The 64,055-nt window shown below is 48.1% G+C and overlaps 2 pseudogenes; one reads left to right on the top strand and one right to left on the bottom strand.

The window, feature by feature from the left end:
- The first annotated feature begins 14,619 nt into the window (after positions 1-14,619).
- LOC104668761 lies at positions 14,620-25,142 on the top strand (annotated as a pseudogene).
- Positions 25,143-38,676: 13,534 nt separating this feature from the next.
- LOC115900337 lies at positions 38,677-61,636 on the bottom strand (annotated as a pseudogene).
- Positions 61,637-64,055: the final 2,419 nt, after the last annotated feature.

Here is a 64,055-nt window from a genome sequence, read left to right as displayed (position 1 = left end):
AAGCTTAGTTATCTTTTCAAAATTTATTCAGGTTAAAATAAAAGATTTAGACAATGAATTAAAACTCTAAGATGATATTTGCTTACTTTATACAGAACAGTACATTGATGCTGCTAAAGCAATTAAAGTATAATTTTTCTTTTCTTTTTTTTTTTGAGATGGAGTCTCAAAGCTCCAGTGCTTGTGAACCATGCATGAAATGCGAAGAGCACCCCCGCGGCAGTCCCCAGGGCCACACACCAGCTGGCACACTCCTTCCACACTGCATATTCCCTGAGGCCCCTGGCAACATCCCACATGGCTTTGCCAGCATGTGTGTGCACGGGCAGGTTTTGCTTATCTTGTCTTGAGTGTATGTGTACACCCTGCCCTGCAACTGCTGCAGCGGGCGTGTAGTCTGCTCCACTCTCCCCTCTGACCACCAATAGTCAGAGCCTTGGCAGGCACAGAGCCAGCTAGCCCCAACCCCGCCCCTGCCAGTGCCCCACCTGTTTGCCAGCACTGCCACAAGTGAAACTAGACATGGAGAACAGCAGACTCTTCCCTACCCTGAGCACTCTCGAGCACCCTGCTCTCATGCCAGTACCACTACTGGTGCAACCACATGCACAGTCACCAGCAGGGGCCCCCACCCTGCCAGCTTTGTTCCCTTTGCCACTGTGGTAAATGCTGGCACAGAGGCAGGCATGCCAGCACCCACTATTACCCTACTGCAGCCATGCTACTGCTGCCACTACTGCTGTCACATGCAAACAAGGATGGATTCCACTGTCTCTGCACTACTAAATGCTTTGGCTGACACCGCCCCTTAGAGTTTAGTGACCAGCAGTCTGAGAGTATCTTGGCTCACCGAGTGCAGTGGATTCTTACCTCGAGGAGACAGAACAAAGTTGGGGCTTGACACAAGTCCTCCAGAGTTAGAGCATGCAGTCCAGGAGCTGGGAGCTTGAGTGTTGGCTCTCTAAAATCTTCCAGAAATGAAACCAGTTGACTGAATCCACCTTATATCACAGTGAAACCCTCAAAGTCATCAAATAGGATAAAAGGAAAAAAATCCATTCAAAAGTCAGCAACTTCAAAGATTGAAGGAACATAACCCTGCAAAGATAAAAAAGAACCAGTGCAAGAACTCTCACAAGCCAAAAAGAACCAGAGTGCCTTCTTTCCTCCAAACAGCTGCACCACTTCTCCAGCAAGGGGTCTGAACTAGGCTGAGATGGCTGAAATGACAGAAATAGAATTCAGAATATGGATAGGAATGAAGATCATCAAGATCGAGGAGTATGTTGAAAGCCAATCTAAGGAAGCTAAGAATCATGATAAAACAATGCAAGAGCCAACAGACAAAATAGAGGGTATAGAAAAGAATGTAACCAACTTGATAGAGCTAAAAAACACACTACAAGAATTTCATTAATAGCAGAATAGACCAAGTGGAAGAAAGTATCTCAGGGGTTGAAGACTGGCTTTCTGAAAGAAGACAGGCAGACAAGAATGAAGAAAATAAAATACCAAGAAGGAACAAAACCTCTGAGAAATATGGGATTATGTAAAGAGACCAGATCTATGACTCATTGGTGTCCCTGAAAGAGATGAAGAGAGTATAAGCAACTTGGGAGATATATTCCAGGATATCATTTATGAGAACTTCCCTGACCTAGCTAGAGAGACTGACATTCAAATTCAGGAAATGCAGAGAACCCTAGTAAGATACTTCACAAGAAGATCATCCCCAAGACACAAACTCATTAGATTCTCCAAGGTAAAAATGAAAAAAAAAAAAAAAATGTTAAAGGCAGCTAGAGAGAAAGGTCAGGTCACCTACAAAAGGAACCCCATCGGGCTGACAGTGGACCTCTCAGTAGAACCCCTACAAGCCAGGAGAGATTGGCAGCCTATCTTCAACATTATTAATAAAAAGAAATTCCAACCAAGAATTTCATATCCGGCCAAATTAAGGTTCATACGTGAAGGAAGAATAAGATCCTTTCAGACAAGCAAATGCTGAGAGAATTTGTTATGACAAGACCTGCCTTACAAAAGCTCCTGAAGAAAGCACTAAATGTGAAAGGGAAAAATCATACCAGCCACTATAAAAACATACTGAAGTATGTAGACCAGTGATAGTATAAAGCAACCACACAAACAAGACCGCATAATAACCAGCTAACATCATGATGATAAGAAAAAGATCCACACATACCAATACTAACCTTGAATGTAAATGGGTTAAATGCCCCAATTAAAAGGCACACCATGGCAATCTGGATAAAGAATTAAGACTTATTGGTATGCTGTCTTCAAGAGACTCATCTCACATGCAATGACACTCATAGGATCAAAATAAAGTGATGGAGAAAAATCTACCAAGCAAATGGAAAACAAAAAAAAATCAGGGGTTGCAATCCTAACTTCAGACAAAGCAAACTTTACAAACCAACAAAGATCAAAAAAAAAAAAAAAAAAAAAAAAAACACAAAGAAGGGCATTACATAATGGTAAAGTGTTCAATTGAACAAGAAAACTTAACTATTCTAAATATTAATATTTACACACCCAAAACAAGAGCACCTAGATTCATAAAGCAAGTTCTAAGAGATCTTTAAAGAGACTTAGACTCCCACACAATAGTAGTGGGAGATTTTCACATCTCACTGACAGTATTAGATAGATCACTGGGGCAGAAAATTAACAATGATATTCAGGACTTGAACTCAGCACTGGATCAAATGGGCTTGATAGACATCTACAGAACTCTCCTCACAGAAATAACAGAATATCATCCTCATCACCACATGGCACATACTCCAAAATTGGTCACAGAATCATACACAAAACAGTCCTCAGCAAATGCAAAAGAACTGAAATCATAACAACCAACCTCTCAGCCCATAGTGCAATCAAATTAGAAATCAAGACTAAGAAATTCACTCAAAATCATACGATTACATGGAAATTGAATAACCTGCTCCTAAATGACATTTGGGTCAATAATGAACTTAAGGCTAAAATTAAGAAGTTCTTTGAAACTAATGAGAAAAAAGATACAACATACCAGAATCTCTGGGACACAACCAAGGCAGTATTAAGATGGAAATTTACAGTACTAAATACCCACATCAAAAAGTTAGAAATATCTCAATTTAGTAACCTAACATCACAATTAAAATAACAAAAGAACCAAGAGAAAACCAGCCCCAAAGCCAGCAGAAGACAATAACCAATAACCAAAATCAGAGCTGAACTGAAGGAGATTGAAACAGAAAAGTATTTGAAAGATCAATGAATCCAGGAATTGGTTTTTTGAAAAAAATCAATAAAATAGAAAAACTGCTAGCTAGACTAATAAGAGAGAAAATCCATATAAACACAATCAGTAATGATGGAGGAGATATTACCACTGACTCCAAAGAAATACAAATAACCATCAGAGAATGTTATGAATACCTCTATGCACACACAAGAAAATCTAGAAGAAATGTGTAAATTCCTGGACACATACATCCTCCCAAGACTGAGCCAGGAAAAAATTGAATCCCTGAATGACCAATAATGAATGAGCTCTGAAACTGAATCAGTAATAAATAGCCTACAAAAACAACAACAACAACAACAAAAAAGCCCAAGACTGGACAGATTCACAGCTGAATTTTACCAGATGTACAAAGAAGAGCTGGTACCATTCCTGCTGAAACTGTTCCAAAAAAATTGACGAGGTGGGACTCCTTCTCCTTCATAACTCATTCTGTGATGGCAGCATCATCCTGATACCAAAACCTGGCAGAGACACAACAAAAAAAGGAAACTTCAGGCAAATATCCTTGGTGAACATTGATGCAAAAATTCTCAATGAAACACAGCAAACTGAATCCAGCAGCACATCAAAAAGCTTATCCATCACAGTTAAGTAGGCTTTGTCCCTGGGATGCAAGGTTGGTTCAACATACACAAATCAATAAATGTGATTTGTCACATAAAGAGAACTAAAGACAAAAACCACATGATTATCTCAATAGATGCAGGAAAGGCTTTTGATAAAAATCAACATCCATTCACGTTAAAAATTCTCAGTAAACTAGGTATTGAAGGAACATACCTCAAAACAATAAAAGCCATGTGTGACAAACCCACAGCCAACATCATACTGAATGGGCAAAAGCTGGAAGCATTCCTGTTGAAAACCGGCACAGTCAAGCATGCCCTCTCTCACCAATTCTATTCAACAAAATAGTGGAAGTGTTGGCCAGAGAAATCAAGTAAGAGAAAGAAAGAAAGGGCATAGAAATCAAACAAGAGGAAGTCAAACTATTCCTGTTGGCAGATCATCCTATATCTGCAAAACCCCGTAGTCTTGGCCCAAAAGCTCTTTAAGCCGATACGTTCAGCAGGCTCAGGATACAAAATCAATGTACAAAAGTCACTAACATTCCTATACACCAACATCAGTGAAGCCAAGAGCCAAATCAGGAATGCAATTCCATTCACAATTGCCACACAAGAATAAAATACCTAGGAATACGGTTAATGAGGGAAGTGAAAGATCTCTGTAATGAGAGCTACCAAACACTGTTCTAAGAAATCAGAGATGACACAAAAAATGGAAAGAAGTCCATGCTCAAGGATAGGAAGAATCAATATTGTTAAAATGGTCATACTGCCCAAAGTAATTATAACTTTGATGCTATTCCTATTAAACTACCCATGACATTCTTCACAGAACTAGAAAAAAATTATCTTAAAATTCACATGGAACAAAAAAAGAGCTTGAATAGACAAAGTAATCCTAAGCAAAAACAACAAAGCTGGAGGTATTATGCTACCCTACTTCAAACTATACTACAAGACTCCAGTACCTAAAACAGTATGGTACTGGTACAAAAACAGACACCAGTGAAACAGAATAGAGAGCCCAGAAATAAGGCCACATACCTACAACTATCTGATCTTTGGCAAAGCTGACAAAGACAAGCAATGGAGAAAGAACTCCCTATTCGATAAATGGTGTTGGGATAACTGGCTAGCCATATGCAGGAGACTGAAGCTGAACCCTTTCTTCATACTATATACAAAAATTAACTCAAGATGTATTAAAGACTTGGCCTGATGTAGTGGCTCATGCCTGTAATCCCAGCACTTTGGGAGGCCCGAGCAGGCAGATCACCTGAAGTCAGGAGTTCAAGACCAGCCTGGGAAACATGGTGAAACCCCAGTCTCTACTAAAAATACAAAAATTAGCTAGGCATGGTGGTGCACATCTGTAGTCCCAGCTACTTGGGAGGCTGAGGCAGGAGAAACAGTTGAGCCTAAGAGTAAGAGGTGGCAGTGAGCTGAGATTGAGCCATTGCTCTCCAGCCTGGGTGACAGAGTGAGACTCTGTAAAAAATAAAAATAAAAAAATAAAAAAATAAAGAGAGAGAAAGAAAAAAAGAAAAAGGGGTGGATTAAAGACTTAAATGTAAAAGCTCTGGAAGATGGCCGGGGATGGTGGCTTATGCCTATAATCCCAGCAATTTGGGAGGCCGAGGCAAGTGGATCACCTGAGGTCAGGATAACTGGCTAGCCATATGCAGGAGACTGAAGCTGAACCCTTTCTTCATACCATATACAAAAATTAACTCAAGATGTATTAAAGACTTGGCCTGATGTAGTGGCTCATGCCTGTAATCCCAGCACTTTGGGAGGCCCGAGCAGGCAGATCACCTGAAGTCAGGAGTTCAAGACCAGCCTGGCCAACATGGTGAAACTCCATCTCTACTAAAAATACAAAAAAATTAGCCAGGCGTGGTGGCGGGTGCCTGTAATCCCAGTTATTCAGGAGGCTGGGGCAGGAGAATCACTTGAACTCAGGAGGCAGAGGTTGCAGTGAGCCCAGGTCGCACCACTGCACTCCAGCCTGGGTGATGGAACAAAACTCTGTCTCAAAAAAACAAAACAAAACAAAACAAAACAAAAACCCTGTAAGACAACCTAGGCAATACCACTCTGGACATAGGAATGAACCAAGATTTTATGACAAAGACACCAAAAGCAATTGCAGCAAAAGCAAAAATTGACAAATGAGATCTAATTAAACTAAGAATTTCTGAACAGTGAAAAAAACTATCAACAGAATAAACAGACAACAACAGAACAGGAGAAAATTTTTGCAAACTATCCATCCAACAAAGGTCTAATATCTAGCATCTATAAGGAATGTACACAAATTTACAAGAAAAAAAATCCCATTAAAAAGTAAGCAAAGGACACGAACAGACACTTTTCAAAAGAAGATATAGGTGATGGGTCTATCTGTGAGGATGCTGCCAAAGGAGATTAACACTTGAGTCAGTGGACTGGGGGAGGCAGACCCACCCTCAATCTGGGTGGGCACCATCTAAATAGCTGCCAGCGTGGCAAGAATAAAACAGGCAGAAGAACATGGAAGGATTTGACTTGCTGAGTCTTCCGGCCTTCATGTTTCTCCCATGCTAGATGCTTCCTGCCCTCAAATCAGACTCCAAGTTCTTCAGCTTTTGGACTCTTGGACTTACACCAGTGTTACGCCAGCGTCTCTCGGGTCTTTGGCCACTGCAGACTGAAGGCTGCGCTGTGAGTTTCCTACTGTTGAGGTTTTGGGACTCGGACTGATTCTCCACTGCCTTCCTTGCTCCTCAGCTTGCTGACAGCCTATTGTGGGACTTCACCTTGTGATCGCGTGAGTCAATTCTCCTAATAACCTCCTTTTCATATATACATATATCCTGTTAGTTCTGTCCCTCTAGAGTACCCTAATACAACATACATGTGACCAACAAACATATAAGAAAAGGATCAACATCATTGATCATTAGAGAAATGCAAATCAAAACCACAATGAGATGCCATCTCACACCAGTCAGAATGGCTATTACAAAAAATAACAGATGAAGAAAAAATAACAGATGCTGACGAGGTTGTGGAGAAAAACGAACACTTATGCACCAGGTTGTTTGTTTGTTTGTTTGTTTGTTTTTTTAAGACTCAGTCTTGTTCTGTTGCCCAGGTTGGGGTGTAGTGGCACAATCTCGGCTCACTGCCACCTCTGCCTCCCTTGCTTAAACAATTCTTTTGCCCCAGCCTACCTAGTAGCTGGGATTACAGGTGTCTGCCACCTTGTTTGTGTTTTTAGTAGAGACTGGGTTTTGCCACATTGGCCAGGCTGGTCTTGACCTTGGTGACTCCTGACCTCAGTGATCTGCCTGCCCCAGTCTTCCAAAGTGCTGGGATTACAGGTGTGAACCACTGTGCCCAGCCAGGAAAACTTAATACACTGTTGATGGGAGTGTAAATTAGTTCATCCCAACCTTTTTGTCACTAGGGACCAGTTTCATGGAAGACAATTTTTTCATGGACCAGAGGGGAGATGGTTTTGGATGATTCAAGGACATTACATTTATGTATTTATTTATATTATTATTATTTTTTGAGGCAAAATCTAACTCCTGTCACCCAGGCTGGTGTGCAGTGGTGTGATCTAGGCTCACTGCAATCTCTGCCTCCCAGGTTCAAGCAATTCTCCTGCCTCAACCTCTCAAGTAACTGGGATTACAGGCACACACCACCACACCTGGCTAAGTTTTGTCTTTTTAGTAGAGATGGGGTTTCACCATGTTGGCCAGGCTGGTCTCAAACTCCTGACCTCAGGTGATCCACCTGCCTCTGCCTCCCAAAGTGCTGGAATTACGAGTGTGAGCAACTGCGCCCAGAACAGGCACATTACATTTATTGTGTCCTTTATTTCTATTATTATTACATTGTAATATATAATAATTATGCACCTCACCATAACGAAGAATCAGTGGGAGCCCTGAGCTTGTTTTCCTGCAACTAGATGGTCCCATCTGGGAATGATGGGAGACAGTGACAGATGCACACACTGCAGGGGAAGTGCATCAGATCATCAGGCATCAGATTCTCATAAGCAGCATGCAACCTAGACCTCTCACATGTTCAGTTCACAATAAGGTTGGTGCTTCTATGAGAATCTAATACCACCATTGATCTGACAGCAGGCAAAGCTCAGGCAGTAATGTGAGTGATGGGGAATAGCTGTAAATACAGATGAAGCTTTGCTTACTTGCTCACTGTTTCTACTGCTGTGTGGCCCAGTTCCTCACCAGGCCATGGACCTAGTCCATGGCCCATGGGGTTGGGGACCCCTGATCTAATGTGACAACTCTGGAAATCAGATTCTATACCCCCATTTGTTGTTGCTGTTGTTTGTTATTGTTGTTCAGTGTTTAATGAGCTTTCTGAAATAATTTTGTAGTCTGGGGCTACTCTTCAACACTCAGCCAGGCACTTTACATCTCTGCCTTAGCCTTCACTTCCTGCTTGCCCAGAGCCTCAAGGTCAGTCAGAGGTGACAGCCTTTCCAGGTCTTTACTGAACATGTACACAGCGCTACACTTGGGAGTAGCCTCACAGATTCCCAGGAATCATTCAGTTGGAATTTTCAAAGCCCTTATGGACATCTCATTCTCCTGTTTTCCTTTTTTTTTTTTTTTTTTTTTTTTTTTTTGAGACGGAGTCTCGCTCTGTCACCCAGGCTGGAGTGCAGTGGCCAGATCTCAGCTCACTGCAAGCTCCGCCTCCCGGGCTCACGCCATTCTCCTGCCTCAGCCTCCCGAGTTGCTGGGACTACAGGCGCCGCCACCTCGCCCGGCTAGTTTTTTGTATTTTTAGTAGAGACGGGGTTTCACTGTGTTAGCCAGGATGGTCTCGATCTCCTGACCTCATGATCCGCCCGTCTCGGCCTCCCAAAGTGCTGGGATTACAGGCTTGAGCCACCGCGCCCGGCCCTCTCTTGTTTTTCTTTTAAAGTTTTTTGGTTAGCCTATTGTCTGCCCAAAATGTTATCTACAACCTCATACAGGCACTAACTTGAATAAAGGCCTTCAAATGTTTTTGACAAATGCCCTCAAGGAAAAGGCTTTTGCATTAAGTGAGCTCTTAGGACATATAAAGACATCCTGGCAGTGGGATGTTTCTGAAAACCACCAGCCAAGTCAAATGACAGTTCTCTGGGAATGAGGCTTTGAAGGAAATCCAGCCCCGTTCTGTCTTTCCAGTGGTTGCTGGGCTATTGGTCTTCACTGTAATTATGGGCTGTTAATTTTCAAAACTGCAGTGGAGCCAGTGAGGAGGGGATGAGAATAGAATAGGGCAAGTTAAAAATACCATACCGCTTGCTATTCTTAATGAGATTTTTCAATTTGTTTGTGTGTGTATATGTATATACACACATACACATACACACACACAAACAGAGTGAATGGAAAATAAATCTTGGGGCCCCAAAATCACTAAGCTAAAGGGAAAAGTCAAGCTGGGACCTGCTTAGGGCAAACCTGCCTCCCATTCTATTCAAAGTCATCCCTCTGTTCACTGAGATAAATGCATATCTGATTGCCTCCTTTGCAAAGGCTAATCAGAAACTCAGAAGAATGCAACCATTTGTCTCTCACCTACCTGTGACCTGGAAGCCTTCTGGCTGCTTGAGCTGTCTGACCTTTCTTGACAGAACCAATGTATATCTTACATATATTGATTGATGTCTCATGTCTCCCTAAAATGTATAAAACCAAGCTGTGCCCTGACTACCTTGGGCACGTGTCATCAGGACCTCCTGAGGCTGTGTCACAGATGTGCATCCTCAACCTTGGCAAAATAAGCTTTCTAAATTAACCGAGATCTTTCTCAGATATTCAGGGCTCACATTTTGGTAACCATGAAGGGATTCTGGGCAGAGGCGCTCCTGACCTTTGACAAATCTCCTATCAGTGCTCGGTACCAGCTTGAACCATCTTTATGGCTCAAACCAATAGGAAAATTTGCTGAGGCCTGGAAGCACGCCCTCCACAGAATCACTGATCTTCCAAAATTTGGTCAAGAGCTAAAGTTTATTTTGCTGTACAACTCCTTTTGTTGGAGTTTTACTAGCTTCCAACACAAGAAAGGCAAGTTTTTCCTGCTTTGATAATGATGAAATGCAGGTAACTCCTTTATGGAGTTTGACCTTGCTTCCAACGGGGTAGACAAATTTGAGTTTTTTCCTGCTTCTAGGATGGTAGACAGCAGCCTTCAGCCTGAGACCCATCCCTTACCTAAGGATGGGTAACTGAATTGGGGTTTGTATTGGTTAAAGTTAACAACCAGTTGGTTGTAATGTCTCTTTACCGTTACAGCACTCAGTAGTAGGAGAAGTTGTGCCATCTTTGTTTTGCTTAATTGTTTTTGTTGTTGTTGTTTGTTTGTTTCTGTTTGTGTTGTTGTTTCAGTCTTTTTCCCATTGGGATTGATCAGCTCTATCCAACTCCATCAAATCCAAAGGAAACTTCCAAATTATGGGGAACAAGACCTCTGGAGTGATAAATTCCCACAGTGTGGTGGGGGAGAAAAACGGCCAACAAAAGGACAAAAAAAAAAGCAGGAGAGATTTTTTATTTTGATTACTTAAGGGGACTTATTTACATAACAAGGCCACCTTTGTGCTAGCCAGGCCAAACTGAAAGCGCAATGGCTGTCACCCCACACTGCGGTTCCATAGCTAAGGGCTCTGGCTTCTTTTTTTCCACCAGGACAGCTTGGGTGTGGTTCCTAAACCAAGCCATTTCTGGTTTGATACTTGGTACTTCTGAAACAGCAGCAATTTGTTCTAGCTGAATTATAGTAATGAGATTTAAAAATATTTTTTAAAAGGAGCTCAATGATTGAAAGTCACCTTAACTAAAAGCTAACATCCAAGATGTGTGCGTGTGTGTGTTTGTGCATGTGTGTGTGTATGTGTGTGTGTTTGTGCGTGTGTGTGCATGTGTGTGTATGTGTGTGTGTTTGTGCGTGTGTGTGCATGTGTGTGTTTGTGCATGTGTATGTGCATGTGTGTGTGCATGTGTGTGTGTGTTTGTATTGAAAAGGCCTTCACATTTTTCTTTTTCTCCTAGGACCTTGTCTCTCTCTTTTTTTTTTTAGCTAAAGATTTTTTTCTCAGTTGACTGAATTCTGCTTTTTTCATTTACTTCTGCTGTCTCTCCTTTCTTTTGCACCCTCTGCTGCATGAGGGACCTATAATATTATAGTTTATAATAGCCTGACTTTTCTTCAAGAAAGCGGAGAAGGTGCCAGACTCCCTTTTTGGGGAGAAATCTGTTTTTCCTTATGAAACCCAAAGAGTGTAAGCAGACAAGTTCATCACAGCTCTTACCCTGCTTGCTTTTGTATTGTGCTACCTGACTTATTGACTAAAAGAGTTATTGCACCAAAGGCTTTTTCAAGGAAGAGTGTAGTTTAGACATTAGAAGTGTCTTCGTTTAAAAAAAAACTTTTTAAGTGCACTGTGAAAGCATCACATGGTCTAGCCTCATAATAATTCTCCCTTTTTGGAGACCCAGGATCCAGTGTGGGTTCTGCCCGGAGCTCAGAGACCTAGTCAAAAGATAGGTAGTTCCTATATAAATAAAATTGGTCTCCTCATATAGTCCTATGATAGATTTCTCTCTTTTTTTTCCTGAGACAGAGTTTTTGTTCTTGTTGCCCAGGCTGGAGTACAGTGGCACGATCTCGGCTCACTGTAACCTCCGCCTCCCGGGTTCAAGTAATTCTCCTACCTTAGTCTCCCGAGCAGCTGGGACTACAAGCACCCACCACCACACCCGGCTAATTTTTGTATTTTTTAGTAGAGACGGAGTTTCACCATATTGGGCAGGATGGCCTTGATCTCCTGACCTCATGATCCATCTGCCTCGGCCTCCCAAAGTGCTGGGATTACAGACATGAGCCACTGTGCCCGGCTATCCTGTGATAGATTTCTATAATTTTTGTTTGATTTGGCATACCACCTTTTTTTTTTTTTTTTTTTTTTTTTTTTTGTGAGGCAGAGACTCTCTGTCACCCAGCCTGGAGTGCAGTGATACAATCTCGGCTCACTGAAACCTCCGCCTCCCAGGTTCAAGCGATTCTCCCACCTCAGTCTCCCAAGCAGCCGGAATTACAGGCATGTGCAACCACACCTGGCTAACTTTTGTATTTTTAGTAGAAACGGGTTTTCACCATGTTGGCCAGGCTGTTTTCAAACTTCTGACCTCAGGTGATCCACCCACCTTGACCTCCCAAAGTGCTGGGATTATAGGCCTGAGCCACTGCACCTGGCTAGTATGTGGTTTTACTGCATGTGACTAATTTACGTGCAACTAGTCATGCAAGTTCAGTAACCCAAGGCGGTCTATACCCTGTTCAACAAGAATCATCTACTGATGACACTTCTGGAAGTCTGGGCAATGTCAACTTGCTGTAAGAGTTCCCAAATGCTCTCAATTATCATGTGATAACAAAGTTTTCAAACCAGTAAATTTTGATTAGCCCTTTACTAGGAATAATCTTGAATAAGCTAGTACTGCCCTCCACAACCACAATTAAAAAAATCAGTATTGGTTTTCTCTTAAATTCAAGCATCATGTAAATAAATATGTAATGTCGAAAATGAGGATTTCCCATATTCCCACAGAATCACAAAGATGATCACTGGTAATATGCATGCTACATATATTTTGCCAGGTTTTTTCTACTCTTTTTTTTTTGAGACAGAGTCTCACTCTGTCACCCAGTCTAAAGTCCAGTGGCACGATCTTGGCTCACTGCATTCTCTGCCTCCCGGGTTCAAGCAATTCTCCCATCTCAGCCTCCCAAGTAGCTGGAATTACGGGGGCCTACCACCACGCCGACCCAGCTAATTTTTTTGTATTTTCAGTAGAGATGAGGTTTCACTAAGTTGACCAAGCTGGTTTCGAACTCCTGACCTCTGGTGATTCACCCACCTCTGTTGATCCGCCCAAAATGCTGTGATTACAAGCATGAGCCACCATGCCTGGCCATTTTTTTTGTATTCTTATACAATTATATGCTTGCTTTATAAAAATGAACTTATTCTACATATATATATATAATCACATTATTAGGACATGTCCCCAAATGACAGTATAACATTTTCATCTTTCTTCTTAAAAATTTTTTTTCCTGAGACAGCGTCTTGCTCTGTTGCCCAGACTGGAGTGCAGTAGCCTAATGACAGATCACTGCAGCCTCAAGCTCCTGGGTTCAAGGGATCCTCCCATCTCGGCCTCTTGAGTAGCCCAGCTAAGTTTAAAAAATGTTTTTCGGCCTGGCACGGTGGCTCACGCCTGTAATCTCAGCACTTTGGAAGGCTGAGGCAGGCAGATCACTTAGGGTCAGGAGTTTGAGACCATCCTGGTCAACATGATGAAACCTCGTCTCTACTAAAAATGCAAAAATTAGCTGGGCATGGTGGCAGGTGCCTGTAATCCCAGTTACTCGAGAGTCTGAAGCAGGAGAATCACTTGAGCCCAGAAGGCGGAGGGTGCAGTGAATCGAGATCACGCCACTGCACTCCAGCCTGGGTGACAGAGCAAGACCCTGTCTCAAACATATATAAATAAATAAATAAATATATATATATGTGTGTGTGTGTGTGTGTATATAGATATATAGGAGAGATAGGTGATAGGTCTCACTATGCTGCCCAGGCTGGTTTTGAACTCTTGGACTCAAGCAATCCTCCTATCTCAGCTTCCCAAAGTGCTAGGATTATAGGTGTGAGCCACCATGCACAGACATTTTCATCATTCTTTTTTTTTGAGATGAAGTTTTGCTTTTGTTGTCCAGGCTGGAGTGCAATGTCATGATCCCGGCTCACTGCAACATCTGCCTCCCAGGTTCAGGTGACTCTCCTGCCTCAGCCTCCTGAGCAGCTGGGATTACAGGCATGAGCCATCATGCCCAGCTAATTTTGTATTTTTAGAGGACATGGGGTTTCTCCACGGTTTTTACTAGACCTGATCACATCAAAAAGATTGTGTCTCTTCCATTTATTGTGTACACAGTTGACACAATGGGGAACTCAGCAGAGGACGCAGAGTGACAGCAGCCTCCCTTCACTGGAATAGTCATGTCTAGACACCTCTTAATCACTCCTGAGAAGTAGGGATGGGTTCAGTGTATGAGAATAAGAAACGGAGTCTCCAAGGTTGAGACAATTTGCCCAAAACACACCTCTTGTGGGAAGCACAGTTGCGACCCCCCAGGTCTCTTGGGCTTGCGGGTTCCTGCTCTCCTATGGGCCCCCAGGAGACGTTGGCTGCCAAAAGAAGGAGGAATCCTTCTGGGCAGAGGTTAACTTTTGCCAATCCAGGATTTGCCCACCCTGGGGTCCTGCCAGGAATGTTTCCCCAGCACCACCCTCCCCATGCCACCTCCTAACTGGCTGTCTCCTTCCCACCATTCAGCAAACACATCCTACCTCCAGGACCAGCCCCTTCATCTCAGGAAGGCTCTCATGGGACTCCCAGAACCCCATGGCTCCTGGAGCCCTGAGGGAATAACGCCCTGGGTGGGCAGTGATTTGTTTTCCCATCCAGTGCAACCTTGGAGGTAATAGACAAGAATGTCCCGTGATGCGAAGCACTGGTTGTCCTGACCCCCGGTCCAGTGCCCTTCGTTCTAAGCACATAGCATCCCCAGGCTGTTCCTGGAGGTGTGGGCTGGGGTTGGTAAGGATAAGCTGGACCAGCTGGGCCAGGGGAGACAGCCATGCCTGGGGCACATAGCCACTGCCCAGAGCTGCCCCCAGAGCTGGCAGCCGTCCTGCTCATGGCGCTGTGAGACGCCCTCCAGAGGGGAAGATGGAAGCAGTCTCTATGCCCCGGGACTGATGAAGGGCCCATTCCAGGCCTTTGCGTACCTGGGCTCGCTACGCTTCTGGGAGCCCTGTCTTGTGGGCCAGGACCAAGGTGTCCTCACTGGTGACATTCTCAGAAGCTCAGCCGCTCCCCACACATGTGCACATAGAGGCGTGCCCACATCAAGCCACGTGTGGGTGTCTGTGGACAATGAGTCTGGGGGAGGGGTTGGGTCCCTTCCAGAAAAGTCTGGCCAAAGTCCAGTTATGAAGGTGAGCTGAGATGGGCTCCCTCAAAGGAGCCATAGTGTGGGGAGCCCCGGGCAGAGCCCAGAGAGAAATGCCAGCCCTGAGACTGAGACATGATCCAGGGAGTGCTGCCAAGAGCGGTAGGCACAGTCGCTGAGGCCCACAGGGCACAGTGAGGCTGTGGGAGAGGGTGGCCCCTCTGTGGCCATTTCCCCGCCTGTGCTCACATCCCCTCCTCAGGCCTGTTTTACCAGCTCTTGCAGCCCATGACCCACATCCTTTCCAAATCTCCTTACTCTCCGGGCTACTGGGATCCCCAGTGCCCCTCACCATTCCTTCTGGTCTCCCCTCTGCCTCCCGGAACTGTTCCCCAAGACTCTCCTGGGCCAGCCCTTCCTCCCCCTCCACATCAGTGGTTCCAAACCCTGGATGCCTTTGGGATCAGCTGGGTGCCCTTTAAATCCTTCCAGCCCAGAGCCCTGAGCCCCAAGTCACCCCCGCCTGCTCCTGTGGTACCCCTTGGATCAGCCAACCATTTTATCATCATCCATCACATCCCCTGTCACCAAGGGCCTCTGTTATGTTCTGTTGTCCCCATACCCACCCTGGCACTCCTCACCCACCAACCTGTGCCCACGTCCTGCCTTGAGCCTGTTTCCCCTCCTGAGTGGTGTTTCCTCACTCCAGGTGGGCACTGGGGCAGCTGGCAGACCTGGCTGTGAGCTTCTGTTCCCTCCAGAGGGATCCTCCCTTCCAGATTACCTAGTCAAGCTTGACCCCATGGTGTCACCGAGACAGGCCAGAAGAGGTTGATGAAGCCACCAGTGCCCTGAGCCCCACTGAGCTGCAGCAGCTTTGGAGCCGGAGATGGCCTGGGAGACTGAGCACTGAGTGCTGGGTCCCCATGGAGAAATCATCATAACTTTCCTTTCATCCCACTCTTGAGGGCCCTGGGGGGACACAGGGCACAAGGAGGGTGGTGGAAGAGGTGTGGGCCTGGGTGCTTGGCACCTAGCTGGGGTTCATTTCTGTGGGTTCCCAAGATCCCCAGCCACATGTCGCACTCCTGCCTCATGAAGTGACAGGTACTCCCTGTTCTGGACCCTGAGCTGAGTGTCGGATGCTGACCATGGAGACCCTGGCTATGGGGAGCACAGACTATCAACACAGTCCTGTGAACACAGAGAGAAGAGTACAAGAGGATGCTGTTTGGAGCACAAAGGGTGTGGTGTAGTCTAGTTTGGGACCTGGGTGTTGGAGGAGGCTGCTGTGAAGAAGGAGCCTTCCACTGGGTCCTGGATAATCACAAGCGTCGCAGGAGTTAGCCACGTGGAGGTTGGGGTGGGGGCATGGAGGTGGGCATGGCAGGAAGTGAAAGTGAGGTAAGGGAGAACTTGAGAGCACTTCTGCACTGACAGAGTGAGTGCACGGGACAGGGTGAGTGTGCACGGGAATGGAGCATGGGTGCAAGGGGCAAGGCATGTGTGCACAGGAGGGAGCATGTGTGCACGAGGGTGGAGTGTGTGCACAAGGATGCTGTGTGTGTACATGAGGATGGAGTATGTGCAGAAGGATGAAGCATGCACACGCAGGGCCAGGGCATATGTGCATGGGGTGTGTGCCTGTTCCTCCTAAGTAGTGGGCACCAGTTGATTCCTCAATGAATAAATGTCAGCCAGAAGGAGAAGGGATGCACCTACAGGCTCATAGCAGGAGAAGCATAGTGCATTGGTGAGCATGTTTCCACAGGGGACAAGGAGGGTGGTGGAAGAGGTGTGTGGGTGGGGTGCTGGGTACCTAGCCAGGCTGTGTTCCGGTGAGTGAGCCCAAAGGGTCTGAGGTCAGCCTGAGCACGTTGAAGAGGTGTCGACGGGTGTGCAGAGAAAGGCATGATCCAATGCAGGCCCTAGAATCCCACAGCTGTGCACAGCTGGTATGGACGTGGGAGACCAGGGGAAAAATGAGGAGAGGATGGGATCGGCTTCTGCTCCGCAACGGTGTGGATGGAGGAATGCTCTCCTCAGAAAAGGCCAGTGGGCCAGTGCTGGTATGCTGAGTCTTTTCTCTGTGCTGGTTGCTGGCAGCACTCTGCCAGGGTCCCACCCTTCCTCCCCAGCGTCTGAGCTTTGCTCATAAAGGGCGGGCTCTGAGGAATGGACCTTTCTCTGAGGAATGCCCTGGAGATCCAGGAGCCCAGGCAGTGCCTGGAGACTACATCCCCCACTGCCCAGCTCAAAGACTGGAGAGCGCCGGCGTGGTCTCACTGCCCCTACCTCGGCTGAACAGATGCCAGGGCCTCACTGTGTGACTTCCTGTGCCCCACTGGCTCCCTGTCCTTCTTCCCTTGATCCTCTCTGGCCTCCTAAGAGCATTTCCCAAGGGGATGACGCCAGGCATCCTCATCTCTGCATCTGGACCACTGGACCTCAGACATCTCAGGGAGCTGTTAAGTAGGCAATTGGAGAGGAACTTCTGGAACTCAAGAAGAGGATGGGGGTGGAGCCATGGCCTCGGGCACCATCCCAGGGGTAATAGTGAAGCCACAGATGTGCCTGAGAGCTGCCCAGAGAGAAGCCAAGGCCATCCAAGGCAGAGAGCAGACACTCAGAGAACGAGGGTGGCGCCCTGCTGGGAAAGGCAGGGCCAGGGGTTTGCAGATACAGTAGAGCGAAGGCTACGTCCGACCAGTGGCTGATAAGATTCATAGACAGGGGCCACTTTGGGCCATTTCAGTCCACTGCAGGATGTGGAGGGTGCTGGGGGTCAGCGGGTTGCCCTGGAGGATAGGAGGGAGGCAAACAGCTCCTGTGGGCAACAGGGCGGGGGTGAGGGGCAGGGGTGGTGGCTGTACTGGAAGGGATGAGGGCCAGGGGACAAGGAGGGAGCGCTCTGGGAGTCCTGGAGAGGAGAGTGTGAAGACACAGGAGAAAGAGGGAAAGGAGACCAGGCAGGAAAGAAGCGGGGCTGGGGGGGGGTGTGGGGGGGTGGAACGTGGGAGCCAGGGCCTGACTGGAGGCTTGACTTCCGACTTCCGTTTGGAACGGAAACAAAGGCGAAGGCTGTCTCTGTCAGGGTACTCAGAGGAAAGGTCAGGGAACCAGGACATGTGGGAGAAGAGTGGGCTTCCTCCCCCTGTTGCGGGGAGGGTGTCTGTTTAGCTGGAGGTGAGATTCTAGGTCGGGTGTGGGGGAGGTGGTGAGGGTGGAGGCTGGGAGATTAGAATTAGTCATTGTGGTACAAAAGGGCAATTAACCTACAGAAGCTGTCCAGCGGGAGTATCAGCCAGAGGCTTTGAGCAACCTAGTGCTCCAGAGCAGGGAAAGTGAAGGCTTCCCTGGTCTCTGACATGAACTTGTTCTGACTCCCCTGTACAGGCCCAGGAATGCGTCCTGCCTTGTCCACAGGGGAAGGCCTCCACCCTGTTCAGCCTGCCTGGCAGAAATGTCCCGCAGCCCTCCTGGAGCCTCAGCCCCCTGAATATGCCGCACAGCAGACAGCTATCAGATTCCTCCACTAGTGTTCGCTCTGTGGCCGAGCAAGTCAGCCAATTTAAACTGTATATGTGTGCATGTGTGTTTGCCTGTGTGTCAATGTGCATGTGTGTGCGTATTATGTATGTTTGTGTATTTGCCAATGTGTGTATGTTTGTGTGTTTGTGTTTGCATGTGTTTGCGTGTGTTTGTATGTGTGTGTGTGTGAGCGTGCACGTGTCAGCTCTGCCATCCTTTCTTCAACCTCTGGCTGCTGTGGATGGTGGAGTGAGCTAAGGATGGTGGGGTGAGCTGAGGATGGTGGAGTGAGCTGAGGATGGTGGGGTGAGCTGAGGATGGTGGAGTGAGCTGAGGATGGTGGGGTGAGCTGAGGATGGTGGGGTGAGCTGAGGATGGTGGAGTGAGCTGAGGATGGTGGAGTGAGCTGAGGATGGTGGGGTGAGCTGAGGATGGTGGGGTGAGCTGAGGATGGTGGAGTGAGCTGAGGATGGTGGGGTGAGCTGAGGATGGTGGAGTGAGCTGAGGATGGTGGGGTGAGCTGAGGATGCTGGAGTGAGCTGAGGACAGTGGAGTGAGCTGAGGCTGGTGGAGTGAGCTGAGGATGCTGGAGTGAGCTGAGGCTGGTGGAGTGAGCTGAGGACACTGGAGTGAGCTGAGGCTGGTGGAGTGAGCTGAGGATGCTAGAGTGAGCTGAGGATGGTGGGATGAGCTGAGGACACTGGAGTGAGCTGAGGCTGGTGGAGTGAGCTGAGGATGCTAGAGTGAGCTGAGGATGCTGGAGTGAGCTGAGGACAGTGGAGTGAGCTGAGGCTGGTGGAGTGAGCTGAGGACACTGGAGTGAGCTGAGGCTGGTGGAGTGAGCTGAGGATGCTAGAGTGAGCTGAGGATGCTGGAGTGAGCTGAGGACAGTGGAGTGAGCTGAGGCTGGTGGAGTGAGCTGAGGACACTGGAGTGAGCTGAGGCTGGTGGAGTGAGCTGAGGATGCTAGAGTGAGCTGAGGATGGTGGGGTGAGCTGAGGATGGTGGAGTGAGCTGAGGATGGTGGAGTGAGCTGAGGATGATGGGGTGAGCTGAGGATGGTGGGGTGAGCTGAGGATGGTGGAGTGAGCTGAGGATGGTGGGGTGAGCTGAGGATGGTGGAGTGAGCTGAGGATGCTGGGGTGAGCTGAGGGTGGTGGAGTGAGCTGAGGATGCTGGAGTGAGCTGAGGATGCTGGGGTGAGCTGAGGGTGGTGGGGTGAGCTGAGGATGGTGGAGTGAGCTGAGGATGCTGGAGTGAGCTGCCCTGCTAGACACTCCTTATCTTCTCTCAGCACACAATGTCCTGTTTCTGGTCTCCATCTCAGTCAGCAGTGCTGCAGGGCAGATGCTGCTCAGGTCTGTCTTGGGAGTTATTCCACTTTTTGTCTTAAACTTTCTGATTGTGTTTCATTTTTCATTAATCAATTTTAGAACTTCAGTCCTTTTAAAACTCTGCATTTGTCATAATTAGCTGTCCTGGTCGTATAGTTCTATTCCTTTATCTTTTTTGAACAGTTTATACACCCTTATTTCAATGTTCCTTTTAGATCACTCTATTCTCTTTACTCTCTGGGCCCTGAATCTCCTTGTTTCTTGTATCTGCTGCCTCTCTTTGGGGAGATACCTGGGAGTTTTTCCTCTGAGCTCCTCTTCAGTAGGAAATGATTTTCCACGAGAATCCTGGTTCCCCTGGATAAGGACAGTGTCTCCTGGGGAGAGTTTCCTGTTTGGTTTTGCTGGAGCCTGGCAGGTTCCCTCAGGTGCAGATGGGTATAGTGTTAGCTCCTCAGCTCAGAGTTTCTGCACCAGTCACTGCAGACCTGGGGCCCTGGTTTCCCACAGATGGCCAGGGCAGGGGCCTTATTCTGTCCTAGGTGCTGCTCCGTGGTATTTGTTCCGGACTCTGCAAACATTGTTTTAAAATCAGTTTGTAACATCGGCCTAGTAAACAAATGTAACACATGTGTCTCCTGGAACAATGGACTGGCACACCACCCCCTTCTCATCTTCATCCCAGTCCTCAGGGAGGCCCCTGGTCACTGAAGTCTGAGGCCACCAAGGCAGGAAGACCCTGGGGGGAGGGTCAATGAGAGATGCCTCTCAGCCCCTGTGCCTGCTGTCCCCTGGGCCCCAGGGTAGAGCTTCTGCAGACTTTGCTCCTTCTCATTTCTGAGACAGCCTGAGCTTGGGCCGCCCTCCCCTTCATGGAGTCCCAGCTGTCAAACAAACACCTCCAGGGCCATCTGCTCTCTGAACAAGAGTTTTCCTCCTGGGATGCCCCCACCCACCCACAGAAGCCTGGATATAGGGAAGGAAGGACCCGGATTTCTGGTTGCAATGATTGCATCCGTGAGTTTGAGACTCCCAGGTTACCTCTGGACTCATGAGCTGAACTGCTGGGCATTCTGGCCTGGATGTCCCTGGAGCCCCAGAACTTCCACAGGGATCATGAGCAGGGGGTCACTGCCCCAGAACATTGAGGACACCCATATGGTTTACCCTGGTTCCTCATTTATCAGAGGAAATGACGAGATTCCAAGGTCCCCTCCAGTGTCACAGGCTGGCCTGAGCCATAGGGTCCTGACCCAGCATGGCATCAAATGCCTGGAGCTCATCCTGCAGGAGCAGCCATGGAGGAGCTCCCGGCTGTGCTGGGTAGGGGGGCTGTATGGAATCTCATTCACTCTGGACAGCTGTGGTCTCTGCAGAGGCCAGGGGTCTCTGGCTCCCAAACTATCCATAACGATGCAGTCCAGCCAGAACTGGGGCCTTTTGGCTTCAAAACGTGTTGGAGTCTTTCCCCAGAGCCCCATTGTCTTTTAGAAATTACCACTTAGGGAGGGTAGTGCTGCTGATAAAGCCTGGCATGCACTGAATTGTGTCCTCCCCAAAATTTATATACTAAAGTCCTGACCCTGGTTTCTCAGGATGCAGCTGTACTGTGTTTGGAGAGGATTCGTAAAGGTTAAACAAGGTCATTAGAGTGTGCCCTAATCCAGTACGACTGGTGTTCTTACAGGAACAGTTTAGGAAATAGACATGCGCAGAGGGAACAGCATGGGAGGACGCAGGAGGAAGGCAGTCATCAGCAAACCCGGCTCCATGAGACTCAGAAGAAACAACCCCACACCTTGACCTTGGACTTGCAGCCTGCAGAATTCTCAGGAAAAGTGTTTTTTGTCACTCAGTGCATGGAACTTTGTTCTGGCCCCTAGTGGACAAATACAATGGCTTTGCTGTTAACAGCCTAGTGGACAAATACAAAGGCTTTGCTGTTAACAGCCCAGACCCACGTTTCCTGCACATAAGGCATGGGACTCCCTCATCCCCTCTGCCCAGGCCCAGCCCTGGTCTCCGAGCTGAGCTCACCGGGTAGGCTGCAGGCAGCAGGAGGGAGTGGGGCCTGATGGAAGGGGCGGTGCTGAGGCAGTGAGGGCGGCAGAGGGATGCTCGCTTGCTCATGTGGCTCAGCTTCGTGGAAGCATCGGGAGCAGGAGTGAAGGAAGCAAGGTGACAGGGTCCACTCATGAGGAGACAGATGGACAGGCTCCTCCACATGCTGGAGACAACTTTGGGGGCACCTGCTTCACCCACTGCCACACCCTCAAACTTCCCCATACCCCGTGCAGGGTCCAGCAACAGCCCTGATTGTATGGTATGACCTTGGTGGTCAGATCAGGCAGGCACAGCTTGACCCAGACTATGGGATCAGAATCTCTCCCCAGCAACGTGGCCATGGGGTCTCTGAACAGAGGATGAGCAACCACAGACTGCAAGGCTACTAGCAGCAGCCAAGTACACAGAGAGGCAGAGGTGGGGAGAAGGGAGCAGGTGCACAGAGAGGGGAGGAGCAGAACTGAGGCCGCATAGCCCCAGGAGCAGGGCAACCTGACGGAGACCCCAAGCAGGGGTCCTGTGGGCTTTCCAATGTCTGGTCCTGCTGAGGCCTGGCTGCCCTTGTGATCACGAGCTGGCAACCTACAGTCACTACAGCCCTGTCCTTCTGGTCTCCTCTTGGGTCCTGCTTCTGCACAGCCTGTAGCCAGGCTCAGACTGGGATCTCCCATATGGACCCTAAAGCAGGCTTTCTTACACTTTCCACGGAAATTCTCCAGCTGATAGAAGAAGTGAACTCCCCAAGCTGGGGCCACATTCTCAAGTGGTCTGTAAAATTTTTGCAAGGTTTGTGGTTCATCTAAAATAGTCATAATTTTGAAATGGAAATCTTGATATTTAGGGAGATTTTTCACATACCCCCAAAGGGCTCCTCCTTCTCCAGGGTTGGGTCAAAGTCTTGTGTCCAGAAGCCCCCTGGTCAGCAGTCCTCTTGGCTTCCCCGACCACCCAGTGTCCAGCCTGCATGGGCCCTTCAGTCCTGGAGCCATGGTGAGGCTGGGTTCCTGGGCCTGGCACCATCTAGACACCCTTTGGGGGTCCAATGATGTGCAAGCTACATCTCTAACCCCCTGGCCTCTGCCTTCTCTACCTCCCTGCCCACTCCCTCATTCAGAGACACTGAGTGTCACCTCTCAGGAGTTTCCATCTTAATACAAGTTGGAAGAGAGTTTCACTTCAGGCCACTGTTTCCCACTGTGTCTTAGTCCATTCAGGCTGCTCTAAAGAAACTACTACAAACTGTATAATTTTTAAACAACAGGAATCTATTTTAAACAGTTCTGGAGGCTGGGAAGTCCATATCAAGGCAGATTAGGTTTCTGGTGAGGGTCAGCTCTCTGGTTCATCGTTAGCATCTTTTGGCCAACAATGTCTCCTCTGTCCTCCCATGGTGGAAGGAGGGAGGCAGCCCTCTGGGGCCTCTTCTATAAAGGCACTAATTCCATCCATGAGGCTCTGCCCTGGTGACCTAATCACTTCTCTATACCTCCACTTCCTCATACCATCTCTTGGGGTTTAGGATTTCAACATATGAATCTTTAGGGGACACTAACTTTCAGGTCATAGCATTTGGACTTACACCATTGCCCCACCCCCGCCCCTCTAATTCTTGGGCCTTCGAACTCAGACTGAGTCACACCACTGACATTCTTGTTTCTCTAGCTTGCAGATAGCAAACCGTTGGACTTCTTGGTCTCCATAACCACCTGAGCCAATTCCTATAATAAATCTCCTCTTACATATACCCGTATATATCCTGTTGGTTCTATTTCTCTGGATAATCCTGGCTAATACACACTGCATGCACCTGTGCAATACCAAGGACCTAGCCATCCACTTGAAATGTAAAATAGAAAACACACACACACACAGACACACACACACACACACACACAGACAGAGAGAGAGAAAGACTCTGCTGAGAGCCACCCACACAGTGCGTGTCCCCACACCAAGACCTAGTACCCTTCACCTGTCTCCATCATAAGTGCTGCCAGCCTGTCTGACAAACCGTCCTGCAAAGTTGTTGACACTGGCCGGGCTGCCTGGGGAGGCAAGGCCCTGAACATTGTGGAGAATGAGATACTGGGCCAGATGCACATGCAGGAGCTATACTCGGCTTCCAAGTCACTAGAGGGCACCTGCATCACCAGCTGCCAAACATGATCATGGAGACGGCCATCCACATTGAGACCCTCATCATCCTGAGTGCCCCAGTAGCAACATCTTCCCCACCCAGGACCATGTGTTGACTGCCATTGCCAAGGCTGGCATTCCAGTATACGCCTGGAAGGGCAAAAGGACGAGGAGTACCCATGGTGCATCAAGCAGCCACTGTAATTCAAGGATGGGCCCTCAACATTATTCTGGAGGATGGGGGTGACTTCGCCAACCTCTTCTGCACCAAGTACTCACAGCTCTTGCTGGGCATCTGAGTCACTTCCGAGGAGACCATGACGGGTCCACAAACCACACAGGATGATGGTCAATGGGATCCTGAAGGTGCCTGCCATCAATGTCAATGACTCCATCACCAAGAGTTAGTTCAACAAGCTCTATGGCTTCTGGAAGTCTCACATAGATGGCATCAAGTGGGCCACAGAGGTGATGATTGCCGGCAAGGTAGCAGAGGTAGCAGGCTATAGCAATGTGGGCAAGGGCTGTGCCTAGGCCTCGTGGGGTTTTGGGGTCCACATCATCATCACCAAGATTGGCCCCATCAACGCACTGCAGGGTGCCATGGAGGGCTATGAGGCAACCACTGTGGACGAAGCCTGTCAGGAGGGCAACATCTTTATCACCACCACAGGCTGTGTCAACATCGTCCTTGGCCGGCACTTTGAACAGGTGAAGGATGATGCCATCATGTGTAACACTGGACACTTTGATGTGGAGATCGACGTCAAGTGGCTCAGCGAGAACACTTGGAGAAGGTGACCATCAAGCCCCAGGTGGCCGGGTACTCGCTGAAGAATGGGTGCCACACCATCCTGCTGGCTGAGGGTCAGCTGGTCAGCCTAGGTTGTGCCATGGGCCACCCTGGCTTTGTGATGAGTGACTCCTTCATCAACTAGGTGACTGCACAGATTGAGCTGTGAACCCACCCAGAGAAGTACCCCATTGGGGTTCCTGTCCTGCCCAAGAAGCTGGATGAGGCAGTGGCTGAAGCCCACCTGGGCAAGTTGAACATGAAACTGACCAAGCTGACTGAGAAGCAGGCCCAGTACCTGGGGCATCTCCTCTGATGGCCCCTTCAAGGCTGATCATTACCGCTACTGAGAGCCAGGCCTGAGTTTCACCTTCCAGCTGCCGTTCTTGCCCAGGCCCTGCCTCTCCTTCTTAAGAGGAAATAGCACCGACTTTGTGATTGGTTGGTCAGCCTCCCCCATCGACACCCCAGGGCTTGTCATTCAGTTTTTGGCTTCTGCTGCACCCTCATACTATTCCAAGTGTGTCAGGGAACTGAGAGGCCCCTCCTTAATCCCTGGTCATGGCAGAGGTATGAGGGAGACAGCCACAGGGAACCGTGAGCTCAGTGGTCTTGGAACTGCTCGTTAAGTCAGTCCTTCCTTAACATGGATGTCAGCAGTGAAGTCACAAAGTCCATGTGCTTTACCATCTAGGCCTTCACCTGACCTGTGGACTTATACCGTGTGCTTGGTTTATAGGTTCAGTGGCTCCTTAGCCCCTGACAGAAGGAGCTGTACTGGAGGACAAGGAGGAACTGTTTCAATTTTCCTGAGAGCTTGGCTTAGTGCTGGGCCTTCTCTTAAACTTCATAACAATGAGGTTGGTACTTTCAGTCCCTGTTTCACAGGGATTAGAATACACTCTTAAGGGACAACTGAGAAAGAACAGAGAAGTGACCACCAGAGGTTGAGAGGGTCCAGAAAAGCATAAAAGCAGGCACAGATTGGCCACCGCTTTGTAACAAGAGGGTTCCTATCACAACCCTGGGTCAAAAAGAGAATAATTTGGCTTATAATGTTTATAATGTTAAAAGAAAGCAGGAAGGTAGGTTAATAAAAATCTCAATGCCATTAAAAAAAAAAGAAAGAAAGAAAAAAACAGAGAGGGAGAACACAAAATGGAATGAATGTTTCAATAGATACCTGACCAGGTATGCAAATTACCCAGCACGGCACAGGCAGAAACACTAGGCAGTGCTTAAGACATGGAGTTTCCTTTTGCCCTGCTGTCTCCCTCCACATGCTGGGCCTACTCAGGGAATCCTGGTGAGACATAGAGTTCCCTTCTGCCACGCTGTCTTCCTCTACATGCTGGGCCTACTCAAGGAATTCTGGTGTTCACAAAAGGGGTCAGGGGAACTGCATGAAGACCACAGCTTTGTGTAGGCCCACAAGCTTCAACACAGGCTTATGGATGTGTGGTTGTATATGTGTGCACGCAGAGGAGTCCTGCAGCCACGCCTGGTGGGAGTCTAGGGGAGGCTCCTGGCTTCAAAGAGTCCAAGCCACTAGCCCAGGCTTGGAGACCTGAGCTGAGGGATTGGAGGAAGGGGCTGAGCAGCAAGCTCAGGAATAGCCCAGGCCAGCCAGGAGGACAGTCCACCCAACCAGCGCTGGTGAGGGAGCCTTGCCCCAGCCCAGAGCTGGGTCCACTGGCCAGCCAGGTGGAGGGATTCCTTCAGGCTCCAGTGATGACCTGGCAGGAGGCTGAGGACATGCTCTAGGCTGTGAGCCTCTGTGAGAGGTGGGTGGATACTTCCCCCATATCCCCACTCCTGGTTGCAGGTTCTGCGTTTGGGGACAGGAGCCGAGTGCCCAGTACAACTCTGCAGACAGCTGCTCTGCACTGACTCCTGGTCTTCCACTTAAAAGTTGTGGGATGTTAAGCAAGTTGCTATAAATTCTCAGACCTGTAATTTCCTAATCTATCCAATGTGAAGAAAGCAAGTCAAGCTCACAAAATATTAGTGAGTCTAAAACAATTCACCCGTGGTGATCAGCAGCACATCCCCAAGGAGGATAAGACAAAGTTGACAAAACTCCCCAGTGTTCTGATGTGACGTCCCCACCTCCTAGGACCAAGGGTCTAGCACAGAGTAGACGCTTAGGATGTATCAAGGCCCCATTGAGCTCTGGGAGTTCTGGCTGTGCCCACTTTAATGATAAATGATCAGAGTGCTGCACTAAGGCAGCTTCACCATGAAGCAGCCATCTGGGAGGGCCTGGTGGTTCAGCTCCCGACTGCGGAAGGGGGCAGCCTGGGGAACTGTACAGGGCTCTGGGCTAGAGTCAGAAGACTCAGCTGCTAAAGCCCAGCCCAGCCCTCCTACACTTTCCTACACTTCGACCCACCTGATGCCTCCTCTCACAGAGGCTCGAGCCTCTGGTGGTGGGTGCGGGGTGGGGGATCTAAGGGCTCACCTTGTCACTAGGCAATCCCTGTCCCAATCACCTCCATGCCTCTTTGCTAGGGCTTGTGGGTTGACAGTTGGAGTTTCAGGACCCCAGGAAAAGTGCCTTAAATAACATTTTCCTGCAAATGAATAGCCATTTATTTTCCCATTGATTGGAGATGTTCGCTGTAGCACATCCTATGTGGGTCTGGTTCCTGCCTTTATTCTCTCCCTCACTGTAGTGCTCCCCAGAGGACTCCCTAACAAAATAAACCTTTTACATGTACATTTTCCTCTCCAGTCTGTTTCCAAGCCTCCGTAAGAGGTTCAGCTAATATACGTGTGCAGACCAGGTGTGCACATTTGCCTCCAAAAGTCCCACCAGGGTCTTGCCATCAAGGGAGCCTTCCCTAGTAGGTTGGGAAAACCAGTAGGAGAGCTAAAGCTCCAGGGTCCTTGCCCTCAGTAATTGGCACCCTAGCAGGGACTGGACATTGTCCACAAATCTATCCCCAACTCTTTCTTGGATACACAGCTTTGTAGCCTCCCCTGCAGCTCAGCAGGCTGTGTCTGAGCTCATGGCAGTGGCAGGTGCACATGCCTGTCACCCAGCCTAGCCCTGCTCCTTCTGTCTGGCTGACTAGAAGCTGATCTCAAAAGAATGCTCTTGCCTAGCAGAGCTTTCCCTGCATATTGAGGTCCCTGAATGACCAATGGAGGCCTGCAGTACCCCTGGAGGTCTGGACCTTCTCTGTGCCATCCCAGGGGTGAGAAGTGCCCTGGCTTCGTGTGAGCTTGGTTGTTCCATGTGGGGCTACCTGTAACCTCACCTGCTCTGGCTCTTTCCAGCTCTACAGGGGTGCTTTACGTGACATCCATTGGACTCTCATAAATGTGTGTTCTTATCGTTCTGGTCTAAAATAAGGAATAAAAATTGCCAGCCGTGTTCCCTTTTGTGCACTTCTGTTTTGGGCAGCTCTGATGTGAGACTTGTTTTCTAAAAGTATCCTGCTCCTCCGGAGGAGGGGGCAGTGGAATAAAGACAGCCCAGGCTAGAAGCAGCTAGTGGGTGCCTCTCAGGCATCAAAAGAGTTAGTAAATACCAGCACTTCAAATAGATCCTCTAAGACAGCACGCTGAAATTCACCAGAGACGTGATGAGAATCACAGACAGCAGAGGAGAGGGAGCCTGCCGAGCTGGGACCCCCAAGGAGCCACAAAGGGCTCCGTAACACAGGGAAGAAGTGAGTGAGTGAGAGAACGCTGAAATTTCACACGTCCACCATGGACCTTTGCAATCCTAGCCACAGGGAGCCCCCTCGTCGCTCCCAGGCCTCCAGATGAACACAGGGAGCCTGCTGGAGACGGTGCAGAGGCACTGCTCAAGCCTGCATGGATCCCACAGGCTTTTCATCCCTGATCTGCCTGGTGCAGCCGCTGCTGCCTGCCATGGAGGGGAACTGGGCACTTTCATGTGCCCCAAAGACAGATACTGCAGCTGTGGTAAAGAGGAGTGGGTAGAGGATACTCTGCATGGCTTCCCTCTGCTGCTCCTCTCTGCCAAAGGAGACTTGCCTGCTTTGGTGACAGGCTGCCAGTGCCAACACCCACCCCTGCCTGAGCATGACAGCCACAGCTCAGTGTTCTTCTGAGAGCCCAATCTGCAGAGGCTGCCCATTAGCCCTTGCCACCACAGGCTTGCCTCTGCTGCCCCAGGCCAGGGAGGGAGCAGGAAGTTCAGGTACCTTCCTGAGCTCCTAACAGCAAAATCCAGCTTTGGGAGAGAAGTGTGAGTGGGCCATGAGCCCAACAACTGCCATCGCTCATTGCCCCAGCTGAAGGGTCCTGCCTTCCTGAGTGAAAGGTGCACAGCACAGCCACCCTGCTATGCCTGAACATTGCAGCTGTGGCCTGGAGCCCTTCGGAATGCCTAGCCCCCCACAGTCCTGTGATCTGTTCTCAGGCTCCAGGGGACCAGCCCACCCCTCCCTATCACAAGCAGCACCTGAACTCTGGGCTGATTGGATCCCGGTCCAGCCACATCAGAACTCCTACATGCCATCTAGTGGGTCACTGAGACGTGTGCGAGTTTGGGAATTACCTAGCCCAGTCCAACATTGCTGGCACCTGACTCCTCCTTAGGCCTGAGTTTGGGCCCACCCAAGCAGCCAACACCACCATGATGACTCCCACCCACATGGCTGATAGGCAGAGCCGTTCCCCGTCTCCCCGTGAGGCAGTGGGATTACCACATGGAGAACATCACCACACTGGTGAGCCGTACAACTGCCAGCATTGGGCTGAATGAAGACCTTCCACCCTGAAGCCATTCCTGCAGAGAGGCACACAGGACAGGCATTTTCCATGTCTCTCAGCCACATTGTGGCTTGGAGATAGACCACAGTGTGCATCTGAACTGAGAGAAAACAGCCCCAGAACAGCGGTGTGATAGGGAAGCTGACTGCATTTCTGCCTATCTAGGATATGGAGCCAGTGCAGCCCCCTCATCCCACCACAGAGATCTCTGTGCATTTCATCAGGAGCTCCCCCAGCCACCCCCATCAGGGCTGGTGCCTGTGCCTATCATTGGGGGTGTTTGTGGGAAAGCCAGGGGGTTCACTTCTGCCCAGCTGCATCCTCTCTTCCACTCCCCCAACCCATTCTGAACAGGAAGCTCAGGGCACCTGGCATTCTGCTGTCCAGCCTGTCACCTGAAACTATAGAGAGTACCTCAGTGAACAAAGATCAAATACACACCCATGGACTTATGCCACAGCCAGCTCTTATTTGTAAGTACCACCTACTGACCTGCAGGTTGAACTGCACAGCCCAGTAAAAGAAGTGTACAAGGCTGCAGGAGAAAAGCCAAAACCCCTACCAACATACTCTACAGTGACACCCTCAAGGGGAGAGGTATAACAGAGAAAATATCACACATAAATGAAAATACATTAAAAAATAAGAAGTGTCAGCTCCTCCAGATGAGAAGGAACCAGTGTAAAAATTCTGGCATCATGAAAGATTGAATGTTGTGACAACATCAAATAATCACACTAGCTCTCTAGCAATAAGCTCCAACTGAAATGAAAACTAAAATATTACAGATAAAGAATTAGAAGTATGGATTTCAGGGAAGGTCAATGAAAGCCAAAAGAAAGTTGAAAACTAACACAAAGAAACCATGAAAACAAACCAGGAAATTAAGGAAGAGATAAATACCTTTAAGAAAGCCAACAGAACTTCTGGAAATAAAAAATACCCTTAAAGAATTTCAAAATACAGTTAAAAGCTTTAACAATCCAAGTAGAAGAAAAAATTTTCAGATCTTGAAGACTGATCTTTTGAATTAACACAGTCAGACAAAAATAAAGAAAAAAGCTTTTAAAAAACAAAGAAATATGAGATTATGTAAAATCACCAAACCTACAATTTATAGACATTCCTGAGACAGAAGAAGAAAGAGTAAGCAAACTGGAAAACATCTGGGGGAATAATTCAGGGAAATTTCCTTAATCTTGCTAGAGAGGTAGACTTCAAGATATAAGAAACTCAGAATACACCTACAAGATATTGTAGAAGATGAACATCATGAAGATATACAGTTATCAGACTATCCAAGGTCTGCAATAAGAAAAAAATCTTAAATGCAGCTAGAGAAAATGATCAAATTACCTATAAAAGAAAACCCATTAGACTAACAGCAGACTTCTCAGCAGAAACCCTACAAGCTGGAAGAGACTGGGGGCCTATTTTTAGCCTCCTCAAGGGAAAAACTGCTAGCCAATAATTTCATATCTCACCAAACTAAGTTTCACAAATGTAGGAGAAATAAAGTGTTTTCCAGACAAACAGGTGCTAAGAGAATTTGTCACCACTAGATTGGTCCTACCAAAAATGTTCAAAGGAATTCAAAACGTGGAAATTAAAGGGCACTACTTACCATCATGGAAGGATACATAAGTACAAAGCTCACAGATCCTATAAAGCAATTACAAATTTGAAACTCCAAAAGAACTAGCTGACAACATTATAATGTGAACAACACTTCACATATCAATATTAAGCTTGAATGTAAATGGCCTAAATCAGGGGTCCCCAATCCCTAGGCCATAGACTGATACACGTCCTTGGCCTGTTAGGAATCCGGCCACACAGCAGGAGTTGAGCAGTGGGCAAGCAAGCATTATTGCCTGAGCTCTGCCTCCTGTCAGATCAATGGCAACATCAGATTCTCAAAGGAGTGTGAACTCTATTGTGAACTGCACATGCAAGGGATCTAGGTGGCATGCCCCTTATGAGAATCTAATGCCTGATGATCTGAGGTCAATCAGTTTCATCCTGAAACCATTCCCTGCCACCATCTGTGAAAAAATTGTCTTTCATGAAACTGGTCCCTGATGCCAAAAAGATTGGGGACTGCTGGCCTAAATGATCTACTTAAAAGATCAGAGAGGCAAATTGGATATAAAGACCTAACCACTGACTGCATACAAAAGACCAATCTACTGGCTAAAGTCAATTTCAAATTCAAAGTAAAAAGGTGAAAAAGATATATCGTGCAAATAGAAAACAAAAGTAAGCAGGAGTAGCCATTCTCATATTGGATAACACAGACTTTAAACCAACAACATTTAAAAAGACAAAAATACCATTATATAATGATAAAGCATTCAATACAACAATATTTTACTAAATATATATGCACCCAACAATGGAGCATTCAGATTCATAAAGCAAATAGTGCCAGACCTAAGAAAACAGATTGATAGCAATACGATGATAGTGGGGGACTTCAACTCCCAATGACATCACTAGACAGACCAGGGTAGAAAATAACAAAGAAACTCTGGACTTAAACTGGACTACAGACCAAATGGACCTAAAAACATTTATAGAGCATTCTACCAACAACCACAGAATATACATTCTTTTCACCTGCACATGACACATTCTCCAAAATTGAGCACATCCTTGGCCATAATGCAAAGCTCAATAAAATAAAATAAAAACTGAAATAATATCAAGTGTCTTCTCAAACCACTGTGGAATGAAATTAGAAATCAATACCAAGAGGAACACTCAAAACTGCACAAGTACATGGAAACTAAACAACTTCCTCCTGAATGACTCTTGGGTAAACAATGAAATGAAGGCAGAAATTAAAAAAATTGTTTGAAATGAATGAAAATAGAGACATAAAATACTGAGACATCTGGGAAACAGCAAAAGCAGTATTAAGAGTAAAGCTTATAGCACTAAATCCCTACATCAAAAAGACAGAAATATCTCAAATTAACAACCTAACATCACAGTTGAAGGAACTAGAAAAAACAGAACAAACCAAACTCAAAACTAGGAGAAGAAAGGAAATAACGAAGAGCAGAACTAAATGGGATTGAGACCATAAAAAGATACAAAGGATCAATAAAACAAAATGTTGGTTCATTGAGGTGATAAACAAAATTGACAGACTGCTAGCTAAACAAGAAAAAACAAGAGAAGATTCAAATAAGCACAATCAGAAATGACAAAGGTGACATTATAAATGATGCTGCAGAAATACTGTAAGTCGTTAGAGACTACTATGAACACCTCTATGCACACAAACTAGAAAACCCAGAGGAAATTGATAAATTCCGGGAAACACAAACTCTCCCAAGATTAAACCAGGAAGAAATAGAGATCCTGAACTGACCAATGAGTAAGAAAATTGAATTAGTAATAAGAAACTTTCCAAAACACACACACACAAAATTTCCCAGGATCAGATAAATTCACAGCTTTGTACATCTACCAGATGTACAAAGAAGAGCTAGTATCAATCTTACTGAAATTATTCCAAAATATTGATGAGGATCCAGTATCATCCTGATGCCAAAATCAGGCAAGGACACAACAAAAAATAAAACCACAGGCCAATATCCTTTATGAATGTACATGCAAAAATCATCAAAAAATACTAGTAAAACAAATCCAGCAGTACATCAAAAAGATTCATCACAGTCAAGTAGGCTTTATTCCAGGGATGCAAAGATGGTTAAAGACAACAAATTAAGAAACATGATTCACCACATAAACAGAACTAAAACAAAAATCATATGATCATCTCAATAGATGCAGAAGAAGCATTCAATAAAATTCAGCATCCTTTCATGATAAAAATCCTTAATAAACTAGACATCGAAAGAACATACCTCAAAATAATGGGAGCCATATAAGACAAACCCATAGCCAACATCATACTGAATGAGGAAAAGTTAAAAGCATTCTCAAGATCTGAAACAAGACAAGAACGTCCACTCTCGCCACTCTTATTTGACATAGTATTGGAAGTCCTGGCTAGAGCAATCAGGTAAGAGAAAGAAATAGAAGGTATCCAAATTGAAAGGAGGAAGTCAAATTATCTCTGCTGATGACATGATTGTATACCTAGAAAACCCTAAAGACTCTTCCAATAGACTCCTAGACTTGATAAACAACTTTGGTAAAGTTTCATCAGATAAAAACCAACGTACAAAGATCAGTAGCATTTGTATACACCAATAACATGGAAGCTGAGAATCAAATCAATAACTCAATCTCATTTACAATAGCCATGCTAAAAAAAATTACCTAGTAGGAATACATTTAACCAAGGACGTGAAATATCCCTACAAGGGTAACTATGAAACACCGATGAAAGAAACCATAGATGATACAAATGGAAAAACATCACATGCTCATGGATTGGAATAATTGATATTGTTAAAATGACCATATTCCCTAAAGCAATCTACAGGTATGACACAATTCCTGTCAAATTTTCAACATCATTATTCACAGAACTAGAAAAAAAAATTCTAAAGTTTATATGAAACAAAATAAAGCCTAACTAGCTAAAGTAATTGTAAGAGAAAAAAAAAAAAAAAAAAAATCCAGAGGCATCATATTGCCTGACTTCAAACTATACTACAAGGCTGTAGTAACTAAAACAGCATTGTACTAGTACAAAAAATGGATATGTAGATCAATGGAACAGAATAGAGAGCCCCAAAATTAAAGGTATGTATACCTACAATTAGTAGATATTTGACAAAGTTAACAAAAATAAACAGTGGGGAAAGAACAGACACCCTATTCAATAAATGGTGCTGGAAACATTGGCTAGCCACATGCAGAAGAATGAAACTGGACTCCTATCTCATTATAAATAAAAATTAATTCAAGATGGATTAAAGACGCAAACAAGACCTGAAACTATAAAAATCCTAGAAAAAAACCTAGGAAAAGCGTGGATATCAGCCTAGGAAAATAGTTTATGACAAAGACCCCAAAAGCAAATGCAACAAAAACAAAAATAGGCAAATGGAACTTAATTAAACTGGAAAGCTTCTGCACAGCAAAAGAAATGATCAACAGAGTAAACAGACAATTTACAGAATGGGAGAAAATATTTGCAAATTATACTTCCAACAAAGAACTAATATCCAGAATATATAAGGAAATCAAACAACTAAACAGAAAAAACAAGCAATCTTATTAAAAATTGAGCAAAGGATATGAACAGACATTTCTCAAAAGAAGAAATATAAGCAGCAAACACATGAAAAAATTCTAAACATGGCTAATTATCAGATAAATGCAAATTAGTACCACACTGAAATATCATTTTACACCAGTCAGAATGGCTATTTTTAAAAAGTCAAAAAACAACAGATGTTGTTGTGGATGTAGACAAAAGGAAATGTTCATATACTGATGGTGAAAATGTAAACTGGTTCAACATCTATGAAAATCGGCATGGAGATTTCTCAAAGAACTAAAAATAGAACTACCATATGACTCAGTAGTCCTGCTACTGGGTATCTATCCAAAGGAAAAGAAATCCTTATATAAAAAAGACACCTGTACTAGTATGTTTATCTCAGCAATATTCACAATAGCAAAGTCATGGAACCAGTGATTGACCAGATAAATAAAATGTGGTATATATACACTATGAAATACTATGCATCCATAAAAAATGAAATCATGTTCTTTGCAGCAATGTGATGGAGGTGGAGGCCATTATCCTAAGTGAACTAACTCAGAAACAGAAAATCAAATACCACACGTTCTCACTTGTGAGTGGGAACTAAACAATGGGTACACATGGACATACGGATGGAAATAAGAGATGCTGTGGACTCCAAAAGGGGAGAGGGTGGGAGGGGGATGAGGGTTGAAAGACTACCTGTTGGAAACAACATTCGGTATCTGGGTGATTGGTACACTAGAAGCCCAATCTCCACCAGTACACAATATACCCATGTAACGATCGTGCACATGTACCCCCTGAATCTAAAATTAAAAAAGGCAGCCCACCTGCAACTCAGCCCACCTGCATGGTCAAGGGCTGTGCCCCTTTTCTCTCTTCACTAGGGTGAGGAGCCCCTGACTGATGCCAAACCTGGGGGATCAACTCAGCTGGAGAGGAGGAGGCAGGGCAGGAGTGGCCCATGGAAGCATGGCTGGCAAAGTTCCCTCTGCCTGCCCCTGCTATCACTGTTCAACACAGAAAGGCTGGGAGGGTCCCTGTAGGTGGCCAGAGTGGAGGGCCCCTCCCCTCTCATGTATTCTGAGCTCACCTTCTTAATATATGACTTCCTCCGTTGAGGGATGAGGAAGGATGACAGGCCCTAGCTTGAGCTTACATTGGCTAAACTCCAAAGGCTCTCAATCCCCATTAACAAACAGGTATGTTGATTTCACCAGGATCACAAAAAGCTCTTCATGAAATTGCATATACATTTCTTCCTATAGGGTCTCAGAGTTGCAGGGATGGGAAGCAACATCTTTATGTTTCCACATGGGTAACACGGAAGAATTAAAGTCTCTTTATACTTTCATGTTATTTCAACTCCCTTTCTGCTTAATGAAAGCTTTCCCACACTTTTCCTGGTGTCATGAGTACAGTAAACATTTTCTCCCTTAGTGTTGAGAGATACACAGTCCCAGGCACCTTGTAAAGTTGTCTTGGCTGCTCTGGGCACATTTGTATATGGCTGTAGGCATTAGGCAGCTGGGCCAGGCAGTCTAGAGCCAGAAGGTATACTGTCCAGCTGGCTGTCCCTTCCCACACCTGCAAGGGCATACATCCTACCTCTCTGGACTCTGTCTCATTGCGCCGCACACAGGCCACGCACCTGCTCACCAGGTACCAGGTGCCCTTGTCATAAATATCTCCACCTATCTTAGCAATGAGGTGGGAACACTCAATTCTTTGTGAAAATCTCTGTATTTACAGGACCAGAGGTGTTTTGTTTTGTGAAAGAAAAACTCTCTAAAAAACAAAGCCAGACAAAAAATTGATGAAGCTAGGCCTCCCACTGCAGGAAGAATGTTGAGAAGTGAAGTGTGGAGGGGCAGCATGTTCTCGAGTACCCACAGCTGTTCCAGGAATGAGCCTCCAAACAGGGAAAAACCAAATGACTGGGTCCCATCCACCCCCAGGGCTCTAGCACCCTCTTCCATTTCCTTAACATTGACCTGGCTTATTTCTCTGGACGCCTTGTGCAGGGCATTGTGCGCCTGGAAAAGCCTCGCATAACCAGCTTGGGAGACAGATCTGCAGACACAGAGGGGACAGGCTGGGGAAGGGTGGGAGAGACTTGCTTCCCATCATGGCAGCTGGCAGGACCTAGATGCAGACTCCAGGCTGTGGCAGGACAGGAAGGTGCAAGACAGAGAAGGGGGACAAGAAAGAGTAACTGTTTGGGATGATGGCATTGAAGGTCAAAGTCATGCGACCTAGAGAAAGCCCCCAAAGCCCTACACATATAAGCAAGCCATTGTGTTGAAGCCTAAAAACAAGCAAACAAACAAACATGGGAGGGGGGACAGTGTGGTTATCACTGTTAAATTAGTCAATACTGTTTAAAATCCAAACCTGGTATATTTTTAACTTGTACTTATCTTTCAGAATTTCTATGGAAAAGCATAAATATTTCATTCCAGTAGATGGGGGAGGTGGAGAGCTGTTTATTTCTCTCAAAGATTGATTCGGGATGACTGGACAACCTCAGCCATAGCCCCCCAGGGGGTCCCCTCCTGACATGCTCAGGAATCCCATGTGGGGTGCCCATGGCCTGTGTGGGTGGCACCTTGGGCAGTCATGCAGCCACCATGTGCACACGGTGGGTGGTAGGACACTGCCTGTTGACACTCATCTCTGTTGGGGCTGTGGCTTCTTCTATGGGGACAAATGATTAAGGAGGGAAGTTTATCTTTTCTAGTGAGACGAGGAGGATTCCCTGAAATTTGCCTGGTCTTGGGGACGGTGTGGGGCATCTGGGAAGATAATTAGCATTTCCAGAAAGGGCCTCACTGCCTTCTGGGAAACATTCAGAATTTGAGTAGCCAGAAAACGGAAACCAGGGACAAGAAGATGAGGAGTACAGGAAATGAGATATGCAAGTATTCGTCCTTTCAAAAAGCTAGGGAGGGGCCAGGTGTGGTGGCTCACGCCTGGAATCTCAACGCTTTGGGGGGCCGAGGTAGGTGGATCACCTGAGGTCAGGAGTTTGAGACCAGCCTGACCAACATGGTGATACCCCATTTCTACTAAAAATACAAAAATTAGCCAGCCATGGTGGCAGGCTCCTGTAATCCCAACTACTCGGGAAACTGAGGCAGGAGGAGAATCACTTGAACCTGGGAGGCAGAGGTTGCAATGAGTTGAGATCACACCATTGCACTCAGCCTGGGTGACAGAGCGAGACTCTGTCTCAAACAACAACAACAACAACAAAGAGAAAAAAAAAAGCTAGGGAGGGAGACACAGTATTGAATTCATATTTCAAGACTTTTGGGGCTTTTTAAATGGAGAATTTGGCCTAAGGCCTCATGTGTCCCAGCTGTTGATGATAGATGAAGTCGGGGATGCTGGGAGTGGAATGCATCCATGCCTGGCATCCCCACAGCACCAGGACACTGTGTTGTGGCAGGTGCAGTATAAATCCAGGTCACTCGTAGGGCAAGCTCCCTGGTGACAAACACAATCAACTTTGATCAGCAAGAATTCAATTCCTGGCCGGGCGCGGTGGCTCAAGCCTGTAATCCCAGCACTTTGGGAGGCCGAGGCGGGCGGATCACAAGGTCAGGAGATCGAGACTATCCTGGCTAACACGGTGAAACCCCGTCTCTACTAAAAAATACAAAAAACTAGCCGGGCGAGGTGGCGGGCGCCTGTAGTCCCAGCTACTCGGGAGGCTGAGGCAGGAGAATGGCGTGAACCCAGGAGGCGGAGCTTGCAGTGAGCTGAGATCTGGCCAGTGCACTCCAGCTTGGGTGACAGAGCGAGACTCCGTCTCAAAAAAAAAAAAAAAAAAAAAAAAAAAAAAAAAGAATTCAATTCCTTTGACCATAAGAAAAGACTCAATTTATATGTCCAGTTCAGCAACAAAAGCCTGTTAATCTTGGGTGTTTGGTGCCTTAAAAGTTGGGCTCCGAGGGAGGGAGTGACAGAGGGGGTTCTGCAGTGTGCCTGAGCAGTGGGGACAACAGCGGCAGGATCCTGGAGGGAGGCCTCGAGCACCTAGCAGGCAAGAGGTGGCACCTGGAGGAGCAGGTGACGGGGAGGCACTGCCGGCCGGGTTGAAGGCAGCTCTTTGGGCTGCACAGAGTCTGTGCTTGGGAAAAGTACTCCAGGCTGTGTCTCAGGCAGATCCTAGGGCTGCAGGGAGCCTGTTTGAGGGCAAGGCACTTCCTGCTGTGTTGGTTGTGTCTCAGGCACATCCTTGGGCAGCAGGGAGCCTGTGGTAGGGAAAGGCACTCCTGGCTGTGTGGAAAGCAGATCCTTGGGCAGCAGGGAGCCTGTGCGTATTGGGACTGTGCAAGAGCTAAGCTGAGGTACCTCCCCTGTAGGGAAGAGAAGAGAGAAAAGCTCGCTGTAATGGCATTGGAATTGTGCTCAGAAGGCTGCGGCTGCCTGGCTCAAGGGGTGGGGCCAGGACCTATCAGGACCCACAAAGTGGGCCTTGCTGAGCTCCTCCTCTCTCCCCTGGGTGCTGCCTCCAGTCTGGACTCCTCCTTCCAGACTTGGCTCTAGCGTTAAAAGTCCCCTCTGCCTCTCCAGGCAGCCCTGGATCTCTGACTCTGGACTCCCTCAGCCCTCGGTTAAAATTGTTTGCTTCCCCCTGGCAGCTAGGAGGAGGTCCCAATTAACCTCTGTGCCCCAGCATGGCCCAGAAGGCTCTAGTGAGCATGTGGAAGGGATGAGCGCTCACCACAGCCCTCAAGGCTGGCTCCAGGGACCCTTGGGTGGGTGATGAGCTGAGAAGGCAGCAGCTACACCGTTCCCTTGGTTTGGAAAGAGGATGATCCAGACCCGTAGGAACAGCTAATTCTGTCTTGCAGAAGCAGTTGCTTTGCTTTCATCCTGGGCGCACACCAGTGCAGCCAACCCACCACCCACACAGCTGCAAGCCACACAGAGATTGTCTGGGTTCGTCTGCGATGCCTTTCTGCTGGCTTCTTAGGCCAATGATCGGGGCAAGCCTGTCTGAAGACTTGATCTGGGCCTTTCTAAAAAGCCCTCAGGGTTACTCTAAGTAAGGTCAAAGGGACTGGGGTTCAATCTAGCCTCTGACCTCAGGCAAGTCACTCAACCTCTTGGGAATGACTTTCCCATCTCTCAAATGGGCCCAGCAATACCAAACACGGATTGGTCACCCCAAGTCCATTCTTCCTGTCTTCCTTACTAACGAGACCTGATTTTGTTAAGAGAGGCAATGTGCGCAACAAACCACCATGGCACATATTCACCTATGTAACAAACCTGCACATCTGCACATGTATCCCAGAACTTAAAATTAAAAAAAAAAAAAAAGAGAGGCAATGTGCTCAGCTATAAAATGACCTTTTCCTAGTCTCCCTTGCTGAGCAACATGGCCATGTGAATGCATTCTGGCAATGGAGTATAAACAGGAATTGTTGGGCATTGCTTTAAAGAAGGCTGCTTTCCCTTTTTCCTTCTTCTTCCTGCCTGGAGTATGAGTGTGATGCCTGGAGCTCCAGAAGCTATCTTATAAGCATGAAAGCAAATTGAAAGCCTGGCCTTTTCAAGGAGAATTGTTAGGTTTCCCCAACGCTGTTCTCTTGGGGCTTAGCAGGCAGGCAAACAGATAACAATCTTTCTCAGAGCCCCTCAGCTCTCCCATTTCTCAATTTGTATAGGCTGTCTTCTGTTTCTGGAATGTTCTTCCTAATGTTGTCTGCCCAGTGAACTGCCGCTCACCCTTTCTTTTTTTTTTTTTTTTTTTTTTTTTGAGACGGAGTCTCGCTCTGTCACCCAGGCTGGAGTGCAGTGGCCAGATCACAGCTCACTGCCAGCTCCGCCTCCCGGGTTCACGCCATTCTCCTGCCTCAGCCTCCCGAGTAGCTGGGACTACAGGTGCCCGCCACCTCGCCCGGCTAGTTTTTTGTATTTTTAGTAGAGACGGGGTTTCACCGTGTTAGCCAGGATGGTTTCGATCTCCTGACCTCGTGATCTGCCCGTCTCGGCCTCCCAAAGTGCTGGGATTACAGGCTTGAGCCACCGCGCCGGGCCCCGCTCACCTTTTCAGACTCAGCTCCCGAGTGGCCTCCTCCAGGAAGCTCATTACCCTTGCTCACAGCTAAAGTGACCACCCTGCTTGGTCTTTCTGGTCATGTGCTGGCAGAAGGCTGAGCCTGTTGTGGGAATTGCCCTGTCCCTCTAGATGTACCTGTCCCTGCTCTGCATGCATGAGGACTGTAACTGCATCCCCTTCCGCATCTGTGGCTGGAGGGCTGCAGCAGGCTCCCAGGATGCCGGTGGGCATACGCCACTTCGCCTCCACCTCCCCATCTGTGATGTGGCGCTGACGATACCCACAGACCACGGCAGGAGCAGCAGCCCATCAACGCCTGTGGTTTCCCTGGCGTGGGGCCTGCTCAGCTCCTTCTCCACTCAAGGCCACCCTTCCCAGGCTGTCTGGAATCCCAGGGGTCCCTTGCCAGGCCAGTCTCAGCCTGATGGTCCCCAGGAAACCCTCCATTCCTCACAGGTGTTCCCCAGAGCGTGCAGACTTTGAGCTTGCTTGAACCTGTCATTCATGCATAAAGCCTCCCCTTGGGCATGTGAGTGACAAGTGCCTCAAATGCTGGATTCCCTTAAAGAGATGGTCTCTCTCTTACTGACAGGGGCCCTTCTCCCCTCTAGGCCCTGTCCTGGGACCTGCCCTCTCCTGCCCCTGCCCTGCTAGTCCCCATCCAGGATGATGCTCACTTTCCCCTTGTGCCCCCTCAGACCCTGTCCTGAGCCACCTGTGTCTGCAGCTGCCTGTCCACCCTCCTCCGTGCCCGATTGAGCTCCTGCCACCTGTTCAGGGATTCAGGCTTCCTTCTTAGTACAGTCCAAGTGTGTTAGCCTGCTCTCCCTGGCTCCGCCCATCCCCAAATCTAGTCCTCCCAGGACCATCTTCCCTTCCAGCTCACATCCTTCAGGGATGGTCTGCACTGCTGGCAGGATCCAGTCCCTCCACCCAGCCTGCACGCCAGACCTTCCCCTGCCAGGCTCCTGGGGTCTCCACACCCTGCCTTCAGGCAATCAAATCCCAGCTACTAGAAGAGCTGGCTGTGCCCTGGCACCCTCCCTCGCTCCTCTGCCTTGAGGGCTCTGCTCCTTACCCCTCCATGTTGCACATCTAAGCCCAGCCATCCTGAGCCTCAGCCTCAGCTCTGATGCTGCCTCTGACAAGCTGCCTTCCTCGAAGGGGAGCACCCTGGTCCCAAAGCCCCAGAGCACTAGAGCTGAGCCTCTTTCTCTTTCTCCAGCCTCTCTCTCTCCTTGCAGCACAGAGTTGGGGTCCCTTCGCATAACAGCACCCTCACCCTGCCTGCCCCAGGTCACACACAAAGCTCAAGGCCGAACCCAGAGCAAGAGCAACCAGAGAGTCTATGGGCTTGGCCCAGACCTCTGCCTGGAGGCACACAGATGATTTCTCCACCTTTCCTTGGGGCTCAAGAAGGTTCAGCACTGTATTGCACCCACCACTGCCCTCCTGACCACAAGCTGACTGGACCCAGAGCACAGGTCACTTCATCAGTGCTGGGCCACAGTCCAGGCCTCACAGAGGTGGCTTTGTCATGGGGGCTCGAAACCCCATCACACTCCTCCTGGGCACCACTCGACTATAAGGCCCAGGCAAGATCTTGGTGTCTGCTCAGTGCTCTCCTCTGTTTACTCAGGCCCCACCCCCAACCATTCTTCCTCTGAGCAATCCCTGGGGGCAGCCAAGGTCATTGTGCTCACACCCTCTTCTGGCATGGTTAGAAGGCATGGCGGAACCAGAAAGGATAATGCCACTCCCAGAAGGAGGTGGCCCCTCCTCCCGGCACTGCCCACCTAGCCTGGGGGACCTGTGGTGATGCTGTGAGGGGCTGCCTCTGTTCATCTTTGTGGGAGGGGGAAGTGCCAGCTGTGGGGCTCCAGGGGCCTGCTAACTGCTGTCCACTCATTTCTCCCTGCCTTCCATCAACCCTGACAACAGTGCTGGGTGAGGGCAGGGGTGAGTCACCCTGCCCAGCCCCTGTTCCTTCCTTTTATTCATCTCTACTCACAGCTATTCCTTCTTTTTATCCATCTCTACTCACATACTATGAGTCCACTAACATTTTTAATAAGTTACCCTTTTACCATGAAGATGAAAAAAAAGAAAAAAAACACCCCCATGCCTTACAAAGAAAGACCTTCTGATCAGCCAGGTCTTCCTGCGATAAACACCTTTACTCCATGGCCTAAAACTGAGCTTTGAGCCACTGTGAAGGACTTCCCTAACCCAAGGATGAAGCCTCAAGGGTTTACTGAGGAATTTAGAATGGCTCCCTGACCTTAACCAATTCATTCACATAATATTGGGGCCTGGAGAAGATAAGAAATGGATGGCAGCAGCAGAATGGGGTGGACCTGAGGAGGATATTAAAGAACCCCGAAAACCCCTGCTTGAGAAGGGGTAAAATGAGCTAGAAAAAATGCTGAAAACATTTTACATTCAGGATCTAAGATCATTCCAGAAAAAATTGATTGGTGCATCATCCAACCCTGCAGACTAAAGCAGGAGGAACCAGTTTCAGATTACAGAACTTGTTAGAAACACTGTTTCTGAAACATTTTGTGCTCAAAATATAGCACAGAGTATTTCCTTCAGGGACTGGAATGGCATTAACTGCTGTATTTATAAATGAACTCCGTCCTGAACTTGGCAGTTCAATTAAAACACATAAGCCAGGATGGAAAGTTACAGACATGACTGAATTGGTGGCCTTAGCTGAACATTTTGAGAAGACTCTAGAGCAAGAAAAAACCCAAAAGGCTAACGATCTTATGCCTCTCCAATTACAACAGTTACCGGGACCAGGACCAAAGGGTCCTTCCCATTTTTATTTTAAATCACAAGTAAGAGGTCCAGAATAAGGAATTCCTTCCCCCAAGGTGGATGACTTAATCGCAAACACCCAGGACACTGGGAAAGGAGATTGTCGACTTTTGTCTCAGTCCACCACCAAGCCTCCTCCCTTTAGGCTGAACTGGTTCACCACTAGAGGGGACCCAAGAGATTTTAACGCTCAGGATAATAAAAATAGACAAGGCTCAGGGATTCTCTGGTAAACTGCTCCCCAAAATACCTTTAAATAAACATAGAAAAATAAGACTTAAACTGGGAATCCTGTGCAATGCTGGTGTACACCAGGGTCGCCTTATCCAGCATAAACCCTACTTTAATAAGCCAACAAATCTCTTGGAGTGAAAAGGTCATCTCTGTGGTAAGGGCTTCAAATCAAGTTAAAGAGGCTTCTGTATCTGAACCCGTCTAATCAACTTGGGGCTATTTGCAGGAAAATGTACCTTTCTACTACGTAATAGTGATCCAGTAAACTTGCCAGGGCAGGACTTTCAAAGTTGAAAGGGCACATAAAATTCTCCTCAGAGGGAGAAGCAATTGTAGAGATTCTTGACTCTCCTGAACCAGAATGGTTGTGCTCTCTACAGGCAAATCGATAAGATCAAAACTCAGGCCCATAACGAAACACCTTTCTAAAACCCCGGAATATTTATGGGTCTCTACCTCAAATGATAGAGAAAGAATGAAAAGTGTGGAGTCTATAAAGGTCCAAACTGGTCATTCTAAGCCTTCCCTTAAATTACTGCAATATACACTAAAACCTAATGAAATTAAAGGGCTCTCACAATTGTAGGAGACTTAACTAAGTTAGGATTTAGAGTTCCACGTATCAGTCTTTGTTAACACTTCCATCCTTCCAGTTAAAAAACCAAATGAATGAGATTGAAGATTTGTTCAAGATCTATAGTTAATTAATACAATTATAATACCAAGATTTCCCATAGTCCCAAATTTGAATACTTTATTATCTAATGTACCCACTGACTTAAAGTGGTTCATGGTAATAGACCTCCATTCAACCTTCTTTAGCATTCCAGTTCATAAAGAGAGTCAACATTTATTTGCTTTCACTCGGAAAAATCAGCAGTACACCCGGCCTTTTCTATTTTTCCCAGGCATTGCCTCAGTACTTAATAACCCTACAGTCTTCTGGACATTCTACTGTTACTCAGTATGTAGATGACCTGTTATGCTCTCCCGCTCAACAGTGCTCTGAAATTGACTCAATTTACCTTTTATAGCAACTCACACATAAAGGTCACAAGGCCTTGATGGAAAAACTTCAATTTTCAAGAGAAAAAGTTCACTATTTGGGACATGACTTGACTGCTGAAGGGATTTCCCTCTCGCCTGGGAGAATTAAAAACTATTCAACGTTTTCCTCGGCCTGGAACCGAAAGACATTTAAGAGGTTTTCTTGGACTCACAGGACATTGAGGATCCTGGTTTCCAAATTTTCCCTGAATCGCCTCACCATTGTTTTAGCTCACTAGAAATGCTGTATGGGAATCTTTACCTTGGAAAGACAGTCCAGGCTTTTAACTAAGGCCTTATGACAGCCTCCAGCTTCAGGACTTCCAGACTACGCTAAACTTTTTACCTTGGTTGTTCATGAACACAACAATCAGGTATTGGAAGTTCCTACTCAAGAACTTGGGGGAAACATAGGCCCACTGCATATTCCAGCCTGCAGATAAACCCAGTAGTTAGGGCATATTCGAATCATTTAAAAGCAGTAGTAGCAGCAGCCAAGTTGAAAGCTTCATCTGAGCTGGTTTTAGGGAATGAACTCAATTCACAAGTTCAACATGCTGTGAAAAGTCTATTAAATTTCAACCAAACACAGCATTTTCCAGCAAGCCAGCTAGCATCTTATGAAATTCTTCCTCCTGTCTTCTAATCTCCATCTAAAATGCTGCAATCTACTTAACCCTGCTATTGTATTAACTCCACCTGACTCTGGTGATGACCACATTGTGTAAGTGCAGTATTGGAAGTAGTGGCCTCTTGTGTTGATTTACGAGACAGTACATCAGCTAATCCTGAGTTATTATTTTTTTGTTCATAGGTCCTATGCCAAAAACTCAAAAGAAAATATCAGGCAGGATATGCCATTACCACCCAAAATGAGCTAATAGAGGAGGGAACTCTTCCTCAACTGAAGTCAGCTCAACCCACAGGCTTTTTGCTCTCACCCAAGTCTGTCCTATAGCTAAGGACAAATCAGTAAATATTTAGACAAATAAAAGACATACTTTTGGAGTAGTACACAATTTTGGCATGTTATGGAAACAACAAGGGTTTCTTACTTCTAGTGGGATCTCCATTAAAAAAACGGACTCCAAGTAGATAAACTCCTTTCTGCCACCTGGTTACCATCAGAGATGGCCATTATTATTTTTTCTTTTCTTTTATTTTTTTATTATACTTTAAGTTCTAGGGTACATGTGCATAATGTGCAGGTTTGTTACATATGTATACTTGTGCCATGTTGGTGTGCTGCACCCATCAACTCGTCAGCACCCATCAATTCATCATTTATATCAGGTGTAACTCCCAGTGCAATCCCTCCCCCATCCCCCCTCCCCATGATAGGCCCCGGTGTGTGATGTTCCCCTTCCTGAGTCCAAGTGATCTCATTGTTCAGTTCCCACCTATGAGTGAGAACATGCGGTGTTTGGTTTTCTGTTCTTGTGATAGTTTGCTAAGAATGATGGTTTCCAGCTGCATCCATGTCCCTACAAAGGACGCAAACTCATCCTTTTTTATGGCTGCATAGTATTCCATGGTGTATATGTGCCACATTTTCTTAATCCAGTCTGTCACAGATGGACATTTGGGTTGATTCCAAGTCTTTGCTATTGTGAATAGTGCCGCAATAAACATACGTGTGCATGTGTCTTTATAGCACCATGATTTATAATCCTTTGGGTATATACCCAGTAGTGGGATGGCTGGGTCATATGGTACATCTAGTTCTAGATCCTTGAGGAATCGCCATACTGTTTTCCATAATGGTTGAACTAGTTTACAATCCCACCAACAGTGTAAAAGTGTTCCTATTTCTCCACATCCTCTCCAACACCTGTTGTTTCCTGAGTTTTCAATGATTACCATTCTAACTGGTGTGAGATGGTAAGAGATGGCCATTATTAAGATTCAAGCTCATACCTGTAAAACTGAACCTGAAAATAAAAGGAATGCTCTAGAAGATATTTATGCCAAATCAGCTAGTGCTGAAACGGTTAGGATATACAATTTAAATTAACTCCGTAAGATTGGTCCAAGTCAATTCCCTCATGATGACCTACTCAATAAACACTGCAGTGCACTTGATTTGGAAAAATAAATTTGGTATCTAAAGGATGTAAATTCAATGTTAAGCATAGACTCACAGAGGGCTCAGCTGGCTGCTTGGCCCTTCCTGAGTCTTTGAGGCTTCTATTATTAAAAGCTCTGCATTCCACAACACGTCCTGGAACAGAATCCACGTTATGAAGAAATATTAGTGGGATGACTGTTCCAGAATTGCTAAAATGGCTTATAATCAATGTTTGGTTTGTCAAACTCATAATCCTGGGAAAACAATAAAAACTTTAGGTAGTATATTTTCACCACTTGATGGGAATTTTTTTTTTTTCGAGACGGAGTCTCACTCTGTCACCCCGACTGGAGTGCAGTGGCACGATCTTGGCTCACTGCAACCTCTGCCTCCCAGGTTCAAGTGATTCTCCTGCCTCAGCCTCCCAAGTAGCTGGAAATACAGGTACATGCCATCACACCTGGCTAATTTTTTATATTTTTAATAGAGACGGGGTTTCACCATATTGGCCAGACTCTTGACCTGGTGATCTGCCCGCCTTTTGAACACTTACAGATGGACTTCATTCAGTTGCCAACCTCAACAGGGTATCAGTATGTCCTTGTAGCAGTTTGTATGTTTTCTGGTTAAGTAAAGGCTTTCCTATGTGGGAAAGCTGATGCAAATGACAATAGACAAGAAAATATCAGAAAATGTGTTTCCTTCTGGCGACTCACTGGAGAAATCTCCAGCAATAAGGAAACTCATTTTACTGGGCAAATTATAAAGCACTTAAATAAGATATTATGGACATGATGGCACTATCATTGTCCTTAGCCCTCTGTCTTCTGGAAAAGTTGAAAGAACAAATGACATCTTAAAACTCAAACTGACAAAGTTAACTGAGTCAATTGGGTTGCCTTGGCCAAAGGTACTGTCATTGGCTTTGATGATAATCAGATATGCTCCTGCTGGAAAACATAAGTTGATACCTTATGAAATAGTCACTGGAAGACATATGCCCCTAGGAACAGAACCGCATGCCTCTTCCACTCTCCTAAACTCTGATACGCCTGAAGTTGGAAGGCTTTAATGCATTATGTCAAAGTGTATTCTCACCAGGTAAAGGAAGCTTTTTATGGCGCACTGACTGAGGATAATCAAACTCTTCATGGTCTGGAATCTGTAGCTTGGGTCTTCTGGAAATGACGTCAGAGGAAAATTGCTTTGAACCTCATTTGAAGGGACCATAACAAGTCCTTGTCACCACCCACACTGCAGTGAGGCTTCAGGGACTTGGACCTCGGGTCCACATTTCACAACTCAGAAAGGCCCCTTCAAACCCTTGGGACTGTATATCTCTTGAAGAATTTAAGGTAAACCTGATGAGAGAAATTTCTCCCCAGAAGCAGACAACATCCTAGAAATGGACAACTTTTCAAAGATCATAAATTAAGATTTCTCTGACATCATGGAAACCTTAAGCTTTTGTCTTTCCCCCTCATTTCCTGCTGTCCTAATCCTTTCCTCTTCTCTACAAGAAAATTCATGGGACCATAATCAGTGGATGGCTTTAGCTCAAGCTTCTGCTCTAGCATAAAACCCGAGCAATTGGGTTTGTGGGCTAAAACCAAAAAAATGAAGAAACAATTCCATTAATGCCAGTGTCGCTCTATGTTCCCAAAGAGAATCACCCTGAAACTCCAAAGGAAGAGTGGAAAGTTATCCTTGATACACTAAACATCACTGCTACTTGCTTTTCTGCACTTGCTAGAAACAACACTCTAACATTTCCAATTAATAACCTGATTGTTACCAAATATAGAAAACCTATTCAAGTAATACCTGCAAAAAGTATATTTGGCTTCCAGGCACTAGTCCCTCAAGACCTAGAAATTACCTGTGTGGGTACAAGTAATTACTTGTATAATGTCACCAGATTAAATTCAGTAGGGTACTTTTTAAAAACTAAATGTGGTTATATACCTTTACAACTATTATAAGGGAAGTACAAAAAAGTGAACTTCCTTTTATGCAGACTAATGGGAAAACAATTTTTTTTTGAGACAAAGTCTCCCTCTGTACCCCATGCTGGAGTTCAGTGGCATGATCTTGGTTCACTACAACCTCCTGGGTTCAAGCAATTCTCATGCCTCAATCTCCCAAGAAGCTGGAATTACAGGCATGTGCCACCACACCCAGCTGATTTTTGTATTTTTAGTAGAGATGGAGTTTTGCCATGTTGGCCAGGCTGGTCTTGAACTCCTGGCCTCAAGCAATCTGCCCACCTCGGCCTCCCAAAGTGCTGGGATTACAGGAGTGAGCCACCGCACCTGGCCGTGGGTGAACAAATTTAACAAACCCTTGCTCAAAGACAACTAAATGGCCCACTCTTCCAATCCCTAAGGGCCTATATTGAGTCAGCAGAGAAGCTGCTTATTCCATTCTGCTGAACCCCTGGGAGGTCTGCCTGGCTACAAAATTTAAGAATTTCCCCAATTTAATGATTAGCTCTAAATTTCATATACTACCAGCAAGAGTGAGGCCCCAGGAAACCAATTGAAATCTTTCCTCAGTAGAAACTATCTCCTCTTTGTCTGCTTCAAAGTTGGTGCTAACTTCAGTTATTGACTGTTTTTGCTTCTGATCACAGGAGCTATCATGGGAACTTCCATGGGAAGGTATTTGAAAGGCAGGAGTTAGCCATATCAAATAGCCAGATGTGAACCATGGGTAAAAGTCATAATCCAAAAGATAGATGACATATGCATTCACATGGAACATCATGCAGCTTCAGATCTTCTCTTTGCTACAGTTGAGGGCTTGTGTTTGGTACTAAACACAAGTGAATGTTGTACCTATCTCTTCTCTGATCTTGTTACTACAGAAAGTTTAATTTACAAGGTGGCTGGTATTACTGTTTTCTTGGACTCTGCCACCAAATACATTAAGAAAATCTCTCAAGAGAAAGGAGCACATAATGTGTTCATGGGAGCAACTGACAGTTGATTTGCAGGCATCCTGAATGGTGGATGACAAACTTGGGTTTTCTAATCTTTATATTTATTCTACTGACGTTCCAGGCTACCATGCTTGTGTTACCAGGCTAACAACAAAGTTGAATACTTCTATAAATCAGGCCATTTTACAGTGAATTATGGCCTGTACACCCTGAACAAAGACTATGACCAATCGACTGAAATACTGTTGAGCTGCCTATACTGCCTGAACCGTGACTTGATTGATTTGGGACAGTTTGCTTCATAAGAAATATTGCTAAGGAGTTCACTTTGGTCTTTGGATATCATCCTCTTTGTAGTCATCCTAATAGTCCCTGTGGTCTACTGTACCCTCTGAAACCTTCGATGTTTTGTATGCAACCATTCATTGAGCGTAAGTGGTCTCACTTCCACTAAGTCAGCAACAGCAGACAAAAGTATTGAACTGGCATGATGTTGTGACTTGTGAATTCCATGCTGAGATCAAATAACTCATTTATGATGGTGACAGAGAGTGGCATCAATGCCCAAAGTTTTGGTCAACCTCTCCAAATTAAGAGGCCTCTCAAAAGATTGAAATCGTTAAATAAAACTAAAATTTGGCCTGAGAAAGCCTCCATACTCACATATTTGAGTCCTCACATATGAACCACAACCTAACTCAGTACATAAAAAACTGAAAACCCAACTGTGGAGTGTGCTTCTATAATAGGAGCTGAGCCTCGGCCATTCACAGCAGCCACACTTCAGCCACTCACAGCAGCCAACTGTTCAAATGAGGAGGACACACAGAGCTGTCGCCAAGTCCGCCGTTTCCGTACCTCGGTTCCGTTTTCTCTACGTCGTTTTCTCTTCTCTGTTCAGAAATCTTATTTGACCCTGTGGTAGCCCTGGAACCTCTCTGAGTCTGTCCTGACTCTGGGGGCTGCCCTATTTGGAATCATGTTTTGTTTTTTTCTGCTCAACTAAACTCTGTTGCATTTAATTTGTCTGACGTTTTTCTTTTGACATGTGTCAAACAATCCTTAAACATCCATAAGTGCATTTGAGCTCACCTGCATACACGCTGTCAGTACCAGGGGCTACCACCACAGTCACACACTCTATTTATTCCAGGGAGTGTTTGCTTGATTCGGGCCCACTATTTTATCAGCCTCTTGTTTTTCATTATTTTTGTTTTGTTTGGTGTTTTCAGACGGAGTCTTGCTCTGTCGCCCAGGCTGGAGTGCAGCGGCGCAATCTCGGCTCACTGCAACCTCTGCCTCCTGGGTTCACGCCATTCTCCTGCCTCAGCCTCCCGAGTAGCTGGGACCATAGGCACCCGCCACCACGCCCGGCTAATTTTTTGTATTTTTAGTAGAGACGGGGTTTCACCGTGTTAGCCAGGATGGTCTCGATCTCCTGACCTCGTGATCCGCCCGCCTCCGCCTCCTAAAGTGCTGGGATTACAGGCTTGAGCCACCGTGCCCGGCCGTTTTTCATTATTTTAATTTTTGGAGCTTAATGTTTAACATTGGATAAGGCAAATCTTCTCTCACTGCTTTTCTGTATTAAAAATTCCTTAATGATTCTTAACTGTCTATTTTTTTCAAGTGAGCTTGTCATTTTGATAAAATTCCCTAAAAATGTTTCATTACAATTTTCACTAAAATAACATATTAAGCTCATGAATTCCTCTGAGGAAAGTTGACATTGTGCTCTAGATTTTTATATTTTCAAATTTGTCTTGTACCAATAAGTAAGGTTTTATGGTTTCTTTTCATCATGGTCAGCACATTTGTGTTACACTTATATATGGGTATTTTGTTTTTTATTGCTATTGTAAAGAGAAAGGAATCTTTCATGTTTATTTCCACCTCCTTTGTTTCTACTTATTTATTGCAAAACATTTCAGTAAAAACTTAACCGCAATAATTCCAGACCTAGTGTTTACCCACTGCTGAGGGATCCCCTTGATTTCCTCCAGAGCAGGACCCAGGGCACTAACACTGAGGCTACCTCCTCTCCTCTGCCCCAGCCTATCCCAGGAGATACAGGGAGCGGTAAGGTATGGGTCTGCACTTGCACAGATGGAGACGAGCAGGGTTGGGGTGCCTCACAGTAGAGGAGACATCCAGGTGGCTGCCCCCTGAATCCGTGGGGTAAGTGTAAGGTGGTGACGAGGTTCCTGGAGTTTGAGAGGGTCTCCTTCCTCACTGCCTCTCTACTGATGGCAGATATCTAAGCCAGCAACTGATCACTTCTCACATCAGCTCAACCACTCTAAGGTGAAGGGACATTTCCTGAAGTGATTGGCAAACAATCAGAAACCTTAATTCCCAGTGCTTTGAAGTTTTGGCTCATTCTTTGGATTTCCTGATTATGTTACAGAAATGTGTGTGCGTGTGTGTGTGTGCGTGTGTGTGTGTGTGTGTTGGGGTGGAGGTGTGGAGGGGTGGTGCTGAGGAGTCGAAGGAAAGCTTGCTATAATTGCACTACCAAAGTTATGATCTGAAACTTTCCCAAAAAGTACTGGCTTCAAGAACGACTGCAAGCTGGGATTCCCAGACAGTTGGAGGCCACAGCCAGCCTGGCTTTGCCATGCCTGTCCCTTGGTCTAGCGCCCTCCATGGGCACATGATCAGGAAGAGAACTCAGGAGCTCCATGGTCATGAATGCATCCTAAGGCCCGTCTGCATTAAGCTCCAATTGTTACCCAGAACAACTCTCCCAGCAAACGTGAGTACAAATTTAGAAGGAGGTCTGCAAGTGACAGTGTGAAATCAAGATATTAATATTCACAAATGTATCATGTGTAAATTTCAGTAAATCCTCATTAGAAGTTGTTGATAGTTTCTTGGAAATCATGACTTCCAATGAAACAGGGTACAAGAAAACCAACTGGATCATAGATTAATTGATACTAGTAATTTAAGGTCCTGTGGCATATATCTAGTCATGAAGACATCATCAAACTTCAAAATTAAAACCAAAATGCTTCTAATATTAAACATTGACATAAATGTGAGCTATACATACCCTTAAGAAAAGTTAATAAAAGCAAATAACACAATTATATACTCAGTTATTCTAGCTTAGGGTCGCAGGAGGCTGGAGCCTGTCCCATCAGCTCAGGGTGCAAGGTGGGAACTAACCCTGGACAGGATGTCATGTCCTTGCACATGCACTCACACACCCACACACTCACACTGAGCCCATAGAGACACGTCAATCCACCTGATGTGCACATCTGTGGGATGTAAGCGGAAACTGAAGTACCCAGAAAAATTCCCTGCAGCCATGGGAACAACATGCAAACTCCACACAGACATTGACGACAGCCGGGAATGGATTTTTTTCTTATCAGCATCATCATTTCTCACTCAGTGTTCAGATGACGTTGAATGAAACGTTATTTGAGGACCTGCTGTGTGACATTTTGCACTGAAGAGAGAGATGCAGTTGCAGGTGTTTCCATAGATCACTGACAGCAGGACATGGGGTGGAACCTGACTCAGGCATGAGCCTCCCCTCGGGTCAGTTCATAGCCCGGCTCTACCACTCAATGATCCTGCCACGTTGAGCCTATCACTAAACATCAGAGCCTCAGTGTCCACAGCTGTGAAATGCAGACAGTAGTGACTACCTTGCAGGACAGAGAGGTGGCCATGCACATAGTAAGGACCTGGAGCCAGGCTTTTGGATGCTGGTCCTATTGCTTCCTGGCTGTGTGACCCTGGGTAGGTTACCTAACTTTGTAGGGCTTCTAGCTTCCTCCCTACAATAGAGTTATGGCATATGTTAGTTTGTGGAATGTACTTGCAATTGTGTCTGCGCACCTTAAGATTGGGTATGAATGGCAGCTATGAGTCTTCCTGGGTATTGTGAGAATGAAATGAGATCCAGTTTCTAAAGGGCTTCCTGCTGTGGTGCGCACATGAATTAAACTCACTGGAAAGGCTGTTATATCATTGTGGCCACCACATTTGGTGACAGAGGGTAAGGTTTCACATTATTAGCGTGACTTTCCTGATGGATCTAGCAATACTGTTTCCCATTAACATAATGAGCATCCACAGGATAAGGTGAAGGAGAATCGTCAGCATGGATGGGAGGTAGAGTTTGACTCAAGAGCCTCAGAGTCTTGCTGCTTCATTTTGTATGAGTGTGTAGTGGGGATGGCCTGGAAGAGGACACTATCAAAAAATTTATTCAGGGAACTTGAAGGTGGTGGAGCAGGGAGACACACTCAATTTAAAACAAAAATTGAAAGTAAACAAGACTGACTGCTTTTGCCACAAAAATGTTGAGGTTTTTGGTAAACTGAGCCTTTGATAATTTCCTGCATTATTATGTGCTGAAATGCAAAAATGTTTGGGTTTGCCGAAACCAGCAACTAAACAAGGTTTTAAAAGGCAGCAGCTCCTCTAAATTCAACAGCACACTCCAGTTGAACAGACTCATCAATGTCCAGAGCTCATCACACCCCCAGGTCAGCCCACAATGCCAAGTCAGGAAGAAGAGTTTGGAAATAGCCTCCCCACAAGGCCGGGACATGGACGGAGAAAGAGGCATGCACTGGTTCTGTCAGGATCCCCCACACTGCTGAGGGCCTGAGTGAGTCTCTGTCTGAGGGGAGATCCTGGAAGAGGGGTGTGCAGCACACAGGTGGCCTCTTCACTCTGCCATGAAGAGACCTAGACAGCCTACGCCCATTCTGGGCAGGAGACATCTCACTGATGCCTCCACAGCCCTGCAGTTGCAGTTGGGCTGCCTGGCTGGGGCCGAGCCAACCACCCAAGTCTGGTCTCCAGCGGTTTCTCCCTGAGATGCACTCTCTCTCCTCCAGCCTCAGGGCTCCTTCTCACTGAGGGACCCCTGGCTCAGGCAGGAAGGTCACATTCCTAGTGTCTCCAAGCAGGAAGCTGCTGAGCTCGCCAGCACCCTGGCTGGTGTCTGGCTCTGTACACTCAGGACTAGGCTTACAGGCCGACCCTGTGGCTCTGAAACGGGCTGCAGGTCTCAGGGGTACGCATCCTCTTTAGTGCATGACTCACGTTAGACCCTGGGGCCAGCACACCTAAGGCTTAAAGAGGAGAACCGGGAACTCCTGCCAGATTGTCTGAATTCTTGGGTACCCGACAGAAATCTTACAAGACACTCAGTCAGGTGTTCAGGACTACAGTTGGGAAGGACAAGGTTTAATTAGGTTGTGGCAGAGAAGCTAGAAGGAGCCCAGGTCCACAAGGCATAGCTATGGGCCTCCCTGGGTTAGGGACAGATATGGGGTTGATTTCTGATAGCACTGGAGGCAGCCACTTACTATCTGGGTGGCCTTAGGCAACTCTCTGGGCCACTCTGGGCCTCTATTTTGCCATTGGTAAAACAGGGATTGTCTCTCCTTTTCCAAGAATTGCAAGGAGGACTTCACATGATGACAGTGGCAGCCTGGCAGAGCCCTGAGCAGTGGTAAGTGCCCTCTGTGATGCAATTACTCTGTCCCCCACCACCACACCCCTAAACCTTAGCTTCAAAGAGCTGCCCTCGGGAATGAGACAATTTCAGACACTTGCTCCATCCCCTGTCTCACCACACTGGACAGGAAGGCCATTTCTGGCCCTTTCCCATGCCCACCCTCCCATCTCTTGCCTTCCCTCTGCTTGAGGTGCCTGTTTTCACACTCAGCCATCAAGCTCTATCCATCCTGCCTAAGTGTCTTACCTGTTCAGTGCATAAGGCTGGACTAGTGCTGTGTGACTGGAACTGGACTGTGGCAGTGTAGAGAGGCCTCACGGGACCTCGGATGGAAAATGGGCTTCTGTGCAAGTGTGGCTGGGATTGAGAGCCCTGTGCAGAGGCACAGAGCCAGGAGCCCAGTGGCGGGAGGAGCCATGCATGCCTCTGACACCGGCGATGCCCTGCCAGGTGTCAGCACGCCTCCCAGGGGCTCCTGGCCCGTTTCTCATTAGCAGTGTCCAGAGGCTTGCAGCCTGCAAGGCCTTCTCAGTGTGCAGCCACCTGGCCACTGAGAGCCTGTGCTGGCCTGATGCAGGAGGTCTGGCCAGTGCAGGTCCCTCTATAAACCCTGGGGATGAGATCATCTTCCAGGTGCAAAGGGCTGGACTGTGGGAGGCACAGGCAGATGAGCCCCAGGCCGAGCCAGGAGCAGGGCTCACCAGGGTCCTGGAGCCTGAGCAGAGAAACCCCTTGGTGCTGATCCAAAAGGAGAGCAGTGCAGAGTAAGGGCAGGAACCAGGCCCAGTGCATATCCGGCCCTATCACTCGCGGGCTTTAGGAGCAGGGATGTGCCACTTAATCTCTCAGCATTTCCGTCCCCTTCAGTAAACTGGATAATAACACCATGTAGGTACAGTTACTGGGAGAATGAAAACAGTGAAAGCGTGGCCTAGGCTAGCAAATGGCCCATGGGAGGACTCTGTACATCACTGAGGCCTCATTAATAATTAATAGTCCTCATTCATAATAAGTTACAAAGAGAAAATCTTGACAATATTTTCCTCCCCATGGTCCCAAGGCAATGACCCAAGGAAGGAATCCTTATTGCCTGTTAGAACCAGTCAGTGTTGCCCAACAACCCTGTCAGCCATCCTAGCCAGCACTCCTGGCCCCAGGTGATGAACAAAGGAAGTGCTTGGGTCCCATGTCCCGAAACTTGCTGGGATGCCCATGGCCACCGTTTCTGTGTGTCTTGTGCCGTCCTCTTTGGCAGATGCCTGACATGGCTCTCTGAGCCACAATCCCAGAGGACAGTGGTCAGGGGAAAGCAGTGGCCTTCTGTCCATCAAGTGTGTCCCTGCACCCCAGCTCACCTGGTCCCTGCGCTGACACCACATCCATGGCACCTGGCGGCAGCTTCAGTGAGAGAGGTCACGGAAGATATCCAGATTGCCCTGAAAAGCAACGTGGCCACGAGGAAGCCATGCAGGCTGGACACTACCTCCAGAAGGCATCAGGACTCCCCAGCCACCCACGGCTCTGTCCCCAGGAACACACCTAGACAAAGCTTTCATCTCCCCTTGGGGGAGGGGCCTGGCAGCCTTGTGTATTGGGGACGTGGTCACTGTGGCCACAGAGAGTTTTGGAATCTAGAACAAAACAGCATTTTGCTGAAGGAAGAGAAAACGACAGGGGCAGATTCAGACAAAAAGTTCAAAGACAGGAGGAGCCTGTGGTTCCGAGCAGAGGTCCTGAAGGGGAGCATGAGTTGGGTATGGGGCCTGGGCAGGAGCTCATGGAAGGGAGGAGTCTTGCTGCTGGGAGCACACAAGGGGAAGGCAGGTGAGAGGACCATGCCCCGCTCAGGGAGTAGGTACCTGACACCAGGGAAGAGAGAAGAGGAAGGCAGAGAAAAAACAGGCCAGAAAACAGCCCAGGACCCACGGTAGGCAGCCCCATGGCCACTTGGTGCTGCAGTCAGGCCTTTCTGGGCCCTGGTGGGGATGGGATGAGGGCCGTGTGTTGCAAGGCACTGCAGGCCGCTGGCAGGTGATTTCCTCTCCCTGGAGGTTGTGTTTCGGCTTCTCTGTGCCCCACACTCCGGGGAGAGACAGGTCTGGCTTCCCCAGATGCCCACTGAGGCTGCAGAGGAGCCTGACACTCCCAGAAGGAAGCAAGAGATCTGACCACAGATAGAGCCAGGACCAAGGGGGAGAGGGGCAGAGCTAGGCAGGAATGCCGGGGTCCTTCTCCCTCAACACCAGCCACCCAGGCGCCCTCTCTACCCCTGTGCAGGGCCCCTGCTGCTGCCTGGCTGGGTTCCCCTCAGCAAGATGGGCCCTGTACCTGCCCATGAAGGAGGTTTCCTCAGGGAGAGTGGCTGTTGTGTTGGCTCCGGGGCTCGAGCTCCTGCACAGGTGTCTTGTGAGGGCGCTTTCGGGTCTCCACCTCCTCCCCTCCCTGCAGTGCCTGTCAGCCCATCTCAGCAGGCGACAAGCCCACTCAGGGACAGCTTTTCCTCACTGCCTGAAGATCCTACTGCCCGGGCTGGCAGGTGCCCCGGCATCCTTGGAGTGTTCATGGTGGTGAGAACATGTGTCAGGACTGGTCATTTCTATTTTTTTTTCTGATCTACATGACCTTTTGTGACTCAGGTTCCTTGACCCATGCACCTGCAGGCAGGTGGTTTAAAGCCGAGGCCACTGCCAGAGCTGAGGCACCCCTGTGGGAACCAGGGACTGATCAGACATCAAAAGTTGCCACTGTTCAGAAACATGGATCCTTCTAGAGAGGGAGTTCAATGTGCAGGGACAGACCTGGTGGTGCAGGGGACAGGAGCCCTCATATATGCCTGCCACTGGGGCATGAGGGTGAGGTGGGCATCTGGCTGCTCTTGACATCAAGTGACCAAAGTCCCGCCCCCATAGAGCCTGCCTTCCTCCAGGGCCCAGGCCTCTGCAGTGGGACCCAGCTGCCCCCTCCTCCTGCAGTCCCAGCCTGGGGTCACAGCCCTTCTCCACTGTGCCCTTCTCACCTCTATTCCTCTCATCCCGCACACTCCTTGGCATGCACAGCGACAAACAATCACAGTGGGGCAGGTGTTTACAGGAGCCGGGGGTGGAGGTGGGGGCGGAGGTGGTGGAGGCAGAGGCAGTGGTGGTGATGGTGGTGGTGGAGGTCGTGGTTTCTCCTGCTCTGGCTCCTAAAAAAAGAAAAACTGTCTGCTGACAGTGCTGGCGGGGCACAGTGCTGGCCACTCCCAGATGTGTGTCTGGGGAATGAAAGGACCAGAGAGAAACCCACACCACAGGGGAGGGTCCTTTACATGAGAAACACGCAAACTCCTCCTAGTTGGCAGACAATGCTCTTCTTGTAAATGCCAATGACTTCGACTCCATCCCCTTGGTTCCCCTGTGGCCGCCCTTGTTGAAAGAGGACTGCTCTGGAGGCTGTGCAATGGTCCCAGCATTTGCAGGTGACTGTCCGCAACCACCTGGTTGCAGATGCAGCCTCCCCGAGCCTACTCTGCAGCACCGCAGAGGCCACCCTTGGCCAGGGAGGCCTGTTCCCACCCCATCCCAGGCCCAGGGCCTCCTGCCTCAATTACTTATCACTGCCCATGGCTCCTGGGGTGGATCCCTGACCCAGGTGAGCCACAACCTGCTCCCAGACTCATGGCCCCTATGCTCACTGGGCTGGTGTCCCTCCCAGCTCAGTGCCCGCCAGGACTCCCCCATCCCTCAGCCCTGCAGTCCCGAGAGGCTAACTCCAGGCAGCCCCTTGTCCCTGCCAGGAGACATGGATCCAGAGAGGCCAAACGGAGCCAGAGCCGCCTCTGGAGCCTGGGGACAGGGCCAGGTCCCTGAAACGTGGGGCTTCTTTTCCAGAGTGCCTCCATCCTTAGCATCTTACAAAAGGTCCTTGGGGCATTGACAGAAGAGACCCATTCATTCAGGACAGATCATAACAGTTGCTGAAACTGGCCACCCCAGGCTGTGAATTGGTGACAAGGCTTATGTTAAGGGGTGTAGGGAGCAGGAAGGGTGTGTTGGGGACATCACTGTGAGTTCCCCATCTTCTCAGGCTCCATTCTGCCCCTCTGTCACCTTCTTCTCTGCCCAGGCAGGTGGAGGTCATGGGGCGCAGGCTTCATGGCACTCTTGGTGAAGGTCAGTGGGCTCCTTGGGATGTGACAATATTGGGACCAGAACTGCGACTTACCTTTTCTGGCTTCTGCACAGGTGGTGGCTCCTTGACAGTCTAGAATGTTCAAAAGAGACAAACGCAGGCTGGATGGGGGTGGGCGGGCTCTGCCTTGGCCCTACACATAGCTGGAACCCTGGTCTGGAGCACCAGGAGAGAGCACTGCCTTTGGGGTGTCACTCTGGCCACCCTGAGCCTGTGAAGTTGTACCCGGCAGGCTCCTCCTCCCGGGCCTCAGCTTCCAATCTTACCCAAGGGGAACCCCTGTACCGCCACTGTGGGGTTCCTAGGGGTCAGCCAGGCCAGGAACCAGGTCCCTAGAGAGGCCCGGCCCCTACAAGTGTCCTTCTCTGCCCACAGCCACATGGAGAAGACAGCGCCCGCCCCACTTCCCTTCCTCAGGGAGAGCCTGTCTGTCCCCACGAGCCCTCCCTGACCTCCCAGCCTCATGGCTGAGTTTCCGGCTTCCTCCCCTTGTGGCTCCCTATGCAGACATGAGCCCTGCGTATTCCCTGGGCTGAGCTCTGTCCTCTCCTCCCTCTGCTCTGTCCTCTGCAGCTCTCGGAGCTGGGTCTGCCAACCCCAGGTCCCAGCACCCCTTCCACCCTCCCTGCCCCAGGCTCCGTCTCTGCTTCTGGGTCCTGCTCTGCCTTACAGGGAGCCCTTCCCACTCCTGTGGGGTGGACATTTCACCCTCAGCCCTGACAGGACAGGACTGTGAGCTGCCTGTGGGGAACGGTGGCTGCTTCATTTCTGTCCCTCCCCAGCCCAGCATGGGGCCCAGGGGAAGCCGGAGCTCAGTAAAGACAGATGAAGGAATGGGGAAGGCACCACACATGTGCCGAGATCCACGCTGGTTCCTCAAGGCACAGACAGCTAGGGGTTACAGCACCGTCCTCCATTTGGGCCATCAGGACTTCATGGGGGACCCTGTCTTCCTCCCTCCACACAGAGGCCGCCTCCTGGCCCTGTCCATCTGAGACTTCCAGAAGTCCGGATTGTTGAGGCAGCCCTGGTTTCAGGGGTTCTGGTGTCACTTTTCTTTAGGAGCCAGGGCAGACCTCACCCCCTTGTCCAGGGCATCCCCGGCCAGCTCTCTGTGGCCAGCCTGGGGCAGGAGGCCCTGCAGAAGCCCAGGCTTGCTAGGCCCTGGGAACGTGTGGACCAGTCTGCCACTCCCCGGGCTCATGTGATGAGCTGGGAGCTGAGGGAAACTTCCCACAGGTGGGATCACGGGGCAGTCACATGTTAGAGTCCCTCAGAGTGCGGGCCTGTGCCTGGGCCCCAGGGCTGGGCAGGCAGGGAGCACTTGCCTTCTTGTGGCATAGCCACCAGACACAACACAGCAGCAGTGGCACAAGCAGCAGAGGCAGCAAAAAATAGAGCCAGTTGCTGAAAATGCCCTAGTGGAGAAAGAGAGCACCATGAACCACGCCTAAGAGACAGAGGAATGCCAGGCCTGGGAGGGCCTGGGTGGCCTCTTCCCGGTGCCCACCACTTGGCAGCCATCTGCCCACTCCTTGCTCTCCCTAGCTGGCCCCACATCTGGGTGCCACAGTGGGGCCAGCGGCCAGGGCTGGGCTACAGAGAGCTACAGACCCTTTCTCTGGTCCTGCTGAAAGTCTCTGCCCCAGAGCCCTGACAAGAAAGTCCTGGAAGCTTCTGTGGTCTGATGAACCTTCACTGCACACCTCACCTGCAGCACAGGTTCTGTGAGGACCACAAAATCTACCGGTATAAAGACAGGTGAGGGTGGAGGTGCAGGCACAGAAGCAGGGGCAGGAGACCCAGGTCCCTCTCCAACAGCCTCTCTCCCCACTTCAGGCTCTGCACTGTGGGCACATCCACGCACCGCTCTGAGCCTCAGCCTCCACACCTGTGCAAAGGGAATGAGCCGCCCTCCCTGGGGGCACTTGTGAGATTTAGAGAGCTCAGACAAAGTCCTGGCTCAGAACCAGGGCCACATGGGGTGTAAGCAACGGGAACACTTCTCTGGGTGTTCTTCACAGTAAAGGAACCTTGGGCGGCATCCATGGGAACGCAGGCTGCTCAGGCCTTCCCCAGATCCAGAGCTCTACTTAAGAGAAGGCTGGAGAGGGGAGGGGAGGGGAGTGGAGAGAAGGGGAGGGAAGGGGAAGGGAGGTGAGAGGAGGGGAGGGGAAGGGAGGAGAGGGGGCCTGTGCTGGGAACCCAGCTGTCTGAAGGAGAGGAACCACTGAAGTTGAGCATGAAGGCTACTGGCCAGGTGGGAGCCCCCGGGCTGCTCCTGATGTGCCTGTCACAGTCGGGCCATCAGTGGGTAGATTCCTGATGGGGAATGCATGCATTCAGCCTGCAGATCCATGCTGGATGTGCAGGGAGACGCAAGGGGAGACCCAGAGGGAGGGCTGTCAACACTGGTGTGTCCTCACAAGTGAGACTGGATACAAGGCAGTGGAGTGGGCTCTGGCCTCCCGCCCGTCCCTCCAGCACATCCTCCTGCCTATGCGGCCCTGGGCCAAGCTGCCCAAAGACATGGAGCTCTGAGGAGCAGGCAGCTGGGGCACAGCACCTCCATTCCCAGGGGCTTCTTGGAGCTGAGCCCAGGTCCGAGTGCCTGAGAGCCTTCCCTTCAGCCAGCAGGAGGGGACATACTGCAGGGCTTGGCGAGGGAGCAGAGAGGGACATCTCAGAGGCTTGAGCAAGGAGGAGAGGCAGAAAGGGGGCTGAAGGCATCTAGGAAATGACAGCAAGTGACCACCAGGCAGGCTTGGGGGCCAGGGTCATGAGCAGGTTCAGGACCAGATCAGCAGCTGGGGCACCAGTTCAGTGGCACACACACACCCTGACGGCAGTGCGTGGAATCCTTCAGAGCTCCTGGGCCTGAGGTCCTGGCCTAGAGGTGCTGGACTCTGGCTCCTGGCAGACAGCCTCCCAGCCTCACCCACCTGCACCATCTGGAAGCCTGGTTGGAGCAGCCTCAGGTGCCTGCTGCACACACTACTTGCTGGGACTGCCTGGGAACTGCCTGCCCTTTCTGTCCTCCCCAGGGAGGAGGCTCTGGACAGTCCTCATACGTGTTTGCAGCCCCATCCTGGTACTCACACATGTGGTGCTGGTGACGCTGACATTGCTCTTGAAGAATGTTTTGCCGTTGTTCAAGCTGACTTCAATAAAGTACTCCCTAAAGCACAGAAAACGCAGATGGCGAGAGCCAGCCTGGAGAGATGCAGTTCTTGCCCTTGGCCAGTGGACAGCATGGGTCATGAGAGGTCATTCCCCAAACACTTGCAGGTCAACTCAGCAATGATGACCACAGGGTAAGTGGGTCAGGCAGTGAGGGGCCCTGCATGGGGTCTCATGCCATTGTGACCGTGTCCTAAATGACCAGGGACCATTGCTTGGTGTCACCATCCTGGCTCTTCTGTATTTACAGAGTCTGTTGGCTTAACTCTGAGAGGCAACCTGGAGCAAAGGTACCATTCCTCGGGCAATCATCTCCTGCACGCTGCCCTCCTCACAGACCCTAGGACACTGCGGATCCCTGAATACTTTTGGGGCCACCAACAACGGATGTCGGGAGGAGGCTGCTCTTTGCCCAGCCACAGACATGTGCTGCCCCAGCAGCGGGGGCGGGGGGATCCACATTCTGTACACCTCATGGTGCCCAACCCTGACTCCCTAGTCTCTTACCCTCTAGGGCCTCCTGCCAGGGACACTTACTCTCCAGGTTTTTCTAGTTTTGGCCCAGGGCAATTCATGGAATTATTGTCGATACTGGTTGGCTTTTCATCTAAAAGAAAATGACATGAGAAGAATGTCAACGCACCTGTCTGTCCACTGTTCCTCCCCATGTGTGTCCTCAGCATGCAGGGCTGACCCTGTGGCCCAGGACTGGCATGTGGGCTCTCCCTTCCTATTGCATAGACCCCTGCAAGCACCTGCCACACCCAGGCCCTGTGCAGCGCTCTGCTGTGTAACAGGAACAGGCAGGCAGAGTCCCTGCTCTCAAGGACTCACCTTTAGGGATTGCATGGGACACAGAAAACAAAATAAAAAACAGGACAAAACAGATGACAGAGAGTGCAACGTGCTGTGATGTCCATGACCAGAGGAGGTGAGGGGACCAGAGGGAAGGGACAGTCACCTCATTATGCGTGACTTCTCCTCTCTTGTGGAGCCACAATTTCTGGTCTAGAGGATCATGAAATGATGCAAGGCCAGGGATTTGCTTCAAAATACTCTGTGGTAAGGGTACCAAGGAAAGCAGGTGGGGGCAGGTTAAGAATGATTGAAAGTAGGTGATGGCTTCTTCAAGTTCATGGCACAATTCTTGCTACTTTGTATAGTGTTGTAAACTTCCATGAAAAATAAATTCTCTCTGAAGAGGTGACAATCCAGCTGAGATTGAAAAGATGAGGAGCCAGCCAGGCAAAGATCCCAGGCAAGGGTGCTTGGGGCTGAGAGAGT

The sequence above is a fragment of the Rhinopithecus roxellana genome, chromosome 11, assembly GCF_007565055.1.
Source record: "Rhinopithecus roxellana isolate Shanxi Qingling chromosome 11, ASM756505v1, whole genome shotgun sequence".
NCBI classification, from domain to species: Eukaryota; Metazoa; Chordata; class Mammalia; order Primates; family Cercopithecidae; genus Rhinopithecus; species Rhinopithecus roxellana.
This window is presented reverse-complemented; position numbering and strand designations above follow the sequence as displayed.